General features: G+C 42.5%; 1 long non-coding RNA gene across 1 annotated transcript; it reads left to right on the top strand.

Moving 5' to 3' along the window:
• The first annotated feature begins 8296 nt into the window (after positions 1-8296).
• On the top strand, positions 8297-38109 carry LOC137637088 (uncharacterized). Its single transcript, XR_011043380.1, has 4 exons — positions 8297-8553; positions 21324-21447; positions 24168-24408; positions 37968-38109. It is a non-coding gene; the product is annotated as an uncharacterized lncRNA (long non-coding RNA).
• The last annotated feature ends 30706 nt before the right edge of the window (positions 38110-68815 follow it).

Raw genomic sequence — 68815 nt, 5'->3', positions numbered from 1 at the left:
CTCCTCTCTACTACAGATTCAAACAAGAGCTTGGGGGAGCACGCAGGTCCCATGGTTCCTTTTTGTAGAAAACTTCACATAAAAAAAATAGATAACATTGCGATACAGACAAGACAAATCCATTTAACCAGCAAATTATAAATTTCTTACTTTTATTCTCTTTAAAGCTTCCCCAAAGGTAAAAGAAATACAAATATGTGACGAAAACGGGAGAGGGGAAGTCCCGGCTCCCATCCACTCGGGAAATTAATACAGTTTTCACAATATAATCACAATTCACATGGATTACTCTTTATAATTGTAATGACCCAATCATAATAACATATCAACCTTTCAAATAAACATATTTTTCAATAAATCAACTATTTCGATAATGTCAACAAACCTGGGTGCGTTCTCATTGGACAAACACTACACTTACCAGCGTAAACGAACGTTGGGTGCGTTTTCATAGGACAAACAAACCAACATTTAACATCCTCCCCACCATAGGAGTGTCTCAACACTCCTATCATCATCAGAGCCTTCCAAGGCTATCTTATTACCTTAATCTACAAGTCAAGTTTAATAGGAACCTTAATAGGTCTTCCCTTTCGGGACTTACCAACATTAGACACTAAGGGTGATTCTACAGGCTCCTGTCTAAGATTCTCAAGTCTCTCCTCCTGGGAATTACTACCCATTTCACCCTTCAAATCTGTTATTTCTAGATTATACAAATTTTGCACAGGTCTGGATATAAATCCACGTTTGGTTTTAACCTCAACACTTGTAACAACCCCATCTTTTCCAGGATACAACTTAGTAATAACTCCAAGAGGCCACCTTAACCTTGGCACCCGTTCATCCTTTACTAGTACAACAGAACCCTCTTTAAGGTTACAATTTGGCTTGAACCCCTTCACCATACAAGGCAGGTTTCTAAGATACTCAGTCTGCCATATTCTCCAAAATTTGTCTAACTGACCCAGACGCACAGCTTCTCTTACACACAAATCCTTTGAGGATACACCACAGTCTGGATCATCTACTAACTCTAGCTGAAAACCTGCAGAACGGCCAATTAGGAAATGGGAAGGGGTAAGAGGATTTGCGATATCAGGTTCCTCACCTACAAATGTCAAGGGTCTAGAATTAATACAAGCTTCCACCTCATGAAGTGTAGTCTCTAATTCACTCTTGGACAAAGAATTAGTGCCCAATGTTTTCCTCAGTGCAACTTTCACAGATCTAATGAGGCGTTCCCACCAGCCTCCCCACCAAGGAGCATTAGGTACAATAAACTTCCATTGGGGCGTCAACGAGCCATAATGTTCTCTTAACAGGTTGGAGACACTCACAAAGGTTCTAGCATTGTCAGAGTAGAACACTGTTGGAACACCCCGCCTAGCTACAAACCGTCTAATGGCCAAATTACAATCAACAACCGAAAGAGACTCGGTGAGCTCTAAATGAACAGCTCGAATGACAGCACAGGTAAAAAGAAGTATATACAATTTCTTGGATGGAAAATCAATACAAAATAAAGGACCAGCAAAATCCAGACCTGTAACCGTGAATGGAGGAGCCGACTTAACTCTCAACTCGGGAAGTGGCCCCACAGGCTGGGAACAAGCCGAGGCATCACAACGCCGACAAGCCACACATTCTCGACAAACCTTCTTTGCAATCTGACGAAGGCGAATGATCCAGTAACTGTTTCGTAAAGTGGATACAAGTGTAGCAACACCAGCATGCTTGAGCAACCTATGCTGGAAACGAACTAACAGTAAAGCAATGTGGGTACCAGGAATTATTATAGGGTGCTTACTCTCAAAACTCAAGTCTGCATTCTCTAAGCGCCCTTTTATTCTCAGTAGCCCATCCTCATCTAGGTAAGGATCAAGTTTAATCAAGGAAGAACCCCTTGGGAGGGGGAGAGATCTACTCAGAGCATTTACTTCCTTTGCAAAGGCCTCTCGTTGCACAAAGTACAGCAGTTGTACCTTAGCCTTCGTCAATTCTCCATAGGTTAAAGGTCCACTTAATTTGCGGGACGAAGGTCTGCAATTCCCAACAAATCTCAGTACCCAACCTACTACATTAAGGGCCTTTGTAAAGGAACTCCATCGGGTGAATTCAAATAAGGGCGGCTCATTTTCAACTGCAACACAAACAGTGTCAGTATCACATATCTCTTCTGAAGGAATGTCCGCCCCCCTGCCTTCCAGATGAGGGAGCGGGGAGGAACAGAGCCAAGGAGGACCCTTCAGCCAAATATCAGACTGCAAAAGCTGCTCAGCAAAAACACCTCGAGATACAAGATCCGCTGGGTTGTCCTTGCCTGGACAATGCTGCCAACATGAAGGAGGTGTCAAATGTTGAATCTCAACAACCCTGTTAGCCACAAAGGTTTTCCATCTATTGGGGTCCCCCTTTATCCAAGCTAGGGCTACTGTGGAATCCGTCCAACATTGAACAGAAACCTCTTTACCCAGCTGCAAGGCGGACGTCACAAACACAACGAGTCTAGCACATAACAGGGCTCCGAGTAATTCAAGCCTAGGAAGGGAAACCCTTTTTATAGGGGCTACCTTGCCTCTTGCAACAACCAGCGATACCTTGAATTTATCCCCCTCAGGCACTCTCACATAAACACAAGCACCATAACCCTTTTCTGAAGCATCACTAAATGCATGGAATTGAACATTAGGAATTTCCTTAAAGGGTGACTCAGAAAACAAGTACCGATCTACTCTAAATGACTCAAGCACAGAAAATCCTACAACCCATAATTTAACTCTGCCTTGCATAGCCTCGGGTATTAGCTCATCCCAATCTAAACCTAATCTCCAGATTTCTTGAAACAGTATTTTTGCATGCATAACAAACGGACATATGAGCCCCAAGGGATCAAAACACCGAGCTATGAGGCTTAGCACATTTCTTTTGGTACAAACAATATCTCCAAAGGGGTCCAGGTTCTCAACCTTAAAGGTAAAACAGTCAGGGGAGGATACCCAGTGGAGGCCTAGAACCTTGACACTCTCTTCACTAGAACCTTCAGTTATAGTTAAAGTCTTACAATTAGAAGTACACTTTGACAATGACATACCAGCCTCCTGCAGGATACCATAGGCTTCTTCAAATCTTAAACTTGCTTCTGCGGGACTATCAGCCCCAGATAGCCAATCATCTACATAAAGATTCTCATACAGTTCAGAAACCACCTCTGTGAGAGGGTATTTCTTTAAATGAAATTTTAAGGTGGCATTTAATAAAAATGGACTACTCTTATTACCAAAGGGCATTCTTATAAATCTGAAATGTTTAACATTGTTCCCCTCTTTCAACAAAAACCTATGAACATCACGGTCCTCCCTTCTTACCTTTATTTGAAGAAAAGCCTTTGTAATATCAGCTGTTAAGGCCACCCTCCACCTTCTAAATCTTAACAACACCTCAACTAAATCAGGGTTGAGTGAAGGACCACTTTCTAAACAATCATTCAGAGATACTCCATTACTGCCACGTGCAGATCCATCAAAAACAGGCCTCACCTTGGTGGTTAGGCTCCCTTCCCGTACCACAGGCCGATGAGGCAAATAAAATATAGGATACCCACCTTCCCGTTGATGGGAAGGAATTTCTTCAATAATACCCTCCTTTTCATACTCATTAAACACCTTAATATACTGTTCCTGCAGACAGGGGTTTTTACCTAACCTATTATAGAGACCTTCCAATCTTCTCAAAGCATGATGTTCATTATTGATCAAATCTAATTTCATACTCTCAGATTTCCATGGTAGGGCCACTTCATAGCGACCATCTTTAAAACTTACCAAATTCTCAAATTGAACCAAGACTGGGTCAGGGTTCATCGCCTCAGAATGTAGTTCGTTGGGTTTTATGCCAACAGACTCTAGATCCCAAAATTGACTCAAACTACACTCTTGTACATTCTCAATTGCTAACAATTGTACACTTGCACCAATATTACCTTCAGACCTATTAAAGGATCCGGACAAAATCCAACCAAAAATTGTCTCCTGGGCCACAAGCCCGTCCTGATACATAACCTGGTTGGGGATCATCATCTTCCAATATAAATCAAGGCCTATCAACATATCAATATGTAAATTTCGATGGGATCCATACTCATCGATCAACTTAAGGTGAGAAAAAGGTTCTAAACACTTAGGGTCCACTTTGGACCTAGATAACGGAGGACAAATTACATCAATCTCAGCAACCTTAAAACTATATTTGTGATCATTTGCCCCTACACTCATTATTTCATAAATACTACACAAATCTGCCTTAGAGGCTTTCCCTCCACCAAAGGCAGAAAATGATAAATACTCAGAAGTCAGCCACTTAGGCTTGACCCGTTTGACCAGTTCCCTTGAAATGTAAGACCGATCAGACCCTGTATCAAACATTACAGTAGCAAATGTGATACCCTGATGGCCTACTACCCTGACTTGGGCCGTCTGCAATACACAACACCTTGAATTAACCTTGTTTTTCACCTCACAAGGTGCTACCCCCCACATGGGTCACAGAATTTGACCCCTCTTGCACTCCCTCTACTACAGGGTTATTTTCACTAGCTGTTACGGAGGGTTTCGTTTCAGATCTCCGACATACAAGGGAGTTGTGATTCCCAGTCTTGCACTTTGAACACTTAGCCCAACAGGCCTTGGCATAATGGCTTTTAGATAAACACTTAAAACACAAACGCCGATTACGCACGGCTTCTTCTCTTTCTGCAAGGGGGAGCTTAGTTATACCTAAACACCTTTCACTGGGATGCAGCTTTCCACAGAATGCGCAAAACGTCTTCGAACCACTTTCTTCTGATGAAGTTTGAAGGGCAGAGGCTGAACTGGGAGTGTGCTTTTTTTGTCCGTCGTTCTACACTGGGTTCCTCGGATTTTCCAAGGCTTAGTCTCTTGATAGCCTCTGCCCTCTCTCTGCCTTCCACTTCTCGTTGCAAGAACTTCAGCAATCCGTCGAGATCTCCTCTTTTCCGTCCACTACGCGACCAGTCCAACCTTATGTCATGAGGTAACAGAGCAAGGATCATAGGCACCAAGATCCGCCCGTACTGTTCACCTCCAACTCCAAGGGCCTCCAAACTGCGCACATGGCCTACTAACTCATCCTGTAATTTCCGCAAAGAGGATGTGTGAATTTCAGTCCTTGCGCTCCTAGATGAGCTAAGTTGCATTAGGGCTTGAAGGTGAGCTGATATAATGTTTTCTGGATCGCCATACCTTTCTTCTAACAACTCACAGGCTATCTTGTAATTAGCTGTTGTTTGGGTGAGGCCCTGTAGTACACCCCTAGCCTCACCCTCTAAAACAGATTGAAGATACATAAATTTGGAAACAAGAGGCATAGGCTGATCGTCCACAAGTGCCATAAATTGGTCCCAAAATGGCCGCCACTCTGTTATTTTCCCGCCAAATTTCACTAGCTGGAGTTTAGGCAATTGCACACTAAAACCCTCATTACCGACTTCACTGCCTGAATTAATATCTTCACTGGACCTATTAGCAACCAAGTTTCTGTCCTTGCCCAGCCTCTCTAAGGTAGCTGCTGCTTCAGTACGGATTTTTCTTACCTCTTGCAGAAAATGGTGGTCTTCTAGTATTCTTCTCTGTAGCTCGTCAACATCCTCTATAGAATTCTGGTCTCGCTGAATTATTTCTTCCCAGTCGGCCTTCTTATTATCGTAGTCTTTTACGAGACTTGTAATTTCATGCCAGGTCGGATTACCGGCCATGGCTCTGGTCAAATCTTCTGAGGCACAACGCAGCCATATTGTTGCCTTCTCTCTCTGCAGCACTGCTCTCCTAAGTTGATTTATGTCGTTGGGGAATCCAGTAAATTCAGCCTCGCTCTCATCTGATTCCCGGGTCTGGGCACCATGTTGAATGTGGGCCATAAGCCCCTCAGTTTGAGGCATAGCCTCCTCAATTTTCTCGTAAAACTCAAAAATAAACTACGGGAGAAAGGAAACGACCTTCTCCGTTTTCTCTTTATTCCTTTCTCTCCTCTCTACTACAGATTCAAACAAGAGCTTGGGGGAGCACGCAGGTCCCATGGTTCCTTTTTGTAGAAAACTTCACATAAAAAAAATAGATAACATTGCGATACAGACAAGACAAATCCATTTAACCAGCAAATTATAAATTTCTTACTTTTATTCTCTTTAAAGCTTCCCCAAAGGTAAAAGAAATACAAATATGTGACGAAAACGGGAGAGGGGAAGTCCCGGCTCCCATCCACTCGGGAAATTAATACAGTTTTCACAATATAATCACAATTCACATGGATTACTCTTTATAATTGTAATGACCCAATCATAATAACATATCAACCTTTCAAATAAACATATTTTTCAATAAATCAACTATTTCGATAATGTCAACAAACCTGGGTGCGTTCTCATTGGACAAACACTACACTTACCAGCGTAAACGAACGTTGGGTGCGTTTTCATAGAACAAACAAACCAACATTTAACAGTACTTGTTCCAGATTGTCCAAGCCCTCGTCTATGACATTTAAAGTCTCCTGGGGGGGGGGCGTTTTTGAGACTTTTTGGTTGATAAGGTGGGTATCTTTTGGTCTGATATCTTCAGGGATTGTGTGGGTAGCCAATCAATCGTGTAGACACGAGACTAGTTACAGATAGCTTCAAATTATTGGGGCCAAGATGTACAGTTATGCATGCTGTACGAAATATGAGGCCCCAAGACTATACAAGCAGCTCGCACTGGGCTTCCGGAAGGCTGAAGATAGTAAGACTTGTTTTTTATTTGCTTCGATAATGTAGATTTGATAATTAACACGTAATATGCTGGGATATGTAAAATACCTAAGAATGTGATATATAAACTGATCTTATCAGTTCCTACCGATCAGGGAAGCAGCCCCTAAAGTTAAGTAAGTTTTTTTGTTAATTTAAAACTTGTTATTTAGTTATATCTTCGTAGAAGAGACAGTTTCGCCCATGGCATTTTAGGCTTAAATTTTTGGCAGACTTGTTATCGGCTGTAGCCTACTTGGTGTGTGTGTGTGAGAGAGAGAGAGAGAGAGAGAGAGAGAGAGAGAGAGAGAGAGAGAGAGAGAGAGAGAGAGAGAGAGAGAGAGAGAGAGAGAGAGAGAGAGAGAGAGAGAGAATAATTCCTTCACCTTTTAACTTTTCTGTAGCCTTGTTCGAGTTCCATTGTCTTTTATTTTATAAATTTGAATATATTTAACATCGTTACTGAATTTAAAAAAAAAAATTGTCTTTTATGTTATCAATTTGATATACTTAACATCTAGTTACTAAGTTAAATTTGGTTTGTAAGAGAGAAAATGTATAATTTGAGTTTAAGTCTACAGGGACAGCTGAATACAAGAAAGGACTTAATTGTGGCATTGTTGAATATTTTTTATCACCATTAACAATAAATTTAGTAAGATATATCTACCCGTAATTTCGAAACTACAAATGGAGTTCTTGTTATGTAATAATTTCGCGTTTTTTAAAAACCAAGTAACATTAAGTATATAATATTACAGTCTACTTTATCCATCATTTTCTCCCACTATACGTATGTATATATAATCAGTCCATTCATGTTAATCTATTTGTTAGAAAACATATAAAAAAACACTACGTTTATTCGAAGTGATTTAATGTTTGCTAACCAAACACCCATTTTTTTTTTATTTTGCTAACCAGTTTTAGCCACTAATCTGGTAGAATTTTAGCTTAAACCTTACATATGATAGAGATAATAATCTATTTGGATTAAATATGAATAAAAATAGTATTATTATGTACTATTATGCCTTATTTGGGTATATTTTTTGGATATAATTGGAGTATTTTTGGGCTCCAGAATCTCAATCCAAAATTCAAAGAAATTTTGTATAATTTTAGCTTAAACCTTACATATGATAGAGATAATAATCTATTTGGATTAAATATGAATAAAAATAGTATTATTATGTACTATTATGCCTTATTTGGGTATATTTTTTTTAGTAGATTTCGAGTATTTTTGGGCTCTGGATTCTCAATCCAAAATTCAAAGAAATTTTGTAGAATTTAGCTTAAACCTTACACATGATAGAGATAATAATCTATTTGGATTAAATATGAATAAAAATATTATTATTATGTACTATTATGCCTTATTTGGGTATATTTTTTAGTAGATTTCGAGTATTTTTGGGCTCTGGATTCTCAACCCAAAATTCAAAGTTTTGTAAACAACGCCAGGTTGCCAGTTTGGCCTTTTTTCAGGCCAAAAAAAAACCTAAAATTTGTTCTTTTTTTAATTAGTTGGCCTTTAGTAATATCTTGAAAAAAGCTGGGTCGTAAATACTATATATTTGGCCTTTTTCTACTAATGGCTCGGCCTTTTAAAGCCGCGTTTAATTAAAATTGGCCTTTTCTCATTTACAAATCATGGCAACCCTGAACAACGCTTATTCAAGTCTTCGACTTTCCAAGTTAACTTAAGGTTGTGTTTCATCTTGTTTAATTGCTTTTAACTTCGTAAAGTAAGTATTTTACGTTAAAATAAGTAATGGAAGACCATTATTGAAGGTTATAGGAGTCATTACGTCAATTAAAAGCTTAATGAACTTAATATTAACGAGATAACCGATATTGAAGAGATGTCTTGTTTACTTGTCTTCATCCAGAAGGTTTTTCAAGTTTTATTCTTACAACTTAAAAGTTTTAATATATTTAAGTACTTGTACAGGACAATGCCCTAGAGACTGACCATGTACGCATATAATCCGTGCCCAAACCCCCTCTCCTCAAGCTAAGACCAGGGAGGGCCAGGCAATGGCTGCTATGACTCTGCTGGTGGTAGACTTTAAGGGTAGAATGTATCTTTCTTATTACTTGTCATACCGATTTCATTATGGGGTAAATGTTCTTTATTATGATCCGATATACCACAATATGAAGTTATTTTATAATGTTACATAAAATTATTTACCTTTAGCCACGGCAATATTTTTCATTCTTTAAGGGAAAATTTTTCTTTAATATGATCCGATATACCATAATATGTAGCTATTTTAACATTTTACATAATATTGTGATTTACCTTTAACCACGGCAATATTTTTTACGTTCAGCCCGGTCCGCACACACGTCGCAAGTAGCTCTTGCTTAGTTTCAAAATTTCCCGATAGATAGAGCCGGCGTCGTCCCAGCCTACGAAGCGTTTGTTTTTACTATTTAATGCTGTCATATCAATATACATTCGGAGCCTTTGTATATCGGCGGCCAGTTCTTCACACGAGAACATCATGTAACTTAACCTACAAGCCGTGCCCTTACCTACTTACCTAACGGGGAGGCTAATGGTCAATTAGACATTCGTGCATTTGGTGACTTTATTTGAGGTACATGCAACGAATGTTTGAAGCTGAAAAAATAAATTTATGTATTTACACACTATAGTCCATTTCTTTTAGCAATGCATATTTGCACCGACCCGCGGCGGTGTCCTTTTAGCTCGGAAATAGTTTCCTGATCGCCGATTGGTTAGAATTATCTTGTCCAACCAATCAGCGATCCGGAAACTTTTCCGAGTTAAAAGGGCACCGCTGCGAGTCAGTGCAAATATACATTGCTAGAAGAAATGGACTATAGTAATGGTTGTAAAATAAAATGGGCTACCATACCTGTGATAGGCCATCCTGCTACATACATCTTGATACACATAAATATGACCTTCCTGCGGCATGCATGGATTTGGGATATGCGCTGTCATATATACTAATCTATGTATGTACACTGTGATGCGTGCTTATATTTACTGCCGCCAGACCTGCATAAAATTACTCATTGGGAGAACTGTAAAATGTGCCCCTGATTAGCCTATCCAAATGTGTGACTCTCATCTGGCTGCTATGTAGCCTGCAATATACATATAATAAAATGCCCTCTCTGGACTCACGATAATGATGCACCTTCTTTTGCTATTACTTACAAGTAGATCAAGCTAATAGTTCCAGTAGCTGTGGCTTCCCTCACGAATCTGTTTATTTCCCTGTTTACCTTATACACCCCTAGGTGGCGCGCATGCTGCTTACCCGCCAGATTTGACCTGTCCTAACTCATTATTCCACAGCTAACACCCCCCTGTGACCCCTCTCACACGTATGTATTCTTATACGCCCGTCATCATACATACAGGTGGCTGCTATCATACATACACCACTACATTCTTACCTCTCAGTTAAGGTTGTAGTTGGTTGGGACACGTCCTTTAAGTGGCATTTAATACTGCTGTAGTAATTATATTGAAATGTTAGGTAGGGAAAAGATCGTTATTGGGTATCAGTCGCTGAAGGCACAGCCAAGTTACTCGATCGTAAAATTTTCCCCAAGCATTGCATCCTGCCTGACTAAAATAACACCCGTTGGGCGGCGCTCCCTTCGCCTATCAGCTGGTTTTTGCTTATCCTAACAATCTGCATTCTTACCCCATTGTCAAGATTGTAGTTCGTTGGGACACGTCCTGAAATTATACTGAACCGCTAATTTCTTATATATAGAATCAAAGGTTAGGATAGGCAATATCTAGTTAAGATGTTTAGGAGGATTAAGCCAGTGTCAACCAGCCCACATTAACTAACCTTTCTTTTCCGTGCGCTTGTAGGCCTGCTTTTGTTGGCCGTGTGATTTCAAAATTTTTAACCCCCCTGCAGCAACCCAAGATTGACCTGACTGAGCATCCGAGGTTGGCTTTTCTAACGCTAATCGCCGTGATGGACTGACGTATGTCCTATAATTTATCTTTGAGTGATGTTGAATTTATTACCCATATTGATCGGCTTGATGCTTTGAGGACGATCGTTTATAATTGGGGGTGCAATTGTCGTAAAATATTCACATAAAGGTAATCCTGAGTAACATTTTTCTTACAGTTTAGTTAAGATGTAATTTAGAGTTCTTCCCATCGCTTTTATTGTGTAGGAGAGAGATTTATTTGTGATTCACTTTATCATAATGTAAGAATTTATTTTTCTTTTTGTTTTAGTTTGTGACCTGGGAACTGATAGGTTAGGTTAGATGGGTTTGTTAGGTTCTGTTGCCTTTTACAAATTTTGCTAAGGGTTGTGACCTGTGAAGGGGGTTCGGGGGCTTAGCCCCGTGGGTTTGTGACCTGGGAACTAATAGGTTAGGTTAGGTGGGTTTGTTAGGATCTGTTGCCTTTTACAAATTTTGCTAAGGGTTGTGACATGGGAAGGGTACGTATGGGTTGTGACCTAGGAACCACTAGGCTAGGTTGGTTTTTGCACACCTAAAGTCCCAGGTTTGCACCTGTGTCTGTTTGGAAGGGCGGCTTCCAACATGTCCAAAATCAAACCATTATTCTCTAGTCTTGGGTAGTGCCATAGCCTCTGTACCATGGTCCTCCACTGTCTTGGGTTAGAGTTCTCTTGCTTGAGGGTACACTCGGGCACACTACAGTATTCTATCTTATTTCTCCTCTTGTTTTGTTAAAGTTTTTATAGTTTATATAGGAGAAATATTAATGATGTTGCTCTTCTTGAAATATTTCATTTTTCTTTTTTTCCTTTCCTCACTAGGCTATTTTCCCTTTTGGAGCCCCTGGGCTAATAGCATCCCTCATTTCCAACTAGGGTTGTAGCTTAACAAGTAATAATAATAGCTTCTTGGAACCTATTAAGTTTGTGAGTTGAGGACTTTCTGTACTCCGTTTACAATGAAATCCTGTCAATCCTATCCTTGTAAAAAATGAAAAATCAGGATGCAAGCTCACTAGATCAGAGGCCGAAGTTTTCATGGGAAAGGTGATCTGTCTGTCTATATACCAAGGCACTTCCCCCAATTTTGGGGGGTAGCCGACATAAAAAAATGGGATAAAAAAGATGACCTTTCCTCTCTACGCACCTTCCAGCCTGACGAGGGACTCAACCGAGTTCGGCTGGTACTGCTAGGGCGCCACAGCCCACCCTCCCCCGTTATCCACCACAGATGAAGCTTCATAACGCTGAATCCCCCACTGCCGCTACCTCCCACGTCATCCAAGGCGGCCAGAAGGAGCAGCAGGGCCTACGGAACTGCGTCAGAATCGCTCGCCATTCATTCCTATTTCTAGCACGCTCTCTTGCCTCTCTCACATCTATCCTCCTATCACCCAGAGCTTTCTTCACTCCATCCATCCACCCAAACCTTGGCCTTCCTCTTGTACTTCTCCCATCAACTCTTGCATTCATCACCTTCTTTAGCAGACTGGAAAGGTGATAGTGTATGCAAATGTTCCAGAGTATCAACTATACTTGACAGATTTCCTTTAGTTTACAGCTGATTTTCTAAGGTTACACTTTCTGGTTATTGGTATTGATAATACCCAGCTTCTAAAGAGAAAAATAATTTGGCCCAGTACCAGCCAAACTCTGCTGAATTCCTCATCAGGCTGGTAGGAGTGGAGAGAGAAAAGGTCCCCTTTTGTTCCCTTGTTTTGATGGCGGCTACCCCTCAAAATTGGGAGGAAGTGCCTTGGTAAATGGATTTTGTGATTCTGCTAAATGGGCTGGTAAATACAGTACTGTAAACCAGGCTGGTATGACTTCTTGATTTAAGCAATGTGTTTGCAAAGGATAGGAGTTTCTTCAATTTGCCAAGGTTCTCCAGTGACCATAGATGGATAAAGTTCAAGAATATCTTTATTGAGGTTAGTATCATTGGGTAACAATGGTTGCTCATTTGATGAAGAGACAATGATACACTTTAGTGTTCTTGGCACCCCAAAAACCATCAACCTTTTCTGCCAGACTTATGGTGGGAAGAGTCAGCCTATTACAGCATATTGTTGTATGTTAAATTGTTCACTATGGTTAAGTTTAAAGTACAGTACTTTTAAATAGCTAAGGTTTGTATAGTAAGGTAAAATACAAATTATCTACGAAATGGTCATTTTCCATCACAAACTTAATTTTCTTATGCTGAACTGGCTTCAAGTTTTCATTTAATTCCTAAGTAAAAGCAGCTTTATTTAAGACTCCTAAGTATTCACAATAAAGAATAAAACTTTTAGATTGTCTCTTTAAACTGTTTCGTCCTGCGAACTATTTTTGATAACTTTGTACAGTACCGGTACGTGTTTTAATGTTATTTTAGAATCATCATTACTGTGAAATCTTCAACACGGAAAATGTTACACATTAACCCTTTTACCCCCAGGCTATTTGGAAATTTCCAACCCTTAACCCCCAGGGGGTTATTTTTTTCCCAGCACATTTTGCAGGTATATATTTTTTTAAATTGCTCTAACAGCCTTATTTTCAATATTAAACTTACCCGATAATCATGTAGCTGTCAACTCCGTTGCCCGACAGAATTCTATGGAGGGATACGCCAGCTATCACAATACTAGAAGGGGGTGTACTTACCAGCGCCACCTGTGGCCAGGTACTCAAGTACTTCTTGTTGACACCTCCTCAATTTTTCCTCTGTCGTGCTTCCGGCAAGACGTTCTGGGATACGCTTATGTTCTTGGAGTATTTTCACGACTTTGGTGAAGTATTTCTCTTTGATTTCGGCTGTCGCTTTACTGGAAACCTTCTTATATTAGCTTAGATAGCTTTTATATAGTTCTGATTAACGGTTAACGATCTTTTGCTTGATTTTGAAACCCCACTTGGCTAACTCTTTGGATTCAAGATGTCTGACATTTCACAAGCCCCCACCCATAGACGATGTAGGTCTTGTAATAGGCGTATTCCGAAGGCCTCGGTAGATCCTCACACCGCTTGTTCTGACTGTAGGGACAGGCCCTGTCAGTTAGAAAATCGATGTGAGGAATGCGCCGGACTTTCGGAACTTGATTTTGTCCGTCTTTTGAAATATTCAACTAAGTTAGAGAGAGGCAGAGTTAGGAGGAGTTCTTCTCACTCTTCACTTTTTTCCTCACCTCATGATCCCCTACCTTTTCCTACCCCTGTAGTGGCTACCCCCGAACCTACTATTTGCCCTCAGCCTGATATGTCTGTTGTGTTGCGTGCTATTCAGGCCTTAGGCGATAAAGTAGAGTCAGTGGTTAGCGATCATAAGTCTCTTATGGCCGAAGTCAAGGAGCTTAAGGTCAAGAGTGCAGTGGGTGGTATTAGTGCCAGTGCTATGACGAGTGCTAGTGTCAGTGCAGTGCCAAGTGCTAGTGTCAGTGTCAGTGTGGTGCGTGAGGATACTTCTGTGCGCGCCAGTCGTCCTCCCAGTCCGGGACCTCTTGCAAGCTCCCATGCCCAGGGGAGAAGCAATGTCGAAGGGCAAAAGGGTTCGGCAGGCCTTGATCGGCGCACAGAAGTATCCTCGGTGGTTGCGGGCGTGTCTTCCAGAGACCGTCACTCCCACCTGCAGACGATTGAGCCCGTCTTTTACTCGTCCGCTGATCAATTGTCAGGGAAGAAACGCTGGACTCAGGTCTCTAGACCACTCAAACGCAGAGTCCAGTACGCGAGCGCTCAACCGGGCTGCAGTCATTGGCTCAGCTCTGACTCGCCACAGTCATCAGTCGACTGCACTCCGCCCAAGAGGAGTAAGGTTCTGCCGCAACAGATCTCTGCTGTTCAGGCTTTGCCTCAGCAGACCGTAGTGTCTGCCGACCCCAAGTTGTCTCTTCTGCAGTCCATGCAGTCACAACTTTCGGTCTTGATGCGTGAGTGTCGAGCTGAGAAGGTTGCGCCTCCGCCTCCGCCTGCACTTGCTCCGCCTGCGCTCGCTCCGCCTGACCGCAGTACCACCTGCCAGGCGTACGATATTGAGCCACGTTCTGAGTTTACTGTTCCCAGTGGTGTTCAGCCGCCGCCTTCCTTAAGGCAACCTCAGCAATGGGATCAGGAGGCTTATACCCCTCTTCCTCCGCTTCCACTTGCTGCTCCACCAGTGATGCAACACTCAGTCGAGGTACAACAACCTCTCCCAACCATGAGTCAGTCTCCTCAGCTCTCGCTGCAGCGAGCTCAACCCTCCTCTAGGCAAGCACCACAACACCTTAGCCTTGCGCCTCAGGAGCCTCAACTGGCGAGACATTTACTTTGTTCTGCGCAGCCTCTATCTCATCGCTCTCCGCTCACACCACAGGAACAGGAACTTACTACTCCGCTTCCGCCAACCTCTCAGCAAGCTCAACCCTTGAGTTCAGCCACTCATGCCAGGAGTCAGCCTCCTCCACCCATGCGCCTACCTTCTGCTTCTGCTTTTGTTCAGCCTTTGCAGTCTGAGCCTCAGGTGTTCCCTCAACAGAGTCTTGAAGAGGAAACCACTAATATTGATGTTCCAGCTCGTACTGACTCTGCTGTTCAGCATTCCTTTCCGATCTCTTCGCTACACTCTGGTGATGAGGCGTCTGATGATGAGGCGGCACACCTGGATCCCTCATCAGACGTGGATGAATCCAAGTCTTCCCCGCCTTCTATTGACTTTCGTAAGGTCTTGGCTCTGTTTAGGGAGGTATACCCAGACCACTTTGTCTCTGCTATTCCCCGCTCTCCACCATCTGAGTTTTCGCTGGGCATGCAGCCAGCTAAGTCTACCTTTACTAAGCTAGTCCTAGCAAGGTCCTCTAAGAGAGCGTTTAGGATCTTAGGGGAGTGGTTGCAGACTAAGCAGCACCTTGGCAAGACTTCATTCATGTTTCCTCCGACTAAGCTCACTTCTAAAGCGGGCGTTTGGTATGCCACAGGAGAGGAACCAGGCTTGGGAGTACCTGCCTCTGCCCAGGCTGACTTCTCAAGTCTGGTAGACTCGCCTCGTAGAACTGCAATGAGGCGCTCTAAGGTTTGCTGGACCTTCTCAGACCTTGATCACCTTCTGAAGGGTGTTTTTAGAGCATTTGAGATGTTCAACTTCCTAGACTGGTGCCTGGGGGCCCTCAGCAAGAAGACCTCCCCTGCGGACAAGGATTCTGCCATGCTACTGATGTCCTGCATGGATAAGGCCATTAGAGATGGATCTGGCGAGCTTGCGTCGTTGTTTGTATCAGGGGTTCTTAAGAAAAGGGAACAGCTTTGTTCCTTCCTTTCCTCCAGCATTACACCTTGTCAAAGGTCTCAACTCCTTTTCGCTCCGCTCTCGAAGTTCCTCTTCCCCGAAGAGCTGGTTAAGGAATTGTCTGCTGCCCTGATACAAAAGGACACACATGATCTTGTAGCCTCATCGGCTCGTAAGACTAAGGTTGCTACCTCAGTCCCTAGGACTTATCGCACCCCAGTAGCTGATACTCCTGCTACGAGGTTCATACCGCCCTTTCGTGGTAGAGCCCCCAGCCGAGGAAGCTCCCGTCCAGACTCTTCCAGGAGAAAGTCTAGGAAAGGTTCCAAGGCCTCTAAAGGAAAAAACTGACTCTCCGCATCTCCAGACAGCAGTAGGAGCCAGACTCAAGAGCTTCTGGCAAGCCTGGGAAAAGAGAGGTGCAGACGCACAGTCTGTCAGTTGGCTGAGGGAGGGTTACAGGATTCCATTCTGCCTCAAACCCCCTCTGACCACATCTCCCATCAACCTCTCTCCCAACTACAAAGAAGAGGACAAGAGGCTAGCGTTGCACCAGGAGGTATCGCTACTTGTGCAGAAGAAGGCAGTGGTTATAGTCCGGGACCATCAATCCCCGGGCTTCTACAACCGTCTCTTTCTGGTGGCCAAGAAGACAGGAGGTTGGAGACCGGTGCTGGACGTCAGCGCGCTCAATGCGTATGTCACCAAGCAGACGTTCACGATGGAGACGACGAAGTCGGTCCTAGCAGCGGTCAGGCAGGAGGACTGGATGGTCTCGTTGGACTTGAAAGATGCCTACTTTCACGTTCCTATTCATCCAGACTCCCAACCTTTCCTGAGATTCGTTTTTGGAAAGGTTGTCTACCAATTCCAAGCCCTGTGTTTTGGCCTAAGCACAGCTCCTATGGTGTTCACGCATCTGATGAGGAATATAGCAAAATTCCTCCACTTATCGGACATCAGAGCCTCCCTCTACTTAGACGACTGGCTGTTGAGAGCCGCCACGAGTCGTCGCTGTCTGGAGAGTCTCTACTGGACTTTGGACTTAATCAGAGAACTGGGTCTATTAGTCAACATAGAAAAGTCTCAGCTCATTCCCTCCCAATCCATTGTGTACCTGGGAATGGAGATTCGGAGTCAGGATTTTCGGGCTTTTCCATCGGCCCCAAGGATAAGCCAAGCCCTAGATTGCATCATGAGCATGCTGAAGAGGAGCAGTTGCACGGTGAGACAGTGGATGAGTCTCACAGGGACCCTTTCATCACTGGCCCTGTTCGTCGAACTAGGGAGACTCCACCTCCGCCCTCTTCAATCCCATCTTGCAGCTCATTGGGACAAGGGTTTGACTCTCGAAGCAGTCTCTATCCCAGTCACCAAAGAGATGAAGACCACTCTCTTGTGGTGGAAGACCAATCTCCTTCTCAGGGAGGGCCTATCGTTGGCTATTCAGACCACCAATCTTCATCTCTTCTCAGATGCATCGGACTCGGGCTGGGGTGCGACCTTGAACGGACGGGAATGCTCGGGAACGTGGAACGAAGAACAGGGAACGCTCCACATCAACTGCAAGGAGCTACTAGCAGTTCATTTAGCCCTGCTGAACTTCAAGTCCCTCCTGCTAGGCAAAGTGGTGGAGGTGAACTCAGACAACACCACAGCCTTGGCTTACATCTCCAAGCAAGGAGGGACCCATTCGAGGAGCCTATACGAGATCGCAAGGGACCTCCTCATTTGGTCAAGAAGTCAAAACCTCACTTTGGTCACGAGGTTCATTCAGGGCAATATGAACGTTTCAGCAGATCGCCTAAGCAGAAGGAATCAGGTCATTCCCACGGAATGGACCCTCCACAAGAGTGTGTGCAACAGACTTTGGACCTTGTGGGGTCAACCTACCATAGATCTGTTTGCCACCTCCATGACCAAGAGACTTCCGCTGTACTGTTCCCCAGTTCCAGACCCTGCAGCAGTTCATGTGGATGCTTTTCTGCTGAACTGGTCCCATCTCGACCTGTACGCATTCCCACCGTTCAAGATAATAAACAAAGTTCTGCAGAAATTCATCTCGCAGGAAGGGACACGGCTGACGCTGGTTGCTCCCCTTTGGCCTGCAAGAGAATGGTTCACAGAGGTACTTCAATGGCTAGTCGACATCCCCAGGACTCTACCTCTAAGAGTGGACCTTCTACGTCAACCTCACGTAGACAGGTTACATCCAAACCTCCACGCTCTTCGGCTGACTGCCTTCAGACTGTCGAAAGATTCGCTAGAGCTAGAGGCTTTTCGAAGGAGGCAGCCAGTGCGATTGCCAGAGCTAGAAGGGTTTCCACTCGTAGAGTCTACCAATCTAAGTGGGAAGTCTTCCGGAGCTGGTGTAGAGCCAATTCAGTATCCTCTACCAATACCTCTGTGACCCAAATAGCTGACTTCCTATTACATCTTAGGAATGAGAGATCCCTTTCAGCCCCTACGATTAAAGGGTACAGGAGTATGTTGGCTTCAGTTCTCCGCCACAGAGGTTTGGACCTTTCTTCCAACAAGGACCTTCAAGACATCCTTAAGTCTTTTGAGACTTCTAAAGAGCGTCGTCTATCCACTCCAGGCTGGAACCTAGACGTAGTCTTAAGGTTCCTTTTGTCACCTAGGTTCGAACCTCTCCAGTCAGCTTCCTTCAAGGACCTTACCCTCAAGACTCTTTTCCTCGTCTGCCTTGCAACAGCTAAGAGAGTCAGTGAGGTTCATGCCTTCAGCAAGAACATTGGTTTCACGACCGAATCTGCAACATGTTCTTTTCAGCTCGGATTCCTAGCAAAGAACGAACTTCCTTCACGTCCTTGGCCTAGATCGTTTGAAATACCTAGCCTCTCCAACATGGTAGGTAACGAACTAGAGAGAGTTCTTTGCCCTGTCAGAGCTCTCAAGTATTATCTTAATAGGTCTAAACCTATTCGAGGACAGTCAGAAGCCTTATGGTGTGCCATCAAGAAACCTTCGAGGCCCATGTCCAAGAATGGGGTTTCGTATTATATAAGGCTTCTGATTAGAGAAGCCCATTCTCACTTAAAGGAGGAAGACCTTGCATTGCTGAAGGTAAGGACCCACGAAGTAAGAGCCGTAGCTACTTCGATGGCCTTTAATAAAAACCGTTCTCTGCAGAGCATAATGGATGCAACCTATTGGAGGAGCAAGTCAGTGTTTGCATCATTTTATCTTAAAGATGTCCAGTCTCTTTACGAGAACTGCTACACCTTGGGACCATTCGTAGCAGCGAGTGCAGTAGTAGGTGAGGGCTCAGCCACTACATTCCCTTAATCCCATAACCTTTTTTAACCTTTCTCTTGAATGCTTGTATTGTTGTTTTTTTATGGTTGTTACGGTAGGCTAAGAAGCCTTCCGCATCCTTTTGATTTGGCGGGTGGTCAATTCATTCTTGAGAAGCGCCTGGGTTAGAGGTTGTGTAGAGGTCCTTTAGTAGGGGTTGCAGCCCTATATACTTTAGCACCTTTGGGTTGATTCAGCCTCCAAGAGGAACGCTGCGCTCAGTAAGGAAGACGAACTTAAAAAAGAGGCAGAGTAACGGTTCAATTCGACTTCCTTACCAGGTACTTATTATTTCATTGTTATTTGAGATAACTGTTATATGAAATATGGGATACTTAGCTATCCTTTAATCTTGTACACTGGTTTTCACCCACCCCCCTGGGTGTGAATCAGCTACATGATTATCGGGTAAGTTTAATATTGAAAAATGTTATTTTTATTAGTAAAATAAATTTTTGAATATACTTACCCGATAATCATGATTTAATCGACCCTCCCTTCCTCCCCATAGAGAACCAGTGGACCGAGGAAAAATTGAGGAGGTGTCAACAAGAAGTACTATAGTACCTGGCCACAGGTGGCGCTGGTAAGTACACCCCCTTCTAGTATTGTGATAGCTGGCGTATCCCTCCATAGAATTCTGTCGGGCAACGGAGTTGACAGCTACATGATTATCGGGTAAGTATATTCAAAAATTTATTTTACTAATAAAAATAACATATTTTTGTCATAGAGAGGTCAGGTTGGTCTCATTCTCTTGGAAAATGCCTGAATTTTCTGAAATTTTTTTAAAAAATATGAAAAAAATTTTTATAGAATTTTTTTGCAAGGACGTACCGGTACGTCCATGGGGGTAAAGGGATGGCTTTTGTGAAACGTACCAGTACGTCCTTTGGGGGTAAAAGGGTTAATAGTTTCCCATACATTAATAAATAGTGAATGCAGGATATCTCCCAGAATTTGTTTTTACTACAGAACTGAATATATTTTTTACCAGAAGTCACAGAATAATTCGAGTTCATAATTTTTAAGTAGGAGAGACAAATATTATTATTATTATTATTACTAGCCAAGCAACAACCCTAGTTGGAAAAGTAAGATGCTAAAAGCCCAAGGGCTCCAATAGGGAAAAATAGCCCAGTGAGGAAAGGAAATAAGGAAATAAATAAATGATGAGAATAAATTAACAATACATCATTCTAAAAACAGTAACAGTGTCAAAACAGATATGTCCTATATAAACTATTAACGTCAAAAACAGATATGTCATATATAAACTATAAAAGGACTCATGTCAGCCTATATGTACTACTTCTGTAATTTCAGGTTTGGAAGGGGAAAATTTTTAAAAAGTTCTGTACAAAAATACCCCAGGATACAAATTTAATTCGTTCCAGACTGGTTTTAGTAACATTATTTTTCCATTGGATGAAATAGAGCCAAATGTATCTGAATCATTCAATGTACCTAACCTAACTGCAATAATTTCTTTTCGTATCCCGAGTATTTTTCCGTAACGAGGCGAAAAAATCTTTGCGTCTAGTTTTTCGTATACAGTCTTTTTCATATCCTGAAGTATTATTGTACAGTATATAGAATTTAATGAAATAAGTAAGCTTCACTTCTTTTTAGTAATAGCCTTTTTGAGTAGCCAGAACATGTTTATTGACTATTTTTGCTAATAAATGCTAATAATAAATCTTATAATTGAGTGTAAATATAACTAAGATTAGTTTATATAGGAAATGTTTATTTTAATGTTATTATTCTTAGAATACTGTGTTTTATTTTTCCTTTCCCCACTGAGCCCTGTTGGATCCCCTGGGCTTATAGCATCCGGCTTTTCCAACCAGGGTTGTAGCTTGGCAAGTAATAATGATAATAAAAATAACGTTGTGGTATTTTTGGCGGTTTTTTTTACTGGGTATGCTTTGTAATGATTATAGTTTTAATTGCAAGTCTTTTCCAACAGTTAACCTGAAAGATTCAAATGAAATTGCCCACTCGTACCCCGTGGCTTGCGTGGGCAGTCCAGGATGTATACCCACCATGAGGAGGAAGAAGAAAGCAAGATGATGAATGTAGGAGAGAGAAAGGTATGGGATCTATTATCACTTCTTCATTCTCTTCTTTTTTCACATGATCTTGAGTGTCAGATTCCCCCTTAATGTTTTGCTCACTTTATTTATACTTTTCATAAATTTATTTAATTTATTTGCTCTTAAATATAGAAGTTCTCTTAACTCATCATTACTTTATAAATTAGTAGAATTATTAGAATGATTGTGATGGAATTTAAGTACAGTACAATAATATTGACTTTCAGACGAATATAATACAGTACGACATCTTCAAAAACACAAAATAACACAGAGCTACGAAAAACACGTCCGAACGTTCAAGGGTGCTAACCAGGAATGTTGGGAGGGGGATAGGTAGGGGGGGGGGGCAGTAGCTGTAGTGAACGACACCTCGTAGTAACGGGGGATTTTGAGGAAGGAGAAGTCTAATTGGAAAGGGACCTCTGGTAGTGTTTTCACTCGCCCCAGTTTTATTACAGACACCCTTTAGGGGTGAGCGAGCTGGGTATATTCCTGGCATTCCATGCAACTTTTTTCTCTGGTATATTTAGCAGTATTTGTCTTAGAAATGGTGCTTTAAGGAACATTTCACTGGGCGACACAGGTTCCTCGCCCAGAAATAGATTTTTCCTTCGTCACAATCCCTTTATAAGCTTCCTAATTTCAACAAAGAACAGATACTGAAGGGTTTAATTTTTAAATTATTTTATAGGGGTTTTAAGATTGTTGGTTGACCAAAGAACAGTGTAATGTGTAAGATGCTAATTTCTGCTTACATTCCGATACTCATTGCTTTTGGTTGATTTTTTTTTATAAAGCTTAACTAATTAGATTTTAATGTTAGATTTTATGAAAAAATCTATTTAGTACGAATTGACCTGCAAGTGTCCACTTTTGTATGAAAGTCCTAGAAAAGTATTTAGTCTTCCTTTCAAATAATTATTGAAGTTCTACCTTAACCCTTTTACCCCCAAAGGACGTACTGGTACGTTTCACAAAACCCATCCCTTTACCCCCATGGACGTACCGGTACGTCCATGCAAAAAAATGCTATAAATATTTTTTTTTTCATATTTTTGATAATTTTTTTTTTGAAAAAATTCAGGCATTTTCCAAGAGAATGAGACCAACCTGACCTCTCTATGACAAAAATTAAGGCTGTTAGAGCAATTTAAAAAAAAATATACTGCAAAATGTGCTGGGAAAAAAATAACCCCTTGGGGGGTTAAGGGTTGGAAATTTCCAAAGAGCCTGGGGGTAAAAGGGTTAATATTAATTGAAATTTTTCATTTTACTGTATTTACGCTATTACTTGGCAGATGTTTGTGAATACCACGTAAATTTAGGTCTGTTGAAAGAGAGGTGACTGGTCAGAGTTGGCCTACATATAGCAATGTTTTTTTAGAGTCTTTGTAACTTGAGAGAATTCTGCCTCGTTGTACTTGATTGAATGGTAAACATTGTTACCAGAAAACAATGGGGAATGATAATGAACACAAATAATGTCAGAAATATGAATACCATGGGTAAACAACCTCACTGCCGTGTTTTAATGTTTGTATATTGGACAAGGAACTACAACACTCTCAGGCACACGTTTCCAAAAGCAACATGTGAACCGTATATTTGGTTGTTACTTTTTGTCACATATAATGTTATCTTCATGGTTATAAGTGGTTTCATCTTTTCCAACAAATCTTAAAATATTTTGTGTCCATGTCATTTACTTTTCCTGAAGTCTGATTTCTTGCCATCTTGCAGTTTATGTGAAATTATTAAAAGTGTTTCCCTAGCAGTCTTTCAAAGTGAATCATTTAAAGTTTCCTTAGCAGTTCTTTCAAAGTGAATCATTAAAAGAGTTTCCTTGGCAGTTCTTTCAAAGTGTATGAATTATAATACTTCATTGCAATTTTTTTATGTTTGTTGCTCACCATGACAATGATATGACTGAAATAGACAGGAACAGGTAACTTTTGAGCCCAAAAATTGGACACAAGTCCAGTACCTGTGTACTGTATGGACAGTTTTGAACTTTGTCCAGCGAACGACTAGAGACCATGGGAAGCTAAGTAAGATCTGGTAGCACGGTTTATTGCCGGATCCATACTGTTGGTTTTTGCGCTCCTTACGACATTGCCATTCCTCGTTGCCATCATCCACATTTGGTAACTGTTCACTCGCTGGGAATTGCCTAGCTGCGTTGACGCACTGTTACGACTGTTCTGTAGTCCTGCTTAGTTTTATTGTTTTTTGTTAGTTTTTAAATGAAAAAAAAAAACCAAGGTTGTAGGTCTGGGAAGACTGTGAGGGTGAGTATGTAGCCTTTTACTTTTTTTGATAGATTGCTGAAAACCATTTAGTTTTGGGGTGGTAGACTTCGGTTATATTGGTGTTTTTCATAATTAATTTTTGCTGTTGAAGAAAATGGTCAATCCTGTTTCTTTTCAGAAATAATCATGACTTGACATTCGTTATTTTGCACATACAGTATATTTGCCTTCTTCATTTTCCTATGACGGAGACTCCATCTATCTGGTTCATTGGGTAATAAGGGGTCTAAATAAATCAAGAGATTTTGGAAAGTGCAAATCCAATTTTTGTTGATTGGCTTTTTTTTAAATAACAGTCAAACCCTATGGGATTACTTTGTCAAGATTCATTTCTAAATAAGATACAGTAAATATATATAATTTTTTGCTAAATTCAGATACAACTAATTCTCTTTATTCTCACAGCATAATATGTTGAGCTGTCATAATCAAGACTAAAGGTTGTTACCATATCCGAGGCAAACTATAGCAAGTGTCTAGCACATTCAACGTTACAAAGGAAATGGATAGAGGAAGAGAACACTCCCAAGGATAGAGCAGGAGAGAAGAGAATGTCTTCAACAGAGCTTGGAGAAGTAATAGTGGTAAAGAATATTGAAGTATGAGTGAAAACAGCTACTAAGATCTCACTATTCTTCCACTTCAGGTGGGTGGTGAACTTCCTACAAATGCAGTACAATATTTAGTGAATAAGGAATAAAAGAAAAGAGGTCCCTCAGTGGTTTTATTTATTGTTTTTCAAAATATTACATTAAAAACTGTCCAAAAATATGACAAATTTGTAGATAATTTGTAATTTTCCTGACGATACAAACCTTCGCTATTTATTTAGGGGTATTACTTTCTGTGAAGCTGAAATGACAAGCCATTAAAATTTAGTGAGGGCATAATTGATGACTGTGAATCCAGCAGAGTTGATGTTTATAGGTGATCCTCCTCTTGTCTCTCCCAGTGCTGATGACTAGAGAAAGGACCCGGGTGGGCTGTTGCCGTTCAATTCAGGTACAGTCTCATACCTTACCCTGGGGTACAGTAACGGATGATCTGGATCATCCGTTACCGAGTGGAGACTTGTGTAGGATCCGTCACCTCTGGAGACTGTGTCTGCCGACATACTTGGGGACGAAACTGAACACTGCCTTTCGCCCTTCTCATTAATGGGCGATGTCGAAAGAAACCATGAAGTTCCTTTACTCGTATGGTTGCTGTCAGAGTGTGTAGGAACATTGTCTTCTTTAATCAGGTGAAAATTTGTTGCCTGGTGAAGTGGAACATAAGGAGGTCTCTTTAGAGATCAGAGAATTAGAACCATATTCCGAGAGGAAGGTCTCAATTCTGACTGGAGAAGAGGTCTCTTTAGAGATCAGAGAATTAGAACCATGTTCCGAGAGGAAGGTCTCAATTCTGACTGGAGAAAGGCAAGTTGTAAGTCCGTAGGAGTTAGGAAAGGTCTATCGAAGAGATGTCCCTTCCTTTCAGTTTGAAGGTGAAGGATCAAGGTTGAGTGATCATCTTTACCTGTCGAAACTGAATAGGGGGTCTTTTCCTCTTGTATATACTCAAGGATTTCACTATTGCTGGAATAGAGGTATCAAGTGGAGAGATACGCTTTCCCATGCCACCAACCACAGAACACGTTATACTTTGCCTGGTAGACTGATGCTGAGGAATTCCTCAGATATCTAGACAACCACTGCGCAACTTATCGCGAAAAGCCTCTGTGAGAGAGGAGGTACTGGGTAGTCTCCAAGCGTACAATCATAGCAAAGCTATAGCTTGTGGTAGATGTCGAAGTGTGGTTGCCTGTGATGTGGAGAGGGTTCTCTTGGAGGCTTTATCAGGAGCTGCAGAAGGTTTGGAAACCGTTCTGCGTAATGCCATAGCGGAGCTACGAGAGCCCTTGAGAGGCTGACCGATGTTCTAGCCTTCTTGAGTATCCTTCTCCAGACAAAACAGGGACGAGACGTAAACGTCGTTGTTGTACCCACCGTTGTTAGCATGCTTCTTGCCAGAGCCTTGGGGTCTAGGACTGGCGAGCCGCTGAAGCCTGAGGTTCAGGTTGCATTTCGAACACATCCATAGTTGGAGAACCACGTAAAGTCGGGACTTTGTCGGCTACAAGGTGATCCAAAGACCATTCGGTATACCCTATCTGCGATGCAGTGCACAGATCGTCGGTAAGCACATTCCTCTAGTCTGGAATGAAGCGGGCTGAGTGGTACCCAACGGATTTTGGCCTATCTTAGTGTTTATACTGTTAGATGGGAAAGATGGGAAGAGGCTGCGAGCAAGTTCCTTCTTGCTTCTTGATGCGAGCCTCTTATGTAGTGTGGTGTTGTCGCTCATCACATCACTGAGTGGCCCGTGAGGAACTGATGAGGCTGTTAACAGACCAGAAAGTTGGCCTTCATCTCTTAAATCTCTAAGTGAAGGTACTTTCGGACTCTGTCCAGAGGGCTGAGGTCGTGTGGTGCAGCACTATGGTCCCTTCTCCCTTCTTTTGATGTGTCTAAGCACAGCATCAAGTCCGAGGGGTGGGGAAGGATGAGAAGGTTATACCACTCAGTAGATTCTCAACTGACACCCATCCCCTGAGGTTCGTCCAAACTTCTGGTCCCATGGGGGACAGAATGTCTGGGGAATCGAAGGCCTGATTCCAATCGGACTAAAGCTGCCCCTGGAGAGAATAAATATTGAGGCGGCAGTTGGAGGCTAGACAGGCCAGAGATGATAGGTGTCCGAGGGAAAAAAAATTATTCACTCTGGGCTGGGAGTTCTTCTTCTTTTGAGAAAGGGTCTTGTGACTTTTCTGCACCTGTCTTTGATGAGAAGGTCTTGTAGAGATTGGTGTCTAGATCACTCGATTTTGGTAAAAAAGACTTCAGAAATTCCAGTACTAATGCAAAGTTGTCACCGAGTCTGCCAAGGTGTCAGTCAGTCGTTCAGAAACGGAGGAAACAGAAGCCTATCCTGTGAGACCAGGATGGGTGTAGTAGAAAGACTGAAGCAATGCCCTGAACTGGTGTTTCAGGTTTGTCTAGACTGAATCTTCAATCCTTCCTAGAAGATGGACAGTTTGGGCCTGGAAGTATGCGTCCTTTAGCTCCAGAGTGCAAATGAAGACCTGTGGTCTTAGCCCTTGTGCGATCTCCAACATGGTGTGAATATCGACCCAAAAAGGACAGCTCCTTGCAGATCCTTTCGCATGGGAGATTGTTGACGCTGGGGTCTTGACTCGTGGCGTAAAGGATGGGACGTGATACCCTGTGTAAGGATTCTTCCCTGGGAGAAAACTCCTTTAACTGACAGAAGTAAAGCAACGCTTAACCCTACCATGCACCCTGATGGGATTAATGCTATTCCTTAGAGCAGCATCAGTCTGGCAAATATTAATCAATGGTTAATGGCTGGGTATCGTGGTTACTATACAGTTGGAGAGTGCTTGTGAGTAGTCACCTGTCAACAAGCTGTTGATGGGGGTTGTCGATCGTTTGCTGATCACTCAAGTGGATTGGTGTGATGGGGAACGGCGAGTAGCGAGGTGTGTTATATGCCTTCTGATCTAGGGAACCACGGGCAGAGGTTGACTAATAAGTCCAAGTCACGAACTGCTGGTGAACGGCGAATTGCCGATGATCGCTAAATCGGCGATCTGTGAGCTGAAGATGGTAACTCACAGGCAGATAAAGGCTGTCTGGTCAGTCAGCCAAGGAAGGTTGGTGATTAATGAGTTGGTAATCGGCTTGGAGAGCCCTGAGAGACAGTAGAATGGTTTAATGATAGTTGGTGATGGTGAGCCATTGATGATCAGCAATCAATTGCAGACCGGTGATTGGTGAGCTAAAAACCAGCAAGCTGACAATTGGCTGGTCAAAGATCAGCAAACTGACGATTGGGTGGTCGGAGATCAGCAAGCTGACAATTGGCTGGTCAGAGATCAGCTAGCTGAGGGCAATGATCGAAAAAAGATGACCTGCCCATTGGCGATCTGGTGATTAGCAAGCTGATGACTGGTTATTGACTAGTAATTGGCGATCAGCACGCTAGCAATCGGAGATCATTAGCAATTGGAGAGACTAGAGGTCAATGATCAGAGAGATGAGCTAGCGATCAGTCGGTTGATGATTTCTCATTGGTAATTAGAGATTTGCGAGCTAATGATAGGCCGTTGGCAACGTTCAGATCGTCAAAAACTCCTGAAGAGAAAGGGCCTACGGGTTCCCAGTGAAGCGTCTCGACCGATGGTAGATGCGTTTGATTCCCCTTGGAAGATGGAATCTTTGGGATTTTGAACCCTTCTGTGAAGCCTCTTTCCTCTTTTTCTGGCGGCCATGCTGTAATGCGTTTGCGGGGAGAGGAATGGGGCAATGGAGACCTGCCAAAAGGTTTTCATTCTTTTTGCCAGTTGCATGAGTGCGCAAGAGAGTACTGGAGCGATTGGCGCACAGGATGATGCTGGTGCTCAGTTTCTACTGAGGCGCAGTTTTAGGTGAATGCGCAGAAGAGTGCTGGCAAGCAGGCAAGCGCTGGTGCTCAGGTGAGCACTGGCGCATTGACGAGCATTGGATCTGAGAGCGCTGGTGTGCAGGTGAGCCCTGGCTCTTTGGCAAGAGCTGGCGCATTGGATCCGAGAACGCAAGTGCACTGTGTACGTGCAGTCTCCCTAGACTGCGCAGAAACGTGGGCAAGAACTCGCGCATAGGAGAGCGCTGGCGCGTACAACAACGATTGCACAGGAGCGTGTTGGAGCACAGGAGACCGAAGTTGCGCAGGTGCGCGCTGAGGTTTGGTGAGCTCTGTTTCGCCGGCGATCGTAGGTTGGCTGGTGAGCTGGCAAACGTTGCTCTCTGTGGCGAGGTTGCGTTGGTAGGTCGGCAGGTCAGCTGGTAGGACGATCAGGAACTGGGATGTGCCCTTTGGAATGGAAAACATCTACCGATGGAGATCGGGAATGCTCAGAGTCCGAAGACTAGCTGCAGCGACGTCAGGAGAAGGTCCAAGAACAGATTACGTCCACGAGTGCCGGTGGACCAGCAACCTGACCTTCAGCAGTAGCAATCCTCCGAAGAGAAAGAGGAGTCTCTATGAGTGGCCCCTCTCTCGAACGAGAGAGGTGATCACTTCGCAGGAGAGACTTGCCTAAGACTATGCTCCACCCCCCGAAGGAAGAGAGACTCGGCAAAGGGGGGGGGGGGGCGTAGTCTAGGCGAAGACAGCAACAGCAGTTGGAAGTTCTCCCTTGGATAGGAGAAACAACCTCACACCTGGGGAGGAAAACTCTCCCTAGGAAGGGAAAGTTGTCCAACCCCTAGAGACGAACCTTCTGGTAGCGCTCTAAGATGATCTGACAAGAGCGCTAACTGAGGAAGCGTAGCCGAAGCTAGTTCTTTGAAGATGAAGTGCTGATCAGGTGTTGCCACGGGTGTACTTCTAAGAGAAGAGATGACGTCCTCTGAGGGACGGCAGTGACAGCAGATTTCCAATGCATGAACAGAACAGCTCTGCTTCGTCGGCACTCTTAGTTGAACGAAGAAAACTGCATCGCTAACTGAGGAAAAATAAAATAAATTATGTAACAGAAAATTCCCTAGGGAGGAACACCTAGTCGCGACGGGAAGGGAGACCACCGAGGGAACAAACATAAAACAAGTACTGCTCCCTCCCTTCCCCGGTCGACATCGACAGGAGAAGGGGAGCAGAGTAATTGTAATAAAACAAGAATTACAATTATTTAAATCAGCTAAAAATATTCACTAATAGGGAGAACCACTGATCCTCTGAAGGGAAGTGTTCCCCACAGAGAAGAAGCTGAAAAGGTGAATTATAAACAGTTATAATTTCACTTAAATAATTGAGAAAACAACCGGAAGCGCAACCTAACCCGCGAACGGGAAAGGTGCTCCTCCCTTAGTACACTGTCGGAGGACCAAGAAAGGCGAACGGCCTTGAGAAGAGAAAGACTGTAGTCAATCTCCATATGTTTCCCGTAGGAAGAGGGAAAGGCGAAGACAACAGTTGAACGAGGAGGGTCCAATTGATGACGATTCCACAGCCGTGGCCGAGTCAACGGCAGGTTATCCGCCGACGGGAAGACCGATGGACAAGTGGGGGAGAGGTCGTAAGGGAAGGTTCCCCAGCCTTGCGCAAGTGTCTTGAGAACCTGCCATATACGTTACCACAAGCACAGCACAACCACTGAAAAGGAAACTTTCAAGATTCTATATATATATATACATAACCATTAAGAATGCTTTCATATATATAGGAAGAGCGGATACTGTACAACCGGTTTTCATCTGAGCCAAAAGTAAAGTGAGCTAAATCACTGGTGTGTGTGGGAGTGGTACTGCCCGCTTACTAGCGGTAGGGATAGTTCACCATGGCTAAATTTTAATGGCTCGTCATTTCAGCTTCGCAGAAAGTAATACCTCTAAATAAATAGCGTAGGTTTGTATTCCAGTTACGGAACAAATGTGTGATTTCAGTACTTATTCATAAAATGCAATTTTAATAAAATGCAATTTTAAGATTTTGGCCACTCCTTACATACTCTTCTCCAAATAGGGGTAATCTTGATGGTTTTACTTGATATTTCAATAGTGTAATTTGGTGTAATGTTGACACCATCGACTGTGAAAACCTTCTCGTCTCCATACAAATTCCCAATTCTTTTAAAAATTGACAGGGATCAAAGTGTATTCCTGTAATTCTTGAGCTCTTCAAAATCTTTCTGCTCTACATTTAATATCCTAGTTATCATACATCTGAAATAAATCATGTGCATTAAAATAAGGTATTGGTACAGTAGTATAATTAGTGAAAAACTGACGCTTCAAATTATACTTTCAATATTCAATTTACTGACGCTTCAAATTATACTTTCAATGTTCAATTTCTAAGTGGAATATTAGCCATAATTAGATTTAAAAATTTTAAAAGTAAAAAATTAGCCATTATTTAATATTCAATTTTTAACAGTAAAAAGTTAGCCATTCTAATAGGAGTACAACCCTCGTCCTTTAAATAGGAGTAACAGCAGCCACACTGACCTGCTTCGGTAAACCCCCAAAAAATCACATGGGAGGCTAATAGGAGTGCTTGTGTTCCTGTTATCCCACATGGCCTAAATAGTCATTCTTAACCAGTCGAGCCATACCCGTGACCCGAGCTGACCTTGAGTTTTTTTTTCCAACAGTTCTTTTTTTGTGTGTAGTAAAATGTCTTTGTTGTTTGTCTGGCAACTTGTTCTGTGATGGAGCATCCACGAGGTGAGGAAACTAGTTCCCTCAAGACAAATTTCTTAAATGAGAAGAATCTCTGGTTGAATGGAATTTCTTTAACGCTGGGCTTCGGCTTGACATTTTTGGGGCTCGGATGCAGGTGACGTGGCTGCAATGGAATCTCAATTTCTAGTAGATGAAGGCTTATCCATTCCATCTACAAGTTGCAAATCTTGTCTAGGCTTACCTTTTTTCCAGTGGCAAATCTCCCTGGGGGGTGTAACTTAAGGAAGGAGAGAAATCTGATCTGAATTATTTCTGCTTGGACAGCAGAGAACAAGAGTGAAAATTTAGAGAACAAGAAACCTTTGACTTTGGAGATCAAGGTTCTTGGATTTTGCACCCCTATACGCCTTGCAATGCTTTAAGCGTTACATTTTTTTTTTTTTTTTTTGCCTTAACTGGCGTATCCACAAGAGCCAGTTCTTGTGCGTGTTTGCTTGTTGGTGGAGAAAGCATTAACTCCCTGGAAATTCTCTCAATTCTAAGAACCTTCGGAGAAACCTTGTAAGAGACGCCTCCTTTAGACGAGAGAAATGTGTGTCCCCTGCAAAGAACTAAGTGTTCGTGCACATGTGGACTCGTTATCTGATCCATTCCCAAAAAGTGACCCTGGGCTCTCTGGATACCTCTGATGCCTCAGTGTTCATGGATTCTTGTCATTCCTGTCGTTATACGCCTTCTCTGCTCATGTGTTTGAATCATCCTCCTTAGATGTGCTTTCATCAGCTTTCCTTACACATACGCATGGAGAAGGTGTTGATAGCTTGTCCACAGCATGATCAGCATCAGAAGTTGTAGGGCAGCTTTCTTTGCATTCCAACATTATTCCAATGCATCGAGATGACCTGGCTCCTTCATGCTTCCCCTAGGCTTGTGTAATGCTCCTCCCACAAAACCATGAGGAGGAACCTAAAGATATCTCGGGAGATTTTTCCAGATCAGTCGTCCTGTGCTCCGGTGATCTCTTCCAGGTGGCAAGCAGCTCCTTAACAGAGGAAGAACGTGACGGAGCGATGACGCTTCTCCTTCTTAACAGTTAATATTTCTCAACCGACAGGCTCTCAGCAACATTATGGGGCACGTCCAAAGGCGCCACTCTACTTCACAGGCGGGATTGGGAGCCACAGCAGGGTGGGAAGACTAATGCAGGTAACACCACAAAAACTTCTACACTGAAGGGGCACCATCAATACCAAGGGCAGGCCACAGCACACTTGGGATCAGGACCTTGGGAGGGTCGTGAGTGGGAGACCTTTGAGTGAGAGGGAGGGGGGTATTTGCTAGAGGAAGATAATACACCTGTCATGCTCAAAGAACTTTTTGAGGGAAGGGCAGGGATCTCCTTCCTCCTCCAATGGATGATGCCTTGAAGGGAGAAGAAGAATAATGGGCGCAGTGACCTTCGAACCTGATAAAAGGAGCCACAAAGCTTCTTGGGCATTAGTTTAGTCGTATTTAAAACAGATTCCGACAAATACCTCTTCGATTTATTCTTCCATTTCTTCGCAAACCTGACCCATACTCAGAAAATGGTGATCCCTGCTTACAAGAATGTCCAATACAGCAGCTACACAGTTCATGCGAGTTGATGTGCGGTTTATTCATGTACTGGCCACAGCCTCATCTGGCTTGGAGGGATACAGCTGCAAGTCTGACCACAGCCAATGATAACAGCAAACGCTCAATTTTAAAGAAAAATTAGAAAGGTACAAGTATATTCCATGGCAGCCAAAGTCAAAAGAAAGGCGAGGCACTACCTGTCATGTGGGTGGGGATTTCCCTCCACCCTGCTGTGTTTACCTCTTACAGCCTTGTTCCTATTAAAGATGTAAGTATTGTATCACATTTAAGAATAAATGCAATAATGAAGTTGCCTTAGAGTACTTACACCCATCAATTACTTATCCAAAGTAGCAAGACTAATAAAAGGTGTCCAACCCAGAAAAAGAATCACTAATTGATGTACACTGGCTGCCTCTTAAAGAAAGAATAGAGTTTAAAATATGTACAACAACCCATCAAGTTATCAGAACTGGATGCCCTAAACATCTAAAAGAATTGCTACATATTGTGCAGCCAACAAATCGTGTTGACATGAGAATAATTAAAGATGGTTTAATTCCTTGGAATGTATACAATAAAATGAATGGGAAGGTACTGTAGAGAGTAGGGTTCCAGAGCTGTATACCAGAAAAGCAGTCCTAAGTAAAGTAAGTAACCCCCTACGGAAGTATGTTAGTGAGTAAATGTGCTGCAGGTGGGGGAGGAATCATAGCGAGGCCATTATCCCAATACAGTAGAACAGAAGCTGTTGTTAGACAGCAAAACATGTAAATTAGATCCTGCACTACATGAATTACCTCCTGAATGCAATTAACAAGTCTCCAGCACGACTTTCCACGAGAAGAAAGGTTTGGGATGGTGTGTTCTCAGCCATACAGGATTACCAGACACTTGGAGTCTTACACCCCTTCAGCAGGAGTAACAAAGTGAGGGTTCAGAATCAAGCCTCTAATCTATTTCTGGATAGATGTAGTAACTGAAGCCATTTTGAACCATCAATGTATAATTAAATTAGGTAGTTATGGGTGCAGTTATTGCTCATAATTAGGAGACACCTTAATGTGCCCGAATAAGAGCAATTAATGTTGCTCCTAGTACAGTTCCTTTACAGCCTAAGAGCCCCAAACCAATAGCAGCCTGGTTGACTGATTTAATAGTGAAGGGGGAACACACATTTTGAAAAAATTTTATTTTTTTCCCAAGATCTTTATTACGAGGCTGTATTTTGAATTTGTTTTGTATACAGTATTATATAAATGTTCCCATCATTGCTGGCATGGCCTCACATGTTGATTCTGCGAGCATTTATATTTTTGCTCAAAATTCTTTAATAAAAGCTCAAATACTACCACTAGAGAGGTATTGGATCCTTTGATTGGCCAGACAGTATTGCATTGGACCCCTCTCTCTAGTCACGGCTTATATTTTCTTTGCCTACACTTACACGGAATAGTCTGGCCTATTCTTTACATATTCTCGTCTTTCCTCATACATCTGACAACAATGAGATACTTAACACTTCTTCACCAAGGGGTTAATTTACTGCACTGCAATTTGTTCAGTGTACTTTCCTCTTGGTAAGGGTAGAAGAGACTCTTTAGCTATGGTAAGCAGCTCTTCTAGGAGAAGGACACTCCAAAATTAAACCATTGTCCTCTAGTCTTGGGTAGTGCCATAGCCTCTGTACCATGGTCTTCCACTGTCTTGGGTTAGAGTTCTCTTGCTTGAGGGTACACTCGGGCACACTATTCTATCTTATTTTTTTTTCTTCCTCTTGTTTTTTTGAAATGGTGTGTTGGGCAGGCTTAATAGAAGGGCCATGGATGCCTGGTGGTTTATCAAGAGGTTGTCTTTTCCTTTTTCTGATTTTTTCTTCTCAAAACCATCCTTACTGTCCTCCCTTCAGTTGAAGTGGCTATCCTGGAGGGTATTTAGCCTTGCATGGTGTATCGGCTCCTCCATGTTGACCAGTTTTTCCGACTTTTTACTATAGTCTATGGATATCATCAATCACTTTTATTATTATTCTGTACATATTGTTTTTGTTTTAATTCTTGTTAATCTAGTTTTTAAGTATGATGTCTCTTTTTTATTTCTATTAATTCTTATGCTGTCTGGAGACATTGAGCAAAATCCGGGACCAGTACGTCCTAGATTTCGTCAATGTCGTCTTCTGTATTGCAATATTCGTGGTCTTCATGCAAATATCCGAGACCTTACAGTTGCGTCCAGACGGTATGATATTCTTTTGTGCTCAGAAACTTTGGTTTCTAATATGAGGCACTCATCTGAGCTCCTTATAACTGGTTTTAAGAAGCCAATAATGCTGAAACGTGATTCCATTCCTAGGGCCAGGGGAATGGCGGTGTATATTAGGACCGAGTACCCTGCTTCTCATAAGTCCTGCTATCAATGTGGATGTCATGAGATTCAGGTAATAAAAGTTTGTGGCAGGCATAACAACTTTTATTTGTGTTCAATCTACCGGAATCCAGACATGGATGATTCTATCTTTGATTGTCTTCTTACCATTATGGCTAAGATACAAGAAGTTGATAGAAAGGCTTCGTTTGTCTTTGTTGGTGTTTTAATGCTCACCATAGGGAGTGGTTGAGTTCTATCTCTCCTACCGATCGCCATGGCTTAAGAGCTTTAGACTTTGCCTCAGAATCAGGCTGTGAGCAAATCATAAATGAAGCTACTCACAGGTCTGGTAATTGCTTGGACCTCGTATTCACTGACTCCCCTGGCGTTATAACTAGTAAGGTTGGTTCTCCAGTCGGGACTTCTGATCATGCCTTGATTTCATTATTAGTGAAGACTGAGCAGCCTGTCCCTGATATATCATATTCTTGTAAAATTTATATGAAATCCCAAGCAGACTGGAATGGGATTTTGCATGATCTTTTGTGCTTGAATTGGTCACAATTATATAATAGTGTAGATCCTGTTGTCCCTTTGAATGAGAATCTAGTCAACATAATTGATAGGCGTATCCCTTCTCGTGTGCTAAGGTACCGAATGAAGGACAAACCGTGGTTCAATGATGATTGTAGACGTGCTTATTTGGAGAAGCAGGAGGCCTATCACCTTTGGAAGGGTAACAGATCAGATTTGACCTGGAACAACTATACTCAACTTCGAGCTTTTGCTCAGAGAGTTTATGCCTCAACTGAAAAGGAGTACAATTTAATCATAAAAGAAACCCTCTCTGGTACAACTCAGGAACATAAATGGTGGTCTACCCTTAAATCTGCACTCTTTGGTGTAGATGCAACAGTTCCTCCTTTACTTAAACCAGATGGCTCAGTCACTCACTGTCCAAAGGAAAAGGCAACCCTTTTGGCTGATGTTTTTGACAGTAAACAGAGTAATGAAAAACTTGAACTTCCTCATTCCTGTTTTCCTGAGGCTAAACTAACTAGTTTAGCTTTTCGATCTCGTGAGATTAAAGCTCTGTTGATGGACCTTGATGCTTATGGAAGTGTAGACCCAAATGGTATTTTTCCTTTGTTTTTAATAAAGACAGCAGATTTCTTAGCTCCAAAGTTATCTGTTATTTTACGCAAGTAAGCAAGAAGAGGAGCTTTTAGCACTTGTTGGAGAATTGGTAATGTTACTCCTCTATGTAAATGTGTTTGTGGTAGCTCAAGTCCCACTGATTACCACCCAATTTCCATAACTCCCATATTATCTAAAGTTTTTGAACGTCTTCTGGCAAAACGTCTTAATAGGTTTGCTGAAGGTAATCATCTATTCCCTAGTTTGCAATTTGGTTTTCGGAAAGGCCTTGGAGCATGTGATGCCCTTCTTACAATCTCCAATGCAGTACAGAAATCCCTTGATTGTGGTCGGGAAGTTCGTATGATTGGCCTTGATTTTAGTGCTGCCTTTGACCGTGTTAATCATGAGGCCCTTGTTTTCAAACTGAAACAGTTGGGAGTGGGTGGGTCGTTTCTTAGCATTATTATTGATTTTTTAAGTAGTAGATCTCAAAGAGTTGTTGTTGATGGGCACCATAGTGAGTATAGGAATGTGATATCCGGTGTTCCACAGGGTAGTGTTCTTGGCCCATTACTTTTCATACTATATACACATGACATGTGGTTTGGCCTAGAAAATAAGCTTGTTGCATATGCAGATGATGCTACTCTCTTTGCATCAATTCCATCCCCTAAATGTAGATCTGGGGTTGGTGAATCCCTTAATAGAGATTTAGCTAAAATTAGTGCATGGTGCAAATTATGGGGTATGAAGTTGAATCCTAACAAAACTCAAAGTATGATTGTAAGTAGGTCAAGGACGGTGGCTCCTCAACATCCGGATCTCAGTATTGATAATGTTTCTTTAAATTTGTATGACTCTTTCAAAATTTTAGGCGTGATTCTTGACAGCAAATTTACTTTTGAGAAACATATAAGGTCTGTGTCTTCTTCAATTGCACAAAAAATTGGCTTATTGAGAAAGTCTTTTAAGATATTCGGTGATCAATCTATTCTGAAGAAGTGTTTTAATTCTTTTATTCTACCTTGTTTTTAGTATTGTTCTCCTGTCTGGTCTTCAGCTGCTGATTCTCATCTTAATTTGTTGGACAGAAACTTACGGTCTATTAAATTTCTTATTCCTGATCTAGATATTAATCTCTGGCACCGTCGATCAATTAGTTCATTATGCATGTTGCATAAGATTTTTCATAACTCTGACCATCCTTTACATTCAGATCTCCCTGGACAATTCTATCCTGTTCGTAATACTAGGCAGGCAGTTAATTCTAATAGCCAGGCCTTCTCCATCATAAGACTCAATACTATGCAGTACTCTAGAAGTTTTATTCCAGCTGTTACCAAGTTGTGGAATGATCTTCCTAATCGGGTTGTTGAATCAGTAGAACTTCAAAAGTTCAAAGTTGGAGCAAATGCTTTTTTGTTGACCAGACGGACATGAGTCTTTTTATAGTTTATATATGACATTTTTGTTGTTGACGTTGTTAATAGTTTATATATGATATATCTCTTTTGACATTACTTTTTTTAGAATGATTTATTGTTAATTTGTTCTCTTCAGTTATTTATTTCCTTATTTCCTTTCCTCACTGGGCTATTTTTCCCTATTGGAGCCCCTGGGCTTATAGCATCTTGCTTTTCCAATTAGGGTTGTAGCTTGGATAGTAATAATAATAATAATAAAAGTAATACCCTATGTAAATAGCGTGGTTTGTATTTCGGTTACGGAACAATTAACATTTAATAATTAATCAAGTCCAGCCAGACCTCATTTACCATTATCTGTATTCATATTTTTTTTGTTTTACATACATTTAATGTATATCATATACTCATGCCCGTTTTTTACTTTTCAGATGCTGTATATTATTGCTTATCACAATATAAATTTTGGGGCCAAGATGTATGAAGAGCCATACTGAGTGCACCGTTCATATGAGTACAGTAGTTGGGTGTGCAATGGCACGGTCAGTACTCATCCTCTGCCCAGCAGTCTCTAATCACTAAATAAATAACTTTTGTACTCACGTGTGTCATTCAACCTTGATATCGTAAACACGTCTTTACTCCTAACTTGTTCCACTACTTCATTCTTCCCTGTTACTTCAAGACTGGAGGCAGAGTGACATGGCATCATAATTGAGTTGTTTCATGAGGCAAAGCCACATTGCTACACTCGCAGAGCTCTGCCAAAAGAATTTTTCTTAATTAAGAGATGCTTTCAGGATAAAAATGTTTTGAAACCTAGGTATACATTAGCAAGGTTATTTCTAGAATGTTTAACACATTGAAAGTGTAGAACTTCAATAGCTCCCAGGGAAAAATACTGTGCTGATGTAAAGGAATGAAATTCATAAATCTATATCATCATAATCACAGAAACTTGACACCAAACAAGTAACAGAAAGACACCTTTACTTTGGTGTACTGTACACTACTGCACAAAAAGATAAAAATAACTTGCTTTGCAAGATACTGTCATTAAGTCTACTAATTTCTTTGAACATAAGAACAAGACTACATTCAGTAACTTCCCATTAAGGATTAGGTACTTTAGAAAAAATCTGCACTTAGACCATTAAGGGAGAAAGGTCAGAAAATGGAAGTAAATTATTTTAGAAATTACCTTAAAATGTTTTTGAAGTTTTGTCTGTGAGGTGGGTTAGATGAACTTATTTTTCCTAATGTTTGAAAATGGATTATGGGTAAAAATTGACTTTCACTCAACCATTCCTTTTCAACAAGTAAACTGGGACCCTGAATTCTACATCAAACACAGAGGGACAGGAGGCTACAAGAATTTGTCAACAATGAATTCCTCCATCAGTGGGTTGATAAACTAACCAGGGGAAACAACATACTACATATTGTGCAAACAGCAAGAAAATTTAGTATGTATTTTTACTATATATGTATATATTTATCAAGCAATGGAGTAGAGTGGAATGAGAAGCAATTTTTTTTCCAAACCAGGTCTCACGAAAGGTAATTTGTATTGATTTTTCTTGTTTTTGGATGCACGAGTAAATAGGTAAACATTTCTAGAAATACTTGATAATCAGTTCTTCGGTTTCCTACAAGTTGTAAAATTTCCTATTAATATTTACAGGAACAGTTTAGTAAGAACAATAATTCTGTGTGAGCACTACAGTCAAGCAATGGTATTAACCCTTTTATTTTTAAATTGCTCTAACAGCCTTAATTTTCATCATAGAGAGGTCAGGTTGGTCTCATTCTTTTGTAACATGCCTGAAGTTTCTCAAAGTTATCAAAAATATGCAAAAAAAAAAATTTAAATAGCATTTTTTTGCAAGGACGTCCAAGGTGGTAAAGGGATGAGTTTTGTGAAACGTACCACTACGTCCATTGGGGGTAAAAGGGTTAACAGGGTATAAAAGTCCGTAACAGTATAGATAAATTCCAAAGGTAGAGAATATACTCTTTACACCCTACAGCAATCTACTGTAACTGGATAATCTTATAAAAGGAGTACTGGCCCATCATGAGTTCTTCCATTTACATTAGTTAAAACTTTAAACAATGACTAAATATTAGTTATTTAAAAGCAAAATTTCATAATATTAATTTCAATACTGACCCAATATTGCTACATAAGCCAGAATCTAGATTGCCAGCTGCAAAAAAAAGAGAAATATATTTCCCATTTATTGCAGCCAAGACCATATGTAGGGAGGTATGTACGGCTTGCTATATGAATAAAGCGTATGTTCTGAAATAAATTTTATAATTTTAACCCTTTTACCACCAGGGTATTTGGAAATTTCCAACCCTTAACCCCCAAGGGGTTATTTTTTTCCCAGCACATTTTGCAGTATATATTTTTTAAATTGCTCTAACAGCCTTAATTTTTGTCATAGAGAGGTCAGGTTGGTCTCATTCTCTTGGAAAATGCCTGAATTTTCTCAAAAAATTATCAAAAAATATGAAAAACAAATTTTTATAGCATTTTTTTGCAAGGACGTACCGGTACGTCCATGGGGGTAAAGGGATGGCTTTTGTGAAACGTACCAGTACGTCCTTTGGGGGTAAAAGGGTTAAAGGATATCCCCCATATGAAGCTGAATAACATATTAGAAAAGATGAATAACTACCGGGTAAGTCAGATGTTTAAAATGTTATTTTCATTAGTAAAATAAATTTTTGAATATACTTGCCCGATGATCATGTAGCTGTCAACTCTGTTGCCCGACAGAAATCTACGGTCAGGATACGCCAGCGATCGCTATACAGGTGGGGGTGTACACAACAGCGCCATCTGTGAATAGGTACTCAAGTACTTCTTGTCAACAAGAACTCAATTTTCTCCTCGGTCCACTGGTTCTCTATGGGGAGGAAGGGCGGGTCCTTAAATTCATGATCATCGGGTAAGTATATTCAAAAATTTATTTTACTAATGAAAATAACATTTTTCAATATTAATCTTACCCGATGATCATGTAGCTGATTCACACCCAGGGTGGTGGGTGGAGACCAGCATACATGTTAACAAAGAAGCTAAGTATCCCGTATCTTATTTTAGCCGTTATTCAAAATAACAAACATAAAATAAATAAGTACCTGGTAAGGAAGTCGACTTGAACCATTACTCTGCCTTTTTAAGTACGTCTTCCTTACTGAGCCTAGCGATCCTCTTAGGATGCTGAGCGACTCCTAGGTGCTGAAGTATTAAGGGCTGCAACCCATACTAAAGGACCTCATCATAACCTCTAATCTAGGCGCTTCTCAAGAAAGAATTTGACCACCCGCCAAATCAACCAGGATGCGGAAGGCTTCTTAGCCTTCCGGACAACCCAGAAATATTTCAAGAGAAAGATTAAAAAGGTTCTGGAATTAGGGAATTGTAGTGGTGGAGCCCCCACCACTACTGCACTCGTTGCTACGAATGGTCCCAGAGTGTAGCAGTTCTCGTAAAGAGACTGGACATTCTTAAGATAAAAGACGCGAACACTGATTAGCTTTTCCAAAAGGTTGCGTCGAAAATATTTTGCAGAGATCTATTTTATTAAAAGGTCACGGAAGTTGTGATAGCTCTAACTTCGTGTGTCCTTACCTTCAGCCAAGCTTGGTCTTCCTCATTCAGAAGGGAATGAGCTTCTCGTATTAACAGTCTGAAAATAATAGGATAAAGAATTCTCTGACATAGGCAAAGATGAATTCTTAACTGAACACCATAAAGCTTCAGACGGGCCTCATAAAGGTTTTTAAAATAGAACTTAAGAGCTCTACAGGACATAATACTCTTTCTAGTTCATTTCCAACCATATCGATAAGTTTGGAATAACGAACGATATCGGTCAAGGCCGAGAAGGCAGCTCGTGTTTGGCTAGAAAACCAAGATGTAGAACATGTAGCCGTTTCGGATGAAAATCCGATGTTCTTGCTGAAGGCATGAATCTCACTGACTCTTTTAGCTGGTAAAGCATATCAGGAAAAGAGTATTAAAGGTGAGATCTTTCAGGGAGGCTGATTGAAGTGGTTCGAACCTGTCTAACATAAGGAATCTTAGAACCACGTCTAAATTCCAACCAGGTGTAACCAAACGACGCTCCTTCGTGGTCTCAAAAGACTTAAGGAGGTCCTGTAGATCTTTATTGTTAAAAAGATCTAAGCCTCTGTGACGGAAGACTGATGCCAACATGCTTCTGTAACCCTTGAAAGTGGGAGCTGAAAGAGATCGCTCTTTTCTCAGATATAAGAGGAAGTCAGCTATTTGAGTTACAGAGGTACTGGTCGAGGATACGGAAACTGACTTGCACCAGTTTAGGAAGATTCCCCACTTCGATTGGTAGACTCTAAGGGTGGATGTTCTCCTTGCTCTAACAATCGCTCTGGTTGCCTCCTTCGAAAAACCTCTAGTTCTCGAGAGTCTTTCGATACTCTGAAGGCAGTGAGACGAAGAGCGTGGAGGCCTTGGAGTACCTTCTTACGCGTGGCAGACGTAGCAGGTCCACCCTTAGGGGAAGAGTTCTGGGAACGTCTACTAGCCATCGAAGTACCTCGGTAAGTTATTCTCTCGCGGGCCAGAGGGAAGTAACTAGTGTCAACTTTGTCCCAACGTGAGAGGCGAACTTCTGCAGTACCTTGTTGACAAACTAGAACGGAGGGAATGCATATAGATCTAGATGAGACTAATCTAATAGAAAGGCATCTAAAAGAACCACTGCTGGGTCTGTTGAGAGCCTCTTGGACATCGAGGTTGCGAAGAGATCTATGGTTGGATGGCCCCAGGTGACCCAAAGTCTCTTGCATACATCTCTGTGGAGGGTCTAATATGTTGGAATTATTGTCCCTTCCTACTGAGACAAACTGCTAAGACATTCAAGTTGCCTTGGAAGAAATTTGTTACTAGTGAAAAGTCTAGACCTGTTGAACAGGAGAGGAGGTCACTAGCGAACTCGCACCATGTCAGAGAGTAGGTCCCTCCTTGCTAGGAGATGAACATCAAAGCAGGGAGTTGTCCGTGTTGACCTCCATTACTTTGTCTTGAAGGAGAGACCTGAAGCTTTTCCAGGTCAGACTTACTGCCAGAAGCTTCTTGCAGTTAAAATGCATTGTCCTTTGACGCGAGTTCCATAATCCCGAGCATTCCCTACCGCCTAAGGTCGCACCCCAGCCTACGTCCGATGCGTCTGAGAAGAGAACGTGGTTGGGAGTCTGAACAGTCAGGGGAAGACCCTATAAAAGGTTGATAAAGTCCTTTCCTCAGGTTAGACCAGACTTATCTTCCGGAAACCGGGATCGAGACTGCTTCTAGCGTCTTGTCCTTTTTCAGTGAAGAGCTAGATGAAACCGAAGAGGACGGAGGTGTAGTCTTCCAAGTGACACCAAATGCACCACGGATGACAGTGTCCTAACCAGACTCATCCACAGCCTGACAGGGCCGTATTCCTTCTTCAGCATCTTCTGGATGGATAGCAGGGCTGGGGATTGATCTTCTTGTTCAGCCATGTCCTCATCAGAGGGTTCCTCATCCGAAACTGATGAGGAAACGGCAACGGAGTGGGCAACGTCTGACTCGCTGAATCCGGTCGCACTGGTGGATGCGTGACGGAGCCGGACACAAGATCATGGTACTGCTGCACAGTCTGTGAACTGTCAACCATGGGGAAGCGAGGAAGTACAGCGACAACCCGAAACTGTCTAGACTGTCTGGGTAGTACAGACAACCCCTTATCGGGTTGCTGAGGTTGCCGCACTGCGTCACAACAAGTCACCTCTGCTGGTTGTTGAACGTCTTCCCAGTGACACACTGAACGTCCACAACCACCTCCGAGAGTAGCATAACATCAACGTGCGACTGGCAACCCACACTGGGTCGCACCGGTGGAGGAACCATCTCAACTGGCGGACGTGAGTAGGATACCTCAGCGTCAACAGGGCGTACAACCAACCGGTAGGAAGGTCGTTGGCAAGAAGGGTCTTCTCCGTAAAAAATCCTCTATCAAGGACTAAGCTTGGACTGCATGTCTTGCAACAAAGCCCAAGGTCTATGGGAGCAGGTGTGGCAACAGACGGGGTTAGCGACTGAAGCGGAACCATTTACCCTCCCTGGAAGCATGTTATGCTTAAATAAAAGTCCATAGGAGGCTAAGCAGCTTAAGGCTCCTCTCCAAATGACAGAGTCCTCAAGGGAATATCAGAAGGAGGGAGAACAGCACTTTCTCATCTACAGGAACCATATCCGAGAAAAGCTAGGTTCTCTCAGTGAGGGTTTCACTGGTGCAAAAGCAGCAGACCAGAAGGCAACGTTATGAAACTGCTTGACAGTCTGTGAACTGTCAAAAACTGAACTGTTAACCACAACAGGAGTGTGAGGACATACAGCACTGATGTATAAGTAGCAGACCAGAAGGCAACGTCATGTAACTGTATGACAGTCTGTGAGTTGGCAACAACCAAAGTTGTGTGGGGAAGCCTCAACTCCTGACTGACTAGTTTGCTGCTGGCGAGTGGCGGTAACCACAGTGTGTTGCGGAGGCTGACACACCGTGTCAAAACACGGCAGCTTGTGGTAGCTCACGCACGGCAACGGAGTGCTCTGTGTGTGGGAGTCATCATACATCTGGCAGGGTTGACTGTGCATGGGTGGAGGAGCTCTCACAACAAGAGTGTGAGAGCAGGAAGCCATGCCGGGCGCACAACCGTGGGAGGTGTAGGCCCACGGGTGCATCGTCAACCTTCTCCGCAGTCGGAGTGTGGGAGCTGGCAACAACAAAAGCAGAGTGCTGGTGCGTGGGAGGGGCTGCGGTGGGTTGAGGAGCATGCGGTATGGTATGCGGAGCATGCTGTAAGGTATGCGGCTCATGCTGCATGGTATGCGGAGCATGCTGTAAGGTATGCAGAGCATGCTGCATGGGCTGCGGAGAATGCCGCATAGTGCTGGAACCCGGCAGCTCTACAGAACCTTCCCACTGCTGATGCGGTAGCTCACGCATGTTAGCAGATGGTGCAGCAAGAACATGCGTCTGGCAGGGTGGACTGCGCATCGGTGGTGGAGCTCTCACAGGTGGAGGGTGGGAGCAGGCAGCCGCAGTATCTGCTGAGCGCACAACCTCGGCGGGTTGTAGGTTAACAGGTGCATTGTCAACCTTCCAGCACGATACTCCTGCATGAAGGAGCAAGCTGAGACTGTATAGTCTGCAGCATGGACCACTAGGGTCTATGAAAGACAACAACAAACGGAGCTACTGTCCGTTGTGACTGAGGGTCTAAAACAGCTGGTGCGGCAACAGACGGAGTTACTGCCTGTTGCGGTACCACCTTGCCTCTCTTGGGAGGTGTGCAGTTGTCGTACTGCAGCGAGTCCGAACTGACCCAGTGGCTACACCTAGGCCGTTGGACTTGCGCGGAAGGGACCGACTTGCACTTAAAAGCTGCAAGATTTGGTCCATGGTTTCTGCGAGAAACCTCTTCCGCAGACGAGGAATAAATGGGCTCTCTCGTCTTTGTGTGGGTGGGGTGATCACGTCGGCAACGTGTGTAGATACACCCGAAACCACGGAGGGAAACGTCTGTTCGTCGATCAAGGCCTGTGGAACCCATAAGTCCTTCGACATTACTTCTCCCCTGGGCTTGGGAGCTTGTAAGAGGTATCGGACTAGGTGAACAACTGGCACGAACAGACGAACCCTCGAACGCAACACTGTAACACTTTGCGCATATCACTTTATCACTTTTGATTTTCTGTTTGCACTTATTTCACTGAACTCGAAACTTTAAGTGGTTTGTACCTGAAACACGCAATCCTATCCTTCATTAAAAGGTAGTAATTGCGAAAACAGTATTACAATGTAACAGAAAAACATAATGAAAGATAAAGAATTCAGTGGCTGGAAAAGAGACTAAACACTAGATCAAATAAACTACGTTTAAAATCTCTCACCGCATAAAGCCTGGGAACAAGAATAAAACTCTAGAAACGTTTTACCTTCTTCCCCTATAGCGACTAGGGAGAAGAGTAAAAAACGAGAACAACGTTACCCGCTTGAACGAAACGTTTATCCTCCTCTCTCTCCCTCCGTCTCTATCTCTCTCTCTCTCTCTCTCTTGACTTAGAACCTGAGAGATGAGCCCAATTATATATATCGTTAAAACATATTATTTGTTAAAGGAAAAAAACTGAAAGGTTTCCCAAATAAAAAGTTCCTTTATTAGAATTAAAACCATTTAAGCTAAGAAAGAATGAACGAAACGCTAGAATCGGTTTACTCTTACTGCAACGTGAAACCGTGAAATACTCTCTCTCTATCGTAACGATAGAGCGCAAGTTGAACGTTCTGAACGTCAACAACTGCGGAGACTAAACAAAACTTTAGTTCAACTTTGAAAACAGTACGAGACTATCAAAGAAATTCTTTCAAAAACATTAAAATTAAAATAGCATAAATTCTTAACAGGAAAAACGATATGACGGGCTCAATGTTAATTAACTTCGGTTCCAAGTAAGGACCGCCTACTATTAGGAAAGGTCGCATATAAACAAACATAAAAATTAATTTTTATAAGTTTATAATAAATGGAAAGTTAATCGAAGAGGCCTATAAATGGCGGAGAGATATAAAATAAATCTATAACTTTGTTAAGCAAAATTACCAAAAACCTAAACACACTTCCGTCTAAGGGAAGGGTGGGTCATAAAAAGTGAAAGAGAGTCTATACTCTCTTCGACACCAACACTTCCGTCTAAGGGAAGGGTCGGCCATTTAAAAGTGAAAGAGTCCATACTCTCTTCGTCACCATAAAAAAATCTATCCAAAACGAGTTCAAGTTTGAAATGAAGATAAAACCCCTGCATAGCGAAAGCTCAAAACTGGAATAGTGTACTTCACCAAAAAGTTGTGAAAACAAATCCAGTTAGGGACGGCGTATTAGTAAGTCTTGTCGGAGGCACGACAGAGGAAAAATTGAGTTCTTGTTGACAAGAAGTACTTGAGTACCTATTCACAGATGGCGCTGTTGTGTACACCCCCACCTGTATAGCGATCGCTGGCGTATCCCGACCGTAGATTTCTGTCGGGCAACAGAGTTGACAGCTACATGATCATCGGGTAAGATTAATATTGAAAAAATACAAATTACAGTATTTACAAAGTTGTGATTTGTTTCTACACAAAAATACAAACTATGTTCTTTACATAGGGAGACTCACATTACTATGGATGGAAGTCCATTCAACTGGCTTAAGACTTTTATTACTATTATTACTAGCCAAGCTACAACCCTAGTTGGAAAAGCAAGAAGCTATAAGCCCAAGAGCTCCAACAGAGAAATATAGCCTGGTGAGGAAAGGAAATAAAGAAATAAATAAGTGATGAGATTAAAATAACAATATATCATTCTAAAAACAGTAACAGAGTCAAAACAGATATGTCCTATATAAACTATTAACAACGTCAAAAACAGATGTCATATATAAACAGTAAAAAGACTAGTGTCAGCCTGGTCAACATAAAAATATTTGCTCCAACTTTGAACTTTTGAGCAAGATTATCTGCATCCTGACACTATGTAAATCAGTGGTCTTTCGACACCAGTGTGTTGACGGCACAAACCTAGTGAATATGAGCATTAGAACACAATTACTACTGTCAAGGCTACGTATTACAACGGCTTTGTGCTTACAGCCGACATACTGAGAGCTGACGTCCCAACTCCCCCCTCGTAAGGGGATTGGGGACGTGACTTGAATATACTACAAATATATTCTACCTACAAGTCAATGAGGGTCTTACCTGCAGTCGTAGAAGTTCTAGCCAACAGAGTCTCCAGATGCTATGTACCAAGAGATGGGAAGATGAAGAAAAGAAAAGGCCAGTCATTCCTTTTACATTCATCCCAGGCTCATACTGTTACTGTCCTGTTAGAAGTTTAGGCAGCTGTAACACTTGCTGTGCAGCCTCCACAGGTCTTATCGGAAAGGTATCTAAGTACTTGTGGGTCACGTCTTGAAGGTAATGGGTAGTGAAAGTGGTTTGTCTCCTCCATAGCCCTGCTTGGAAAACCTGCATCACAGAGAGGTTCTTCTTGAAAATCAGGGATGTATTTATGCCCCTGACGACAGGAGCTCTAGATCGAGAACTTTGACGTGAAGAGGAAGGATTAACGGCTTGGTCAATTACCTGCCTGATCCAATTGGAGCTGGCGTTTCTCGTAACCCTTCTCTTGACCTTGCCTAAGCTAACAAACATGGGTCCGACCTGAGAGCGAGTTCTTTTGAGTTTGTTGGAGGTAGTGCCCTCACAAGACACAAAAGCAGCTGTTCAGGATCACTAGTCACCCATCCCCAGACTCAAAATCTGGAAGGAACTGTACCTTGGATAAAAAACAGCGGGATTTTGAGTCTTAGCAACAAACTCAGGGACAAAGCTGAACGTGACCTGTCCCTATCCCCTCAAATAGGCAACGTCGTCGGTGAAACATTAACTTAGCCTTGGCAGAGGTTAAGGAGAGAAGAAAGACCCTTTTTAATGCGAGATCACAGGCTGAAGCCTGATGTAAATTCTCATATGGTGTCGAAGAACTGTCACCAAGTTCCAGGAGGAGGTCTCACTTCCAACTGAGGACAAGACTTCAAAACTACATATGAGCACAGACAGCTCTAACGATGAGGAAATATCATTATTATTATTACTAGCCAAGCTACAACCCTAGTTGGAAAAGCAAGATGCTATAAGCCCAAGGGCTCCAATAGGGAAAAATAGCCCAGTGAGGAAAGGAAATAAGGAAATAAATAAATGATGAGAACAGGTTAACAATAAATCATTCTAAAACAGTAACAATGTCAAAACAGATATGTCCTATATAAACTATAAAAAGACTCATGTCAGCCTGGTCAACATAAAAACATTGGCTCCAACTTGGAACTTTCGAAGTTCTACTGATTAGGAGGATTATTCCACAACTTGGTAACAGCTGGAATAAAACTTCTAGAATACTGTGTAGTATTAAGCCTCATGATGGAGAAGGCCTGGCTATTAGAATTAATTCCCTGCCTAGTATTACGAATAGGATAGAATTGTCCAGGGAGATCTGAATGTAAAGGATGGTCAGAGTTATGAAAAATCTTGTGCAACATGCATGATGAACTAATTGAACAACGGTGCCAGAGATTAATATCTAGATCAGGAATAAGAAATTTAATAGACCGTAAGTTTCTGTCCAACAAATTAATATGAGAATCAGCAGCTGAACTCCAGACATGAGAACAATACTAAAAACAAGGTAGAATGAAAGAATTAAAACACTTCTTCAGAATACATTGATCACCGAAAATCTTGAAAGACTTTCTCGATAAGCCAATTTTTTGTGCAATTGAAGAAGATACAGACCTCGTGTGTTTCTCAAAAGTAAATTTGCTGTCGAGAATCACACCTAAAATTTTAAAAGAGTCATACAAATTTAAAGAAACATTATCAATACTGAGATCCACATGTTGAGGAGCCACCGTCCTTGACCTACTTACAATCATACTTTGAGTTTTGTTAGGATTCAACTTCATACCCCATAATTTGCACCATGCACTAATTCAGTCTAAAGACCTGGTTCAAGGCCGAGCAGTAGCCTTTCACCGCTGAGATGGATCAGAGTTTTTCCTCTCGTAGATATGGTAAGCATTCGGTAATTATGGGTAGAGTGGGAATGAGTTTAGATATACCCCTTCCATGACACGAACGACAGAGGATCACCCACTTAGCCTGATAAGACTTAATTTGAGGACCTACTAAGGCACCAAAACATTTGTTTCGCCACAGTTTGCAGAAAAAACCCCTCTCAACGAGGAGATGCTGATCCCAGATCGCGATGGTAAATCTGGGCATGGAGTTGGTGTAGAAGGGGTAATTATTATAATTATCATTATCATAAGCTAAGCTACAACCCTAGTTGGAAAAGGAGGATGCTATAAGCTCAAGGGCACCGACAAGGAAAACTAGCTCGGTGAGGAAAGGAAGCCAGGAAATAAATAAAACATAGTAGTAATGAACAATCAAAATAAAATATTTTAAGATCAGTAATAACATTAAATAAAATCTTACATATATAAACTATTAAAACTTAAATCAATCAAGAGGAAGAGAAATAAGATAGTGCCTGAGTGTACCCTCAAGCGAGTACTTCTCTCAGTAGCAGTACAAGCTCTGGGAACCATTCTGCCTGCTGCCACAACGGTGCTATTAACATCATCGATAGATTGGTTAACAATCTCACCCTATCAAGGATTCTCTTCATTAGGCAGAACGGAGTAAACGCGTACCCGTCAAAGTGATCCTACAGATGCTGAAAGGCTGCTTGTAGGTCTGGTACTGTAGAACAGCACAGTAAACTGAGAGCTTCCGATTCAGGGAAGTTCCAAATAGATTTATCATTGGCAAACCCCACAAAGTCAAAACTTCATTCGCTACCCGAGGATCCAAAGACCACTCAGAAGCTACAACCTGATCCCTCCTGTTCAGTTTGTCTGCCAAGATGTTATTCTTGCTGGGGATAAACATGTCTGACAGGGATATTGCATTGTCCTCTGTCCATCGCAGGATTTCAACAGCTAGCTGGCAAAATGCCATGAAATATTACCTCCTTGTTTGTTTAGATAAGCCACTACAGTTGTGTTGTTGCTTATCAACACTACCAAGTGGCCTGAAAGGAGCTGTTGGAAGAGCAAGGAGATTTGCTTTCAACACCAAGAGGTTTATGTGACACTGTCGGTTTAACTCAATCGATAGCCTGGAGACCACATGGTGCAGCTGGTGACAGCCACCGCCCCTCTTTGGATGTATCTGTGAATAGTATCAAACCAGAATGGAGAGAAAGAAGACTTACCCCTCTGAGAAGGTTCGAATCCAAGAGCGAAAGAACACCTATCCCTCTGAGAAGGTTTGAGTCCAAGATTCACCATATCAGGTGTTCTTTTGGTTCTGATCCCACTTGGATACATGTGTCAAAAGGATCCCTGTTTGAGACCAAAAGGTCTTCAGTTGCCACTGAAGTGAACGCACGCAAGGGCAGCTATTGGATACTAGGCATTCTGAGGGGGCTAGGTGCCTAAGCATTGAGCTTGAGGCAAAGTTCGCTCCAGGAACTTCCGAGCCACTTTTTTTAGTCTTATGACTTTCTTGTGGTGGAAAGACTTTTCCTCATAAGGTGTCTATTCTCATGGCTAGATATACCATACCCTGAGTGGGCTCCAGAGAAAACCTCTCCACTCACCACGATCCCCAGATTATGAAAAATGTTATTTTTATTAGTAAAATAAATTTTTGAATATACTTACCCGATAATCATGTAGCTGTCAACTCCGTTGCCCGACAGAATTCTATGGAGGGATACGCCAGCTATCACAATACTAGAAGGGGGTGTACTTACCAGCGCCACCTGTGGCCAGGTACTCAAGTACTTCTTGTTGACAACCTCCTCAATTATTCCTCGGTCCACTGGTTCTCTATGGGGAGGAAGGGAGGGTCGATTAAATCATGATTATCGGGTAAGTATATTCAAAAATTTATTTTACTAATAAAAATAACATTTTTCAATATTAAACTTACCCGATAATCATGTAGCTGATTCACACCCAGGGGGGTGGGTGAAAACCAGTGTACAAGATTAAAGGATAGCTAAGTATCCCATATTTCATATAACAGTTATCTCAAATAACAATGAAATAATAAGTACCTGGTAAGGAAGTCGAATTGAACCGTTACTCTGCCTCTTTTTTAAGTTCGTCTTCCTTACTGAGCGCAGCGTTCCTCTTGGAGGCTGAATCAACCCAAAGGTGCTAAAGTATATAGGGCTGCAACCCCTACTAAAGGACCTCTACACAACCTCTAACCCAGGCGCTTCTCAAGAATGAATTGACCACCCGCCAAATCAAAAGGATGCGGAAGGCTTCTTAGCCTACCGTAACAACCATAAAAACAACAATAAAAGCATTCAAGAGAAAGGTTAAAAAAGGTTATGGGATTAAGGGAATGTAGTGGCTGAGCCCTCACCTACTACTGCACTCGCTGCTACGAATGGTCCCAGGGTGTAGCAGTTCTCGTAAAGAGACTGGACATCTTTAAGATAAAATGATGCAAACACTGACTTGCTCCTCCAATAGGTTGCATCCATTATGCTCTGCAGAGAACGGTTTTTATTAAAGGCCATCGAAGTAGCTACGGCTCTTACTTCGTGGGTCCTTACCTTCAGCAATGCAAGGTCTTCCTCCTTTAAGTGAGAGTGTGCTTCTCTAATCAGAAGCCTTATATAATACGAAACCCCATTCTTGGACATGGGCCTCGAAGGTTTCTTGATGGCACACCATAAGGCTTCTGACTGTCCTCGAATAGGTTTAGACCTCTTAAGATAATATTTGAGAGCTCTGACAGGGCAAAGAACTCTCTCTAGTTCGTTACCTACCATGTTGGAGAGGCTAGGTATTTCAAACGATCTAGGCCAAGGACGTGAAGGAAGTTCGTTCTTTGCTAGGAATCCGAGCTGAAAAGAACATGTTGCAGATTCGGTCGTGAAACCAATGTTCTTGCTGAAGGCATGAACCTCACTGACTCTCTTAGCTGTTGCAAGGCAGACGAGAAAAAGAGTCTTGAGGGTAAGGTCCTTGATTGATTGATTGATTGAAAGTTTTCTGGCATCCTGACATCTAAGGTCATTGACGCCGATACCATTTACTGTATATGAAAATTAAAAGAGAATTCGATTAAAACCATAAAAATTAAGAAGTCATTAAAATAGTTAAATAGTTTTCAGAAGACCTGCTTCTGAAATAAATCTAAAAATTCCGCTCGCATAGTAAGACACATCATGTCCAAGAATCTTGGCAAGGATAAACCTGCCATCCTCACCTTGAGCCTCAAACAGATATCTATTTCTTAGGTTAGTAAAATTAGGGCATTCGGTCAACAAATGCCTCACTGTTAAAGGTACTAAGCAGTCCTCGCAATACGGTTGGTGTTGGCCCTTCAGCAGAAACTCGTGTGTCAACCGTGTGTGACCAATACGGAGACGACAAAGAGTCGTCTCCCATTTTCGGGGAATCATGTTATACCTCCAAGGTGATATGATATTTGTTACTTCCCTCATTTTATTGCCGTCTTGACTGTCCCAGTGCTGGTTGCCATTTATCACAAACCAATTTCTTGATGTAAGGTAGGAGATCGTTACATGGAATGGGATACCTCCTTGGTAACAACTCGGATGCCGCATTCTTCGCCAGTAAATCTGCCTTCTCATTCCCAGACACACCTACATGTGCTGGAACCCAACAAAATCGAACAGTTATACCTTTCCGTCCAATAATAAAAAGCCATTCTAAAATCTTTAAAACTAGAGGGTTACTAGAATTAAAAACTTCTAAGCTTGAAGAACACTCCTTGCATCACTAAAAATTGTAAAATTACCCTCCTTTTCCAAAGCTATTTTCTCAATAGCGGTTAATATGCCATACAGTTCGGCAGTAAATATGGAAGCTGTTAGAGGAAGTGCACCTCTACAATTAAAATCATTACTATGTACTCCAAATCCAACGCCAGCATCAGATTTGGAGCCATCAGTATATATAAAAGTCGATCCCCTATGTTCTTCGACATGTTCCATAAAAAGAGACCTGGATTCTAAGTCAGTCATATTCTTCTTAACTCCAATAAAGTATTTACAAAATGATATGTCAGGTAATTTCCATGGAGGCGTTGATGATACCTTGAATGGAAGTACCTTATTTCTAATTATATCCAGACTATTTAAAAATCGTTTCACCCGAAAGCCATAAGGTTGAGGAGATTTTGGGTGCAACTCAAAGTATGATGCGTGTCTTACAAGGCTTGCAGTCTGAAAGGCTAGAGAGCTAGGGAGTCTTTGCAATCTAAACCAATACCGAAGAATGGAAGACATTCGGTAAAGGTCTAGAGGTAACTCTCCAGCATCAACAAGGAGACTTGGGATAGGCGAGGTTTTAAAAGCTCCAGTAGATAATCTAATACCTGCATGATGTATCGAGTCTAATATTTTTAACCGGCTTGGGGTGGCTGAAGAATATACCTCACAACCATAACTAATTTTGGAAAAAATCAAGGCCTTGTATAATTTTAAAATAGTATTGCGGTCTGCCCCCCATGATGTATGGGACAATACTTTTAAGATATTCAGAGCTTCAACACATTTAGCTTTTAGCGCTTTTAGGTGAGAAACCCATGTAAGTCTACAGTCAAATATCAAACCTAAAAATTTGGTTTCCGATACACATGGTATCCGTTGACCTTTAATGTATATATCCGGGTCTGGATGTACTCCCCGGATACGACAAAAATGGACAATGGTAGTTTTACTTGTCGAGAACTTAAATCCATTCATGTCAGCCCACTGGATAATTTTATCAATAGAGAGTTGGATTTTTCTCTCAACCATTGCCATTCTAGTGCCAGCAAATGATATTGAGAGATCATCCACAAATAGTGTTGAGAGAACATCCCTGGGGAATGGCTGAGGATATCCCATTAATTGCTAGTGCAAAAAGGGTTACACTCAGCACACTACCCTGAGGAACTCCTTCTTCCTGGCACTTACTCTCTGATAGAGTTTCCCCCACTCTCACTTGAAAAACTCTACGTGAAAGAAATGCCTGAATAAATAGTGGCAGCTTTCCTCTCAATCCCAATTCATGAATGGTTTTAAGAATACCATATCTCCATGTGGTATCATATGCCTTTTCAAGGTCAAAAAATACTGTAACATGGTGCTGTTTGGAAGCAAAGGCTTCACAAATAGAAGACTCAAGTCGTATCAACACATCAGTCGTTGAGTGCATTTTTCGGAATCCACATTGAATCGGTGATAAAATACCTTTCTTTTCAAGGTACCATATCAGCCTTGCATTGACCATCTTCTCCATAATTTTACATAAACAAGATGTCAATGCAATAGGACGATAGTTTGCTGCTAAAAACTTGTCTTTACCGGGTTTTAATAAGGCTAAAATAATGGCTAGTTCCCAAACACTTGGGTAACTATGATCATGCCATATTCTATTAATAATGCTTAAAATAAATAACTTTGTATTAAAATGTACATGTTTAATCATTGCATATGGAATTCCATCGGGTCCAGGGGCTGTATCGTTGCAATGAGCAAGTGCGGAATCAAATTCTCTTTCAGTGAAAGGAGAATTATACGACTCTTCCCTTCTTGTTGCAAAATTTAAAATTTTATTTTCTTCAGTGCTCCTATACTGGTGACCAGGGGCTCCTTCACACTTGCTGGATACATTTGAAAAATGATTAGCCAAGGCATTGCTAACTTCATTTGCTTCAGTTACATACTGGCCATTCACCTTCAACACTGGTGGTGGGTTGGGGGTGAATTTGCCAGCTATCTTTTTTACTTTCCTCCACACAGAAGATGCTGGTGTTCTACTGTTAATGGAGGAAACAAAAGACATCCATGACTGGCGCCTTGCTTCTTTCATGGCACGACGGAACTGTGCTCTACATTTCTTGTACATAATTAAATTCTCATCAGTTCGGAGTCTACGCAATCGTGTTAGAGATCTTCTTGTGGCTCTGTGGAGTGCAGTTAGTTCTGAAGACCACCACGGGACTGGTCGTCGTTTGAATAACCCTGTTGTTTTGGGAATTGAATTGACTCCTGCTGTATGAAGAGTTCCATTCAGCAGGTCTATAGCATCATCAATACTTTCAAACTGTTCTGCTCTCCCTTCGATTTCACTTAGCTCGGAAAATTTAACCCAGTCTGCCTTGTCTAGATTCCAACGTGGCGATCTTTGCAAAGGTGGACCCTTGTTGGTGTTTATAATGATTGGTGCATGATCACTAGTATGCCAATCATCTAATGTCCTCCAATCAAAATCAAGAAGGCAGTTAGAGCTTGCAATTGAAAGGTCAATGCATGACAAAGTACCTGTCTGAACATGGAAGTGCGTGGGCTCTCCTGTATTAAGGAGCCCCACATCCTCATTCTCCACAATTGATGAGATAATATTGCCCCTTGTGTTGGCCAAAACATCACCCCATAAAGGATGTCTACCATTCATATCTCCCAGTAAGAGAAAAGGTTGAGGGAGTTGTTGAATAACTTCTGCTAAATCATCATATAAAATATCATCATTTGGAGGTAAGTACAGAGAGCATATTGTATATTTTCTCCCTATATCAATTTGTACAACAACTGCCTGCAGGGTTGTACGTATAGACATAGGTATTTGGGGAACATCTCGACGAATGTACATGAGACTTCCGCCATGGCTCCCTGCTTGTTGATTATATGGTGTTCTATAGCTAACATACTCTCGAGGACTAGGAGTGTTAGAATCAAGCATACTTTCCTGTAGACATACTATTATGGGGGAATGCTCATGAATTAGGAGCTTAAGTTCTTCATATTTCGCCCTCAAACCCTGACAGTTCCATTGCAAAATGGAGGAGAAAACTATGGATTATTTCTGGAAGACGTCTTGGGTGAGGTCTTCCCATTAGCAGTTTTTAATCTAACATTATTACTTGTAGGTTTCTTCAGAGATGGTCTTGTTATGTTGGGTTTTACGTTGGAGTTTTTCTTTGTATCTTTTTTTATATATTTGTTGAGGGGGATGGTGGACCTCAACTTGAATTTCTGATTTATTTAAATTGTCTTCTGGTTGATCGCCAACATCAACAGACAAAACATCATATTTATTTGATGTCATAATTCTAGTATTTCTTATGGAAGGGGGTGAGAGAGATGGAGGTCTCTCTCTTTTACGATTAATAGGTTGCAGGTTACCAGGTTTTTGTACCTTCCCCACTACAGGTACACCTGATAACTTGGTGTCAGGTGGAATCTCCATTAAATCAGGCAAGGATATGGCCTGGGAGAGGTTGGTACTATCCTTTGTAATGGGGGACAAAGGTTTGATAGTGGTGGGCAATGTCTTTTTGTTGATACTCAATGATAAATCTTTAGGAGGAGATGTTCTTGTCTTATGCAGCACTTTATCAATAGATTGTGAATTCCTTTTTCGAGAACTACCTACAGTAGTAGGTGGGTGAGATGATTCCCGAGGAACTTTTTCTCCTGTTTTTAATGTTTTTGCATAAGTATTAGATTTATTTAATAATCTCTTGGCATGCCCCACGCTTACATGTTCAATAATTGATTTATTGAGGGCAGCCTCTTCTAACTTATAAAACTGGCAGCTCCTATCATTAGATTTATGATTAGAGTTGCAGTTTAAGCATCTTGCCTCAAGTGTACAATCCCCATGGTAAATTTTGGAGCAAGTATTACAATTTTTTTCATTATTGCAAACTTTGGAAGGATGTCCAAATTTAAAGCAATTATAACATTGCAGTGGCTTCTGCTTAAAAGGTTGAACTCTGATCCTTTCGTTTTCTATGTCTATGTGGAAAGGTACATCAGCATCCTGGAAAGTAAGAACAATCATTGATGTTCCAGGTACTTTATGTACTTTCCACACTGATAGGGGACACATGGCCAATATCTCCTCTTCAGTAAATTCATACAGATCCCTATTAAAAACCACTCCCCTTCCATAGCTAAAGTTTAGATGGGGTTTGATGTCCAATTTTATATCATCATTTACTGTCTTCAAATTAGACAGTATAACAGACTGTGTGTATGACTTGGCCTTTATCAAGAAACTTTTCTTCCCGAATCGAGATATATCTCCAGGTGCGATCGTACCTACCTTCCTCTGAAGAAATTTGCATATCTTGAAATAATTTTCCGTACCTCCCACAGATTGAGCAAGAAGCCACATTGGTGGTTTTGGCTTTCTTTGGGATGGTATATCTGCCTCTATATCTTTATCAGCCCAGTCTGCTGGTCTGTAGACATCCAGATCTTTAGGTGCCCCATCACAAAGAGCACCCTTAACACTCATATTACCTACTTTAATATCAACAATGTTACAGCTTGCATTAAATGCTTCCTCATGACAATTAAATGATAACCAAGATTCCCAATTATCATCTTGAAGTTTCATTCTAATTTCTTTTATTGATCCGTAACACTCAAATATTTTATGTAGCACATCATAATTAGCTTCTAAAGGGATTTGGGTAACGTGCAGGACTTTCAGTTTTCCTGTGTTGCCCAAATTACCCTTTTTCAGAATGTTTAAAGAACAGTCCTTTTTAGTTCCTAGGTCGTCAACGGAGTTTTCTTTAAATGAATTGCCAGAGGTCGTCAACAGTGCCGGGGGCGAGTCAGCATATCCAGGGGAGGTGGGGTCATTTTCACAAGAATCCATCATAAAAAAGAAGAGAAAAGAGTGATTTTTTGAAGTTTGATTTACCTGCTTGAGAACATTAAGGCATCACATGTTGGGAAGGAAATTTACACTCTCCACTACCGGCACAGTGAGAGTATACTTCCCAGATGGTCCACTCCATACCCTACCCGAAGGATAGCATCAAAACAGATATAGAGGCACAGGTGTAAGCTGAACCCGCCTGTTAGGACTGAGACCAAGAAACTATGGAATCATCCTCCCCATATCTGTAATGACGGGCTTCCGGCCAGAAGCCGAGAGTCCTACCCCAAGCATTGGATCCCCCTGGATTCCGAAGACCCAACACTTGGAATAGTTCCGCCAAAAAGGTCCAAACCATCTTCGGGATGGCTGAGATCATCCTATACACTCACATATAGCTTTGAGCACAAACGCCTCCCAACCGCGACACCTTTCACATTCATCAAAGCAGGCAGCAATACCGGATGCATAAACATCCGCCCAAGTGGCAATAACAGATGTAGAAACATCCATGCCATAAATAGAAAAAAAAAAAATAATAAACATACATATATATGTAAAAATATACACATATACATATGGAAAATTTTACTCATAGGGTTGGGACAGCATCATGAAAGAAAGTTTATAATATTAGGAGAAGGTTGAAGCAATATAAAGAGGAAGAAAAAGATAAGAAAGAGAGAAATTTAGATTCGAACTGGGGGAGCAATTTCCCCAAGTTCGAGAGCCCTCTTGCCCGTCACCAAGATTCAGCATGGGAATGAAATGCCGTGCTGAAGCTCAATGACTTCATCAAGGCATTCTCTCATTAAGAGGGTAAGGTCCTTGAAGGAAGCTGACTGGAGAGGTTCGAACCTAGGTGACATAAGGAACCTTAAGACTACGTCTAGGTTCCAGCCTGGAGTGGATAGACGACGCTCTTTAGACGTCTCAAAAGACTTAAGAATGTCTTGAAGGTCCTTGTTGGAAGAAAGGTCCAAACCTCTGTGGCGGAGAACTGAAGCCAACATACTCCTATACCCTTTAATCGTAGGGGCTGAAAGGGATCTCTCATTCCTAAGATGTAGAAGGAAGTCAGCTATTTGGGTCACAGAGGTATTGGTAGAGGATATTGAATTGGCTCTACACCAGCTTCGGAAGACCTCCCACTTAGACTGGTAGACTCTACGAGTGGAAACCCTTCTTGCTCTGGCAATCGCACTGGCTGCCTCCTTCGAAAAGCCTCTAGCTCTAGCGAATCTTTCGACAGTCTGAAGGCAGTCAGCCGAAGAGCGTGGAGGTTTGGGTGCAACCTGTCTACGTGAGGTTGACGTAGAAGGTCCACTCTTAGAGGTAGAGTCCTGGGGATGTCGACTAGCCATTGAAGTACCTCTGTGAACCATTCTCTTGCAGGCCAAAGGGGAGCAACCAGCGTCAGCCGTGTCCCTTCGTGCGAGATGAATTTCTGCAGAACTTTGTTTATTATCTTGAACGGTGGGAATGCGTACAGGTCGAGATGGGACCAGTTCAGTAGAAAAGCATCCACATGAACTGCTGCAGGGTCTGGAACAGGGGAACAGTACAGCGGAAGTCTCTTGGTTATGGAGGTGGCAAACAGATCTATGGTAGGTTGACCCCACAAGGTCCAAAGTCTGTTGCACACACTCTTGTGGAGGGTCCATTCCGTGGGAATGACCTGATTCCTTCTGCTTAGGCGATCTGCTTAGACGTTCATATTGCCCTGAATGAACCTCGTGACCAGAGTGAGGTTTAGACCTCTTGACCAAATGAGGAGGTCCCTTGCGATCTCGTATAGGCTCCTCGAATGGGTCCCTCCTTGCTTGGAGATGTAAGCCAAGGCTGTGGTATTGTCTGAGTTCACCTCCACCACTTTGCCTAGCAGGAGGGACTTGAAGTTCAACAGGGCTAAATGAACTGCTAGAAGCTCCTTGCAGTTGATGTGGAGTAATCCCTGTTCCTCGTTCCACGTTCCCGAGCATTCCCGTCCGTTCAAGGTCGCACCCCAGCCCGAGTCCGATGCATCTGAGAAGAGATGAAGATTGGGGGTCTGAATAGCCAACGATAGGCCCTCCCTGAGAAGGAGATTGTGCTTCCACCACAGGAGAGTGGTCTTCATCTCTTGGGTGATTGGGATAGAGACTGCTTCGAGAGTCGAACCCTTGTCCCAATGAGCTGCTAGATGGAATTGAAGAGGGCGGAGGTGGAGTCTCCCTAGCTCGACGAACAGGGCCAGTGATGAAAGAGTCCCTGTGAGACTCATCCACTGTCTCACCGAGCAACTGCTCCTCTTCAGCATGCTCATGATGCACTCTAGGGCTTGGCTTATCCTGGGGGCCGATGGAAAAGCCCGAAAATCCTGACTCCGAATCTCCATTCCCAGGTACACAATGGATTGGGAGGGAATGAGCTGAGACTTTTCTATGTTGACTAACAGACCCAGTTCTCTGATTAAGTCCAAAGTCCAGTTGAGATTCTCCAGACAGCGACGACTCGTGGAGGCTCTCAACAGCCAGTCGTCTAAGTAGAGGGAGGCTCTGATGTCCGATAAGTGTAGGAATTTTGCTATATTCCTCATCAGATGAGTGAAGACCATAGGAGCTGTGCTTAGGCCAAAACACAGGGCTTGGAATTGGTAGACAACCTTTCCAAAAACGAATCTCAGGAAAGGTTGGGAGTCTGGATGAATAGGAACGTGAAAGTAGGCATCTTTCAAGTCCAACGAGACCATCCAGTCCTCCTGCCTGACCGCTGCTAAGACCGACTTCGTCGTCTCCATCGTGAACGTCTGCTTGGTGACATACGCGTTGAGCGCGCTGACGTCCAGCACCGGTCTCCAACCTCCTGTCTTCTTGGCCACAAGAAAGAGACGGTTGTAGAAGCCCGGGGATTGATGGTCCCGGACTATAACCACTGCCTTCTTCTGCACAAGTAGCGACACCTCCTGGTGCAATGCTAGCCTCTTGTCCTCTTCTTTGTAGTTGGGAGAGAGGTTGATGGGCGATGTGGTCAGAGGAGGTTTGAGGCAGAATGGAATCCTGTAACCGTTCCTCAGCCAACTGACAGACTGGGCGTCTGCACCTCTCTTCTCCCAGGCTCGCCAGAAGATCTTGAGTCTGGCTCCTACTGCTGTCTGGAGATGCGGAGAGTCAGTTTTTTCCTTTAGATGTCTTGGAGCCTTTCCTAGACTTGCTCCTGTAAGAGTCTGGACGGGAGCTTCCTCGGCTGGGGGCTCTACCACGAAAGGGCGGTATGAACCTCGTAGCAGGGGTATCAGCCACTGGGGAGCGATAAGTCTTGGGGACTGAGGTAGCAACCTTAGACTTACGAGCCGATGAGGCTACAAGATCGTGTGTGTCCTTTTGTATCAGGGCAGCAGACAAGTCCTTAACCAGCTCTTCGGGGAAGAGGAACTTCGAGAGCGGAGCAAAAAGGAGTTGTGACCTTTGGCAAGGTGTAATGCTGGAGGAAAGGAAGGTACACAGCTGTTCCCTTTTCTTCAAAACCCCTGATACAAACATCGACGCAAGCTCACCAGATCCATCCCTAATGGCCTTATCCATGCAGGACATTAATAGCATGGCAGAATCCTTGTCCGCAGGAGAGGTCTTCTTGCTGAGGGCCCCCAGGCACCAGTCTAGAAAGTTGAACATCTCAAATGCTCTAAATACTCCTTTCAGTAAGTGATCAAGGTCTGAGAAGGTCCAGCAAACCTTAGAGCGCCTCATTGCAGTTCTCCGAGGCGAGTCTACCAGACTTGAGAAGTCAGCCTGGGCAGAGGCAGGTACTCCCAAGCCTGGTGCTTCTCCTGTGGCATACCAAACGCTCGCTTTCGAAGTGAGCTTAGTCGGCGGGAACATGAAAGAAGTTTTGCCAAGGTGTTGCTTAGTCTGCAGCCACTCCCCTAAGATCCTAAACGCTCTCTTAGAGGACCTTGCTAGGACTAGCTTAGTATAGGTGGACTTAGCTTGTTGTATGCCCAGCGAAAACTCAGATGGCGGAGAGCGGGGAATAGCAGAGACAAAGTGGTCTGGGTAAACCTCCCTAAGCAGAGCCAAGACCTTACGAAAGTCAATAGACTGTGGAGAAGGCTTGGATTCATCCACGTCTGACGAGGGATCCAGGTGTGCCTCCTCATCATCAGACGCCTCATCACCAGAGTGAAGCAAAGAGATCGGACAAGAATGCTGAACAGCAGAGTCAGAACGAGTAGGAACAATATTAGTGGTTTCCTCTTCAAGTAACTGTTGAGGGAAAACCTGAGGCTCAGACTGCAAAGGCTGAATAAAAGACGAAGCAGAAGGAAGGCGCATGGGTGGAGGAGGCTGACTCCTAGCATGAGTGGTTGAACCCAAGGGTTGCGCTTGCTGAGCGGTTGGCGGAAGCGGAGTAGCAAGTTCCTGTTCCTGTGGTGTGAGCGGAGCGTGATGAGGTTGAGGCTGCGCAGAACAAGGTAAATGTCTCGCAAGCTGAGGCTCCTGAGGCGCAAGGCCAAGGTGTAGTGGTGCTTGCCTTGTGGAGGGTTGAGTTCGCTGCAGCGAGAGCTGAGGAGACTGACTCATGGACGGGAGAGGTTGTTGTACCTCAACCGAGTGTTGCACCACTGGTGGAGCAGCAAGGGGAGGCGGAGGAAGAGAGGTAAAATCCTCCTGATCCCATAGTAAAGGTTGCCTTAAAGAAGGCGGAGGCTGAACACCACTGGGAACAGCAAACTCAGAACGTGGCTCAACATCGTACGCCTGGCAGGTGGTACTGCGATCAGGCGGAGCGAGCGCAGGCGGAGCGAGCGCAGGCGGAGCGAGAGCAGGCGGAGGGAGTGTAGGCGGAGGCGGAGGCGCAACACTCTCAGCCCGACACTCACGCATCAAGTCCGAAAGCTGTGCTTGCATGGACTGAAGTAGAGTCCACTTGGGATCGGCAGAAACGACAGTAGGCTGAGGTAAAGCCTTAACAGTCGAGCTCTGTTGTGGCAGAACCTTACTCCTCTTGGGCGGAGTGCAGTCGACAGATGACTGCGGCGAGTCAGAGCTGAGCCAATGACTGCAACCTGGCTGAGCACTCGCGGACTGGACTCTGCGTTTAAGTGGTCTCGAGACCTGAGACCAACGTTTCTTCCCTGACAGTTGATCAGCGGACGAGAAAAAGACGGGCTCAATCGTCTGCAGGTGGGAGTGACGGTCTTTGGAAGACACGCCCGCAACCACCGAGGATACTTCTGTGCGCCTAACAAGGCCTGCCGAACCCTTATGCCCTTCGACATTGCTTCTCCCCTGGGCTTGGGAGCTTGCAAGAGGTCCCGGACTGGGAGGACGACTGGCTCGCACAGAAGTATCCTCACGCACCACACTGGCACTGACACTAGCACTTGGCACTGCACTGACACTAGCACTCGTCACAGCACTGGCACTAATTCCACCCACTGCACTCTTGACCTTAAGTTCCTTGACTTCGGCCATCAGAGACTTATGATCACTTACCACTGACTCTACTTTATCGCCTAAGGCCTGAATAGCACGCAAAACAACAGACATATCAGGCGGAGGGCAAACAGTAGGTTCGGGGGTAGCCACTACAGGGGTAGGAAAAGGAAGGGGATCATGAGGTGAGGAAAAAAGTGAAGAGTGAGAAGAACTCCTCCTAACTCTACCTCTCTCTAACTTAGTTGAATATTTCAAAAGACGGACAAATTCCAGTTCCGAAAGTCCGGCGCATTCCTCACATCGATTTTCTAACTGACAGGGCCTGTCCCTACAGTCAGAACAAGCGGTGTGAGGATCTACCGAGGCCTTCGGAATACGCCTATTGCAAGACCTACATCGTCTATGGGAGGGGGCTTGCGAAATGTCAGACATCTTGAATCCAAAGAGTTAGCCAAAGGGGGTTCCAAAATCAAGCAAAAGATCGTTAACCGTTAATCAGGACTATATAAAAGCTATCTAGCTAATATAAGAAGGTTTCCAGTAAAGCGACAGCCGAAATCTGAGAGAATACTTCACCAATTAGCCGTGAAAATACTCGAAGATCATAAGCGTATCCCAGAACGTCTTGCCGGAAGCACGACAGAGGAATAATTGAGGAGGTGTCAACAAGAAGTACTTGAGTACCTGGCCACAGGTGGCGCTGGTAAGTACACCCCCTTCTAGTATTGTGATAGCTGGCGTATCCCTCCATAGAATTCTGTCGGGCAACGGAGTTGACAGCTACATGATTATCGGGTAAGTTTAATATTGAAAAATCTCGAGTAGTATGGCACATGTTGGAGAAGGGTCTCCACTGAGCCCGCCATAACTAGCTAATTGTTTAGATAGTGCAGAATATAAATGCTATTGGTGTGAGCCCAAAACAAGACCAGGGTGAACACTTTAGTGAAAACCTGGGGTGCTCCTGAAAAACCGAAGCACAGCTCTTGGAACTGGTCTACTTTTCTGCGAGATGCAGGATGGATGAATTGGGATCATGATGTACACATCTTACAGATCCAATGTGAAAAAAAGTTTCATGGTATGACAGCCTTTCTAAATAGATGTGTCTCCATCTTGAACAGAGTTTGAAGATCAAGTTTGTTCAAGGCCAAGAGTTCTATGACTGGTCTCCATCCTCAGGATACCTTCTCTACAAGAAAGAGTGGACTGAAGAAGCATGGAGACCCATCGAGGACCTCCTGGAGTGTGCCCTTTTCTATCATGGTCTGGACTTCTGCCTGTAAAGGAGTGTTCTTCTGATCACTCTATGAAGGACACAGATCTCTTCGGAGGACGAATTAGGGGAGGTGATGAGTTGGTGAAAGGGATGAAATACCTTTTGCAGAAAACAGTAACTGTCCTAGGGTCAGTCACCTGAATTACAGCATCCTCCCACCCGTGGAATAGCCGGAGGAAGGCACCCTAGCGGGAATGTTGAACACGTCCGCTATCTCTCCACCCTCTTTGTTTCTTGCCCTGAAAGAGCTGTTTGACAGGCATCGACTTTTTAGCATTGTTCTGCTTCAAAGGGCCTTTTGTAGGTTTGTGAGCTTGTCTCTCCACAGGAGAAGCTCTTCGTGCAACATGTGCCAAAGAGGAGGGCCATGCTGTGATGGCCTGGTGAAGAAGGGAGTCTTAGCTCGCCTTCTCCACTTCTCCGTTACTGCCTCTACGTTCTCGACAGGAAACAAGACGGAGACCTATCCAAAGAGTTAAGAAGAAAAAGAGCGTCTCTCTTCGGGATCTGTTTCTGGCATTTGGAAAAGATAGCGTTCTGTCTCTTCTGGAGCTAGTTGGCCAACTGGTTTGCTGCATTTTGCATCAAAAAGCCCATCACCGTTACATCTGAGAGGACAATATTTCTTAGTACATGCCATTTCTTCGTAGAGTATTGGAAAGATCTTCAGATGTGGCAAGGTAGCCAACTGTACCGGCCCAGTGGTCCATCCACAGAGCAGTCTGTAGAGTCCTTTCGATATTCTTTCCATATTCCAACCCTCTGCGGACGAGAAAGTCACTGCCGGCGTGGCTCGCTTTTCCACTATCAGGCCTTGAGGCAAGGCCAACACTGCCTGGTCTAATGGACGGGGAAGACTGATAATCCTCTTGTATCACATAATACAGTACAGTACTTCCTGTCTCACAAACGGAGGAACTTGTGAAAGTTCAGCTCCGAAGAGCTAAAGGGGATAGGCAACAAGTTGCGCTGTCGATTCCAACCTGCCTGAAGAGTACAACTCCCCGACGAGGCCAACCTCTCGCACTTGTGTGGGTGCCAAGTGAACCCAAAAAGCCTAGAAAGCACATAAAGAGGAGGAAGACCGAGGTCTTCCTCATGCTGAGCGAGCTTAACGTGTGCACCAACCCTGGAGGGAGAGAGCGCGGAGGCGGAACTCTGAGGAGTACCACCCAGCGGAGCCTCGGGTGATGCACCCTCAAGCACAATCACACTGCAATCTGAAAGAAAAAAGGGAAAGTTTAAATTTTAGCCAAAGCCAGTAATATGAGGAAGAAGACATCTGTCTTCGAACACGGCTGAAAACAAAAGTGAAAAGGGTACAAGTGAGATGGGGGGGAGTGCTTCTCCCTGCTAACACTGGTAACAACCGAAAGGGTTTTGACATCTCGTTTAAGTTTTCATAGCCGTATGCCAGCTTGCTCCGTTATCTTCTTCCTGTGTAAATATTGTGGAGTTTGTATTTTTGTGTAGGAACAAACTTCATTTTAAATATATAATCTACATAAAAAAAATAGTTTATCACAACTTAATTAATACTTACATAAATATACCAAGGCACTTCCCCCAAATTTGGGGGGGGGGGTAGCCGACATCAAACAAATGAAACAAAAAAGGGGACCTCTCCTCTCTACGTTCCTCCCAGCCTGACAAGGGATTCAACTGAGTTCGGCTGGTACTGCTAGGGTGCCACAGCCCACCCTCCCCCATTATCCACCACAGATGAAGCTTCATAACGCTAAATCCCCTACTGCTGCTACCTCCTCGGTCATCCAAGGCACTGGAGGAAGCAGCAGGGCCTACCGGAACTGCGTCACAATTGGTAATTGTTTTTAAAAATTAACTTAGCAGCTTTCATTCTCTTGAAACCAGTAGCAGAGTACTGTATACCCTACTACCTATCATTTACAGTGAGTTGTTTTCTTCTTTCTTCATTCATAATTGGTTCTGGCATTTTTCCGGTCACGTCATTTGGAGAGTCGACTTGAATGTAAAGGGCCGAGATGATTAACGGGCCAGGTGAGCTTCCAAGCAAGCTGTCTCCTCGACCATCACCGAGTAACATTTAGGCTTTGTTGGAAAGTCGAAGCCGGATGGAGAAACTATTCCAGCGTGTGTTAGGTTAGGTTTCATTTTCTGAAAGAGAAAATATATAAATCTTTAGAACCAGACAAAATCGTTACATTTGTTTAATACTGTACAGTACATAAAATCTGCTATATCAACCCTCTTGACTACCTTGGAAGAGAATGAATTAATGATACTTCATTTAGCCGTGCGTACTATACAACACTATATAATATTTACATCCGCCAACAAAGGGAGGTTATGTTTATGCCCGTTTGAGTGTGTGTGTGTGTGTTTGAAAAGTTTCCTGGCCACAATTTTAATCGTAATGAAAATTGCTGGGATTAACTGTTATGTGAAAAGCTGGAAGTGATCAAATTTTGGAAGGTCAAGGTCAAAGGTCGAGGTAAACCAAAATGTCCAATTCACGTAATCAGCCATAATTTTGGACGTCAGTGTCACAGATTTCAAACTTAGTTCATATTTGAGTGTATGAAAATCCACACTAATTAATACATGATAAGGTCAAAGATCAAAGTAGTTGTTTTCCTAGGTTACATTGCCCTGTAATACACTACAATAAAACCAAATTGTGTTTATAAAAAGGGGTAGGAAAAGGTAAAATTATATTTAAAGACAAGGAAACATTTCGAACAGAAAATATGTATTTTCTTGTGGAAAATAACGCGATTTAGCCGAATTTGACCTTGATTTCAACCGCAAACAAACAGAACAACCAGTTCGACTACTTCGTTTCCCACTACTCATTAAAACCGGTAATTGAAATCAAGTGAAATTCGGTGAAGTATTAGGAAAGTTTCCCCCCTCTATAACTATTGTCGGGAATTTCGAACTGATCAATCGAAATTCCTGCCATTTGACTCCGCCTATGTTGCGTCAAATTGGAGGGAGAGGAGAGAACTCGCGGGCGAATGAATGTCGTTCAAGACGAGAATGTTTAGAACCAAAAAGAGAAACTGCCTGGTAGGGGAGGTGCTGAGACTAAAGAAATCAACCGCTTGTAATTTAAGATTAAGAAAAATAACGTCATTGTATTGTAACATGATAAAAAAATCCAATCTAGAAATTTAGGTTCAGGAAAAAATGCGGGAAAAAGGTGACGTCGGAGGTTGCACAAGCCAGGTCTGCCTCTTTGATCCGACGTCCCCAACCACAGTAAGTTCTAATCGTTCTCTCTCCCCACCCTAGTGTACCCAGGTCGGTTTCCATGTAGGTCTTGCTAGAGTTGTGTAAAATTTGTATCTGTAAATATTTCATCGATCCTTGTGCCAGGGGATCAGAGTTATTGTGTAAAGTACGTAAAAAGGTCTCGGTAAGGCGTTTATCGTGAAAACTCTCTAAATGTTTAATTAGTTTTGCTAAAATCTTGAGTCCGATGCGGACGTAGTTTTTTCAGTAACGCACATGTTCTTCAAGTCAAGTATCTCTTTGTATGTCAAGTAAAGGTTTATTTTTTATATTTCTCGTATAAGATTATTATTTTTATAATAAATTTTGTTAAAATTTAGCAGTATTCTACTTATTTCCCAAATGGTTTTGAGAGGCTAGCCCTTAAGGCCTTGTGACACGCCCAGCACATCGGGCAACTTAGTAAACCGGTGAAATTTCGCCACAACTATAAAAATATCATATATATATATATATATATATATATATATATATATATATATATATATATATATATATATATATATATATATATATATATATATATATATACACTACAAGAATAATAATTACATAAACAGTATTGACAATTCGTAGAGATATGGTACCAACCACAAGTTCCAATATCCTAATATTACTAAAAGAAAGCAAGTCACAATATTATTATCGTTATAAAAATATTCAAGATACAGTTACACATCAGAATATCTATGTATTAATAACTTAATACTTGAGGGAACAAATAAACAACATATTACTTACTTCAGAGAGGCTGACAGAGACAGACAAAGGTGTATTACTCCAGAGTAGTAAGTATTGCCAGAATCACAACTACTAACTACCACTTACACCCGTATTTTATATGTAAAAAAATACTTATCTCATAATTTTTAAAAACTATATCAAGTTAAAATTAACAAACATGAAATAGAATATATAAACTGTTTATCCTCATGCTTATCACGACGGTTAAACGTT

This window comes from Palaemon carinicauda, unplaced genomic scaffold (assembly GCF_036898095.1).
Source record: "Palaemon carinicauda isolate YSFRI2023 unplaced genomic scaffold, ASM3689809v2 scaffold528, whole genome shotgun sequence".
In the NCBI taxonomy this organism is placed as follows: domain Eukaryota; kingdom Metazoa; phylum Arthropoda; class Malacostraca; order Decapoda; family Palaemonidae; genus Palaemon; species Palaemon carinicauda.
This window is presented reverse-complemented; position numbering and strand designations above follow the sequence as displayed.